Raw genomic sequence first — 67,315 nt, forward strand, 5'->3', positions numbered from 1 at the left:
GGTAGTCACTCTCATCCACCTCACACTCGCTGGCTAAAAAGGAGCTGAGGCTGCTCTCTTGTACCCTCACATGGTGTCACAGTTCTCATGCATAGCCATGTCGCGGCATCCATGTCATATTCCTGGAAACCGAGCTTCCACGTGCTGCACATTCAGTCCTTCACCCAATTTGCAGCCAAATGCTTTCTGTAGACAGGTACATTTCTCGGTTTCTAAGCTCTTTGGGCAAAGGAACGATGTATAACAATATAAAACAGCTCACAGTTTGAAGCAGTACCAGCACAGCACTGAGAGCTCAGCTAAATATGTTTCCACTGCTAGGGCTATGTATTTTTTTGCATGCCATGTTATTGTAGCCAGAGTTTTTACACGATATTACCACCTCGCCTTAATGCCACGATTATTGTGAATTACAGTTTATTTTGACACCCCCTAATGCACACCTAGAATGACAGTTAGAAATAGTTCTCATTAATCTATTTTTTCCAAACAACAATTTTACAAATAAGATATGTGCGTCCACTTCTTAGCTAGCTAGTTTGCTCCGAAATGGCCTTTATAAAGGAAATCTTTGTTTGATCGATCCCGATTGCATCTGCCCCAGTGGACAGTCCACCCTCAAGTCACTTGGCTACCTCTGCTGCACATTCCTTTCTGAGCCCTCAGTGTGTGCGTGTGTGCGTGTGTGTGTGTGCTCAAGCCTGTGTGTAGGCTCAGAATGGGGCCTTTTCTGTGGTTTCACAGCAGTGCTGTCAGGATGTGTTTTGTCAGGGAAGGAATTTGGGAATGTGTTCCTCAAACAAACGAAAGAGAGTGAGAGAGAGGGAGAGATCACGGGTCAGCGAACATTTTCTGATGGGCTCTGGAGAGAAAGTCTCCACTTGGGAGTGCGGTGATTTTTACACTGTTTACCCTGAAATTCCTTCTCTCTTTCTGTGTGTGTGTGTGTGTGTGTGTGTGGTGAGAGAGAGAGAGAGAGAGAGAGAGAGAGAGAGAGAGAGAGAGAGAGAGAGAGAGAGAGAGGAGAGAGAGAGAGAGAGAGAGAGAGAGAGAGAGAGAGAGGAGAGAGAGAGAGAGAGAGAGTAACCGCAGTATCACCCACTGGGCTTTTGGGATTCTAAAAACAGTGAGGGGTTTATTGGTACTCCCCAACCCTCAACCCACCCATCCGAATGGGGGGGTGAATAGAAATTTATGGGTTTAGACAGACAGAGAGAAAGGCGTGGGGACGAAAACACACAGAAATGGACAAAGGAAGCAATGAATGGAGTGAATGCAAGTCTCTTTGAAGGTGTTGATCTTTTCATTGGAGTCATGCCCTTCCTTAGACAATTCTGACCGACAAGTGCCGGCCATTACACTGATCCATACTTGACCCTCGACTCCAAGTCTTGACTCCTGATCTGACTCTGTGCATCAAACAACACTTGTCTCTTTCAAAATCAGAGCTTTTGTCAATAAATATATTGAATATAATTCATAAAATACTCAATACTTCGATTTTTCTTTTCTTTTCTTTTTTTGGATTTTTCCCCGTTTTTCTCCCCAATTGTATCCGGCCAATTACCCCACTCACCCGAGCCATCCCGGTCACCCCTCTGCCAGTCCGTGGAGGGCTGTAGACTACCACATGCTTCCTCTGACACATGTGGAGTTTCCAGCCACTTCTTTTCACCTGACAGTGAGGAGTTTCACCAGGGGGACATAGCACGTGGGAGGATCACACTACCCCCCCCCCCCCAGACAGGCGCCCTGACCGACCAGAGGAGGCGCAAGTGCAGCAACTAGGACACATACCCACATCCAGCTTCCCACCCGTAGACACGGCCAGTTGTGTCTGTAGGGACACCCAACCAAGTCGGAGGTAACACGGGGATTTGAACTGGCGATCCCTGGAATAGACTGCCACACCACCTGGACGCCCAATACTTATATTTTTTCAATTGAACTGAAGGACCCATTAGATTATAAGATAGTGGTTTTGTTGCTAAGGCATGCCCAACATGGAAAACAACCACTTTTATCATGCCGGCAACCGAGATATGCCCGTCTTTAAATATTCTTATCATCAACATACCTAAGTCAATGCAAATGCACCCCTCGTGGAGGTCAAAGGGCAAACTTCCCCTTCACTTTGCAGCCCCTGGAGCCTTATTGGGGGTCCAGTATCTTATCACTTTTCCTTCAATGGTGTGGTATCCTGGTGAAATATGGATATTGTCATATCAAGATACACAATGTTATTGTCCGAATTAATGATAAAGAATATATAATCTAAAATTTTGCACAAAATGGGGTCTGCAATGTTTGAGGAAGTATTATGTGAGAACTAGTTTTGGTTTAATATTATACTTTACATTACAACAGTTCAATGTGATAAACTTTAGTTGATCCTAAAATATGGTATTCTTGCACATGTAGGCAGATATTGTATATATATATATATATATATATATATCAACATTGTGTTAAATTCTCATCGATTATCGTGATAATGATATTTTCCATATTGCCCGTTAGCCCCTGTGCCACTGTATCACGGTGAGGAGGGAAGATGTGGATGTCATCTTTGTAGTTTCTTTCTTTAGATTTTCGTAAACTGCACATGTTTCAGTCTACCAACTTGAACCGGTGGTCTTGGTCCTTGGGTGGTGGTCTACCTCTAGAACGTCCTTCCCTCCCATGAGCAACAGCCACGATCAAATGCATTGGCCTTACTAAGCTCCTGGTCTTATAAATGACTCGATTCTGGTCTTTGCTCTGTTTTTTTTTTAGCAACTAAAATTTCTACTTTCTTATTCCATCTAATGAACCTTACTTTGCACTCAGCTGAAAAGCCTCAGCAAACATTAAATACAGCTGATATTGTTTGATTCCCGTCTGTCTAGGACAATACATCTTGAACTGTGGTAGGTCCTGATGGCTCTGAAAATTTTGTTTTATGATCTGAAAAATTGGCAAAGGTTAATTAAAGCCATCCCAAATTCGTGATTTACTCAACCAGTATAATCATATCATCATATATCATGGAGTACAGTGTTGGAGGTATGGTTGTAATTGTCAGCAAAGTGTGTGTGTGTGTGTGTGTGTGTGTGTCTCATGTGCACCTTTTTCTCATATTAGCCATAGAGGTTTTTCTGTAGCTTAGTAAATTGGATGCTTGCAGGTGCTACTTGGATGCGTTGATGTGATCCGAGGTCATGGCTGGTCCAAAAAGTTCGAGTACCACTGCTTTAGAACAAAACGTGGGGTCCCAGTGTATCCTCCTTTAAACCCACCATTTGATTCTTGCCTCTTTTGTTTTCTTCGGACAACAGCAGCCACGTCATTTTCGTTGTCTCCATTCAAAGAGTGGTAGTCCCATGCAGGGCCTACATGGCCCAGGAGTCTTGGCACTGGATTTGTTGGGAGGTGTTGCTGAAAACTTGTCTACATCAACCTGACTGACTTACAGCCATAAATCCTGTTTCAGGCTGTGACCAAGCCACCACAAGACAGGCTTTTATCTTCCCACACACACACACACCACAGAAAGGGACAGCTTTATGCCTTTGCACAGGATGTGAAAGGCTTTCTAGGTGAGTGCTCTGTCTGGCTCACCCCTGATAAATCACTTTGACGTACAACACCTCACACTCACACACACACACACACACACACACACACACACACACACACACACACACACACACACACACACACACACACACACACACAGGCTGTCTGTCTGTTTGTGCCCACAGATCTGATGACATCGTCGCTCAGCCGCTCTGAACACCTCCCCGTAGTCTCAGAACGAGTGCGGGGGGAATGGCAATTGTGGGGAATAGCCCGAGTGGACTGTGGAGAGGAGCCTTCCAGAGATTCATCTCCTATTATATCCTGTTGTTCCCCATCAGCCTCGGACCTAAGGAGCCTCTGCACATATCGATGGATCGTGCTGGTCAACTCGGCTCGGATCCAAATCGCTCTCCAATTAAAATGATGGATGAACCAGCCCCTTCCCTGCCTCTTTTCACGTTGGGAGACGGGGTTATGTTTTTCCTCTCAGTTTGTCTCACCTTGTCCTCTCCGGAGTGTACACACACACACACACACACACACACCACACACACACACACACACACACAAACGGACAGTACAGTGGGATTAGACAGGCGGGCTGAGAGGGTTTTAACTGAAAACAACATGTCTGTCAGGGTGCCCTCCCTGCTCAGTGTTTTTAAAGGAGAGAGGTGGTCTCTCCCCCATATTTCTTCCTCCCTGGTCGCTCCCCCCCCCCTCTCCCCCCTGTGCATACCTCTGGAATCCCTCTTGATCCGCTTAATGAGGGCATATCGCCGGTGTAGCCAAGCATGGCGAACGGGAGAGGAGAAGAGGGGTACCCAAGGAAGGAGTTGAGGAGAGAGAGAGACAGACAGAGAGAGAGAGAAAGAGAGAGAGAGAGAGAATCTACAGGTCAGCTCGATCATGTAAGCACTTGGATGACATGCACGGGAAGGAGCGAGGGAAAGAGATTTATAACTAATGGGGGAAAGTTAGACATTCGGAAGAATCCTGTTATTTTTGTCCGTTTTCCATTTTTGGGTCTTGTGCATATTTCGGTGCGCCAGGGAAGACGGACCAGAGATGGATCGAACGACAGACAGGGGGAGAGAGAGAGAGAGAGAGAGCGAGAGAGAGAGAGAAGATCTTGTTCTTTCATGTCTGGGCTGTGAGGGTTCCTGGCGTGCTGATTTGTGACTTATGATAAAATCACATTGCCAGGGATTACCACACAGCCTTGACCCAGGCAGCTGCCATGGCAACCACACACGCACACGCACGCGCACACGCAGAGAAATTTTAAAAGACGATTTCCTGCAAGTGTGTGACTTGGTGGGTCCCAGGCCCGCTCTGAGTGAAGGTGATGGGTTGGAGGTACAGGTTGAGGCGAGGCGAGGTGGATCAGGAGGTTGGAGGTGCAGGGTGAGGCGAGGTGAGGTGGATCAGGAGGTTGGAGGTGCAGGGTGAGGCGAGGTGAGGTGGATCAGGAGGTTGGAGGTGCAAGGTGAGGCGAAGTGAGGTGGGTCAGGAGGTTGGAGGTGCAGGGTGAGGCGAGGTGAGGCGGATCAGGAGGTTGGAGGTGCAGGGTGAGGTGAAGTGAGGTGGATCAGGAGGTTGGAGATGCAGGGTGAGGCGAGGTGAGGTGGATCAGGAGGTTGGAGATGCAGGGTGAGGCGAGGTGAGGCGGATCAGGAGGTTGGAGGTACAGGGCGAGGCGAGGTGAGGTGGATCAGGAGGTTGGAGGTACAGGGCGAGGCTAGGTGAGGTGGATCAGGAGGTTGGAGGTGCAGGGTGAGGCGAGGTGAGGTGGGTCAGGAGGTCGGAGGTGCAGGGTGAGGCGAGATGAGGTGGGTCAGGAGGTTTGAGGTACAGGGTGAGGCGAGGTGAGGTGGATCAGGAGGTTGGAGGTGCAGGGTGAGACGAGGCGAGGTGGATCAGGAGGTTGGAGGTGCAGGGCGAGGCGAGGTGAGGCGGATCAGGAGGTTGGAGGTGCAGGGCGAGGCGAGGTGAGGCAGATCAGGAGGTCGGAGGTGCAGGGCGAGGCGAGATGAGGTGGATCAGGAGGTGCGCCGTAGGTGTCTCTAACACAGGGGTCACTCTCAACCGGTGATGTGTCGGTGCTGCAAACTAGATTGCCTGGCGAGGTTTATTCCCAACCTCAGAGGCCTATCGTAGGAAAAAACCCCAAAAGGAATGGGGCACAGCGTCCCTTTTAGTGAAGGCAAGGTTGCCAGCGCGGTATATAAATTACACAAGACTCCGTTACACGCCAAACCTTGTGACTTTACGACATCGCCGTGATTCAGCACAAAATGGGGGTTTTATCATTTACTGTTAAACAAATGAACTTCCATCGGGGTGAAATGCCCGAGACGATCTTTCTGAGGGCTTCGACTGATGATTTTAGTTTGTGTGTGAGTGTGTGAGTGTGGGTGTATAGATGTCCACGTGTGCGTCGACCAGCCAGCCAGACGGGCTTTGTGACCTCTCTCCAGCCAGGTACAGAGCTTAGCTGATTGGTGAACAGTGATTGATCTCCTCTTTGTTCACAGTGGCTAAGTTCTGCACCTGAGGAGAGCGTGACCCCAGACAAGCGCACAAAGAAACGACACCGAGCGGGTGAAGAGCGGGAGGACCTGCGGCCCCGCCGGCCATGAGCTCCTGGAGACTTACACAATACTCTGTGTGTGTGTGTCTGTGTTGAGCCTTCCTTCACAGCTCGGTTGGACCGTGGTATGCTTAGAAGTGTCTGTGTTTACCAGAGACCCCCACACCCCCCCTTCCCTTCTCGCCTCTGTTTCTCCCTCACACATTTTGTCCTCTCTTCCTTTGCTCACCTGCTTCTTTCTCCCTTACCTTTTCCTCCACTACTGCCCCCCCCCCAAACCGTCCGTTGTGTCCCTTATCTTTTTTGGCCCTCCCTCATCCTTCCTCTCTCCTAGAGACACACACACACCCACAGCTTCTCCCCACCTGTCTCCTGCCTGTGTGTCTGCGGCACTTCTCGGCGGAGACTTTCTCACTCCAAGGAATTAAAGTCGGAGGCCTCCTCACAAGCTTGACGTGCTGTGCAATGTTACTAATGAGCCCCACGCTACGCTCTCCCGCTTTGTCTGTTGTTCGCTCTTTTCTCTTTCATCATCTCTCCCACTCTACCGCTCCGTCTGTTTTCTAGCTTGTTTCTCTTTTTTTCTTCTTTTCTTTTCTTTTTTTGTGCCTTTTTCTCCCGTTCCCTTTGCGTGGTAGCGGTTCATGGGCGTCTTGCTTTGCCTGCGTTCGCTCTATCGCCATCGCTCCCTCTCTCTCTCTCTTCGTCTCTCTCTTCGTCTTTTTTCTCCTGTTGCAAGCGTAAAAAGAAAAGGACTTCTGTTAAGGATGCAGGTTCAGTACACTTATGAAGTGCAGTTTAAAGTGAAAGGCAGCCATTCCGCCGGTCCTAGAGCACCGGCTAACATCACCGTCATCATCATCAAAAGCCCGACAGTGCCAGGGTCGCTATAGCACTCTGTATCAGTCTTAAAGGACGTGTGGCCTTGAACCAAGTCACATTTGGGCAGTAAAAAGAGGCGTCCAGAGGCGTCCGGGTGGCGTGGCAGTCTATTCCGTTGCCTACCAACATGGGGATCACTGGTTCAAATCCCCGTGTTACCTCCGGCTTGGTCGGGTACCCCTACAGACACAATTGGCTGTGTCTGCGGGGTGGGAAGCCGGGTGTGGACATGTGTCCTGGTCATCGCACTAGCGCCTCTGGTTGGTTGGGGCGCCTGTTCGGGGGGGGGGGGGGGACTGGGAGGGAATAGCGGGATCCTCCCACACGCTACATCCCCCCTGGAGAAACTCCTCCCTGTCAGGTGAAATGAAGCGGCTGGCGACTCCACGAGTATCGGAGGAGGCATGTGGTAGTCTGCAGCCCTCCCCAGATCGGCAGAGGGGGTGGAGCAGCGACAGGGACGGCTCGGAAGAGTGGGGCAATTGGCCGGATACAAGCATCCATGCAGTCTTGTTGGAGATGTGTCGATTGTTTATCTGATCTCAGATCGAGGTATCCTGCAGACAGACAGAAAGCCACGAGAGAGAGAAATCCTCAAGGAAAATGTTACAACATTATGGAGGAGTAACAAGAAAAGGCTTTGAATGGGGAAATGGTGTGAAGATGTAAGCGATGTCGATTTTCACTTCACAGTCTACCGCGTGTCTACTGGCTTGGTGCTTTATGCAGCCATTGCGACTTGAAGTACGAGAGAGGAAACAGAAACGTGCTATTGCTGAAAACGCTTGAGAGATGTAAACAGAATCGGGACTCCTCGGTTGCATGGTGGCACGTGCACTCAACCATGTCAGGGATGGGATCTCGCCAACATGGGCGAGATCCCAGTTTAGTCAAGATGAGGATTGAAACACTACTCGGGTCCATCGCACGGCTATGTAAAGTAGCCTCTCGCCGTCTAAATTAGCCCTTTTGGATTAATGGGCCCCTTGTTGTAGACCGGCATTGGTTAAAAAAAGAAACTCTCAGTGGATACCACCTTAAAAAGGTGAGAAAATCACTGGAAAGTGGAGCTGTTGGCAAACAGCCGTCGCCGGTGTCACGGCGGTGTCAGCACATGGGCAGCTGCAGATTAGATTATTGATTCCGCTTAAAGTAGAAAGTGCAAAACTGGCTGTAATATAAAGTTTACTTTGACATTGGGTGTAGGGCACAATATTAGCTGTGGCATATTATGCAGGCCATTATATATTGGCTAAACTGCAGTGCTGAGCTTTGCCAGTCCGATCGCTCCCCAGTCAAAAGGATGACAGATGGCCAAAATGTATTTTAAAACTGGTCACTCAAGTCTTTTGCCAAATCTGAATATTAGTAGCGGGGGAGGTAATATAGCCCTCTATATTCAAGGCGACAAAATGGCAAGTAAACGAGGACAGATGTGTGAATTAGAAATGAGGGCCATGTGGAGCCTGCCAGTTTTAGACCTATATTTAGGGCCTGTTAAGAGTAATGACCATCAAAGGCCTGTAAAAAGAAAAGAAAAAAAAGAAAGAGAAGAAATTGCCGTCAGAGCCTCTATCTGAAAAGTGATTTATTACACTGTAATGGGATGAAAATGGTGCTCTGCACATCAAAGGACAATGCAATATTGCACAAAGGCGCTGAATATAAAATGTGCCCCCCCTCCCTTAGTGCACACACACACGCATTGCACACACCCTCTTTGTGCATGTACGTTGCCATTTATTTTTTGTTTCAAGTAATTTAATAAGCATACTCCTCATGGAAAATGTGGACTTTCATTTAGAGGAAGTTAAAACGACGTCTGCATTTGTGCCGACAGCGGTGGATAACTTGAAGCGGTATGTGAATGAGATTCTTCAACTCCTGCCACCCCAGCGGCGGTTTGGCTGGCCCCGGTGGCAGTGAGGTTTCCTCTCCGTCAATCACATCTTCCATCATCTGGTGCAACCCCGGCAGTGACTAACAGTCTAAACAAACCCAGCGCGGGTCTTTATGGGTTCGGACCAGTCGGACCACTGCCTGACGCTTATTCCCCACGGAGTTAGTGTTTCATTTCGACTCATTATCGTCACTGTAAAAGTGCCCACGGCCAACTAGAGCTTCTCGTGAGCTGAACGCGGGCAAAGTGAGATCAGGCCCTGAGCCTGTGGAGATTTGAGAGGCTGTAAAAGGAGGGGGGGGAAAAAACAACATAAAAAACAACAACATAAAAAAGACAAAACTGGAGCTTGGCCTCCCGTGCCTACTGAACTGATAATCAGTCCTACAGAATCACTGGCTCAGTTCAGCAGGAACAGGAGTCCAGGCCGCTCACCACTGTCCCAGCAGCCAAATGCATTATGCACAAGACTTCCCTAAACTGAGGGACCGGACTGTGCAGCGCCATGTGCAGAATCTGCATAGTGCATGCAAATAATGGCCTGGAGTATTTCGCTGCAATTGGAAATACAAAGTTCGTGTTTAAATACCCTTTTTGAAGGACTGCACGGCGTGCGATCATAGCCGCGTTTTTTTTTTTTTACTGGTTTGTTATTGTGTCTGCTCGATTTGAGGTGAACTTGTTGTGTCATATCATGTGTGCAAATGGGTCAGAAAATGTGTTGAATGCACCTCTGAACGAGCTGGGGGGGGGGAAACCCCCCAAAACACCGAGTGACCTTCAGTCAACACAGAGCGTCAGTAGATGGGGATGATCACATACCTTACCTACACATGTTTTGAGTTTCTCTCGCTTATCGAATGTTTGTGTTGTGATATCATCTAAAACGGGATCTTTTGTCCGTGTTGGGTGGCGTTGGGATGCCTGTTTACAGATCAGGTCGATACCTGCAGGGACATGTAGACGTGTGAGAGAAGTTCTCTAATTCACTGATTTGCACACGTCTATTTTCCAGGTTTGTTGACTATGGCCGGAGACGACCGGATCTTGGCAAATAAGAGACCTGGGAGGCTCCAGCGTGCTGCTCCTCCGCCTCTGGAGGAGGCCCAATGCAACGAAAACCACCAGCAACCGCACAGCCTCGTTCGACACGACACCAGGCCGTTGCGTTCGCACTCAGTACCGAATGCAAGGTTGTACTGCGGGACAAAGCGGCATCGGTCGGTCTTCCGGGCCTGTGTGGCTTCAGGAGAAACCATTACAAAAAAATCTAATTGAATCTTCACAACGTTCCTGAACAGTGTCGGTGATGCTGATGAGTGGAAATGAGGAAAGTCGTATTTCCAGCCACGTTTAAGTCGAGCTGGCTTGTCTGTGTATCCACGTGTGCAAAATTTGTGTTTAGTCTGAGGCGATGACGCGATTCTACGCGTTTAGCCTTGAAACACTTCCAGGTGAGTCATGTTTTCCTACGCAACTTATTACTTCAGCCTGCCTCGTAATCACAAGCTGTGGAAAATACACGAGACGAGATAGTCCGCTGTCAGCGCTTTCCTACATGTGAATTATATTCCTGTCAGCTACTATGCCTGCACAGTGTTGCGCACCAGGGATGTGGAGCCTTTTTTTTTTTTGGTTTTCCTCTGAATGAGTTCATAGTGAAAACTCTTTATAATGGCATTTATGTAAAGTGGCACAATAAAGAAATTGAATCCAAGAATAAATGCATGGTGTTTATTTATGCTCATCCTGTAAACGCTTGTCAGGAATAGTCTCCTGAGTACTCCCCCCCCCACCCAGGCAGCGTTAATTCATCTCTCTACAGGCGACAACCAGTGTCCGTGTCATACCGGATAGCATCATTGAGTATGACTAATTTTATTTTTTTTAACAAAGGGCTGTGTATAACTCGTGTACTGATGACCATCAACCATCGAGTTGCTGTCCTGACTTATATGGTCTTACTGACTTTACAGCCTAATAATGACTGTTTTTTTAACCTGACTTGAAGTTGTTGATTATAGAAAGGCCCAACAAAAATGACCCTCACAAGTAAATCTTCTTCATCTTGGGATAAAGTTTCATTATTAAATTTATGTCTGGAGGGATGGGATTTAACTATGATCCCAGTAACTTTTCTGTTCTTTTTTTGGACCCCCCCCCCCAATTTGTACTTGGCCAATTACCCCACTCTTCCGAGCTGTCCCGGTCGCTATTCCACCCCCTCTGCCGATTCCAGGGAGGGCTGCAGACTACCACATGCCTCCTCCGACACATGTGGAGGCGCCAGTCGCTTCTTTTCACCTGACAGTGAGGAGTTTCACCAGGGGGGACGTAGCGCGTGGGAGGATCACGCTATTCCCCCCTTCGCCCCAAACAGGCGCCCCGACCGACCAGAGGAGGCGGTAGTGCAGTGACCAGATCACACCCGCAGAAATGGCCAGTTGTGTCTGTACGGATGCCTGGCCAAGCCGGACGTAACACGGGGATTCGAACCAGCGATCCCCATGTTGGTAAGCAACGGAATAGACCTCCACGCTACCCTGTCCGCCCCCCCCCAACTTTTCTTTTTTTGAAATGTCATTATTTGTCAGACAAAAATAAAAACAGGTCACAACACAATACTGGAGAGTAGCCTTTACTCTGGCCTCGTATTCCCATTAAGGGATGAAAAATCGAAATCCACTGCCTTAATAATCCAGTTAGAAGACACAAAACAGAGGGGAATTCAGCTGTTACAACAGCAGACAATCTGGAAGACCATCATAAACACAACAAAAACAAAAAAGACGTTTTAAAGGTCATATTTACTCACCTGTACAATTATCCAACCAACCAACATCAACGTATAACACAAGTCAACGGATAATATTTACACTGAGAGCAATCTTAACAAATGGCTTGTCTTTATCCAATCAGCAATTAACACTGCTAGTATCAAAAAAATGAAATGCAAAAAACACCAAACACATGTTATTCTTTAGTGCATGGGCAGCTCATACATATTTCTTACTTATGTCCTTAATCCAGCAAAGTGAGCTGTGTTCACAATAAGTATGTGTGGTAGATCTGTAGATATGAAGCAGAAGCAGGCATCGCAGAAGCTGTGCCTCTAATAGGTAGGATTTATTTACATAAATGCCAAAAGACATGGTGCAAAGATTAAGTTCATAACATTTAATTACAAAAAGGAAACATTGGGACGTGTTTACATACTTGAAGGAGGCACATTTCGCCATCCAGTGCGTATCACATATAATGTTGTATGCTAAGATTTAAGTTTTCCCTTCCCTCCGAACCTGAACATCTCCCAGTCACCGCGTGTAGCGTGGAGAATTCATAGTGCGAGACGATTATATGAGTGGGAGGGTTTTATTCACTCGCAGTGCGATCTGTCACTGCCTTTGCGCTCTCTGCAGTTGTGTGTTTCAGTGTATAATCGTAGTCACCCCGCATAATTTGTGTCCTCGCTCTACTGTTGTGACACGCTCGTCAGAGTCCTGTCCTTGTAGTGCTGCGTGTTTATGAGAGCAGGGCTATCGGTTATTCTTTACCCCGGCCGTGAAAACGCCTTACTCTGGCTGGACTCTGGTGTATGGGTTTACGTGCATGAATATGTGTTCTCATGCGAGTGTGTGTTTGTAATCTCACCTGTGCATGTATTATGTTTATGCAACTGTGTGGGTTGTTTGGTGTCTCATCAGGACTCCATCTGCATGTGAGCGTGTGTTTTGGGGTCGCAGTGGGGCGCTACATGCATGCATATTAGTGTGTCCTGAAGAGCCTTGATCCTGAGCTGAACGCTGTTAGCATCGCTGGATAAGCAGCCTCCTCCGTTTAGGCTAAGCTCTGCTGAGCTGAGAACACATGCTGCTTCACCAACCAGACCGGACTGCTCCAACACCTGGACTGACCCGAACACACACACACACACACACCAAAAACACTAATTGCAAATAATTTTAACAGTGCAGCTTTGTGTAAGAATTCATGCTGTCCATGACAATTAAGACCTTCTTACTTCAACGTGAAGTAGAAAAAGATATCGAAATTGTCACTATGTACTTTTAAGGGTCACAATTATGATTTTTAACATTATCTCTATATAAAAGTTGTAGGGGCAACACTCCATTAGCAGCCATAATACTGAGCAGCCTTCTGTGGGTCTCTGAAACACCACTGAAAATGTGAAAAAAGGTGTGAAACTGTACATCCTAGTTTGCAAATAGGCTGCATTGTATAAAGAACGGGCAAGTGGCAACACTTTATACAGCTGTATGTTAAGTCGTTATTCACATTTTGTTACACAGATCTATGTAGCACTGCTGTTTGCATTTACTTGTACATAGCAGCCTATCATCGGCCTACCAGGAAGTGAATTTTCACATTCACGGACTGTCTGCCAGTGACGTCACCTGCAGAAACAATTTCGGTGCCATTTCAGCGCCACACAGAAGACTGTTAAGTATTGAAGCGGAATGGTGAATATTTATGTAATGAAGTGAAACTTTATTTGCTTAAAAAATGCAGCGTTTGGGAAAGGGCAACAAAAATGTGCAGGTAAAATTCTAAGTGTGAATGTATGACTAGATTTGATGAAACAAACATTTTAAAAAGTGCATATTTTTTTGGGGGGGGGTGTTGGGTAACAAGCAACATTTGCTCACTGTGCGTAGAATCTCTGTTGCTCTGCTTAGCGGGTTTTGAGAGAGGACAGCAAAGTTGATCGAGAGGCTCAGGACCAATAGTGGGGCCAGCGTTGGCTGCTGTGGGTGGGATGACAGAAGCTCGACTAATGCCTGCAGGTGGTGGTCGGCAGGAGGAGGAGGAGCTGAGACCAGAGAGAGTGCTCTTAGGTGTTCCCATGTCTTTTTGGCATTCACCTGTAAGTAAAGATAACAAAGTAATGATATGGTCATCAAATGACTTAAGAATATGTGTGCACCACACCAGAAACAAGTTATATCATTCTATTACCCATACACACAGTACCTGAAAGTAGAAATCAATAAATCGATACACAACAAAAGACGGAGCAGGACAACCATGTGCGAGGACAACTATAAACGGAATTGGCTGGATGAGAGTAAAGACAACAAATCTCCCTGGGTTATACAATCGGGGAGACAGACAGGCAGGAGACAAAGGGATGAAACCCAGGGAGGCTGGCCAGACAAACTCATAGCAAAATCGATACTACATTCACCCCATTCCCCTCTCTCATATCTCTCTCCCTCTCTCTGTCAGATGAGAGTCATCCATAATTAATCCCTCTGCGTGCTATTCATCCTTCTCAGTCTATTCTGGAGCCTTAAGTGAGGACAAGGCTGCCCTAGGCAACTAACACAGACCCTCCACATAGTCATGTTATGATGCGGTACCTATGCACAGACATGGAAAATCAACTGCTCGTTCAATTCTTTATTCACGACCTCGTCAGCCAGCCAAGATTTACCTTGGTTAAAGACCAAGACTTCAAACTTACACAATGCAGTTTTTGTTAGAGTAACGTTTTTAGACTACAGAGGTGTTTTTCTTAATACCGCTCTGGATCACGGGTCCGTTCTTTTTTCTTTCCTTTTTTTGATTATGTCACACAGTACCAAAGTACTACCATGTGGGTCTAGGTCCCAGGGAAAGACCAAATTTACTCAGCTTGTTTGTGTCCTCCATTGAAAAAGTTGAAAAGCTGAGAGTATAGGACACAAGTCTGTGCCTGGAAGACCTGAGAAAGGAGTCGGAGGAGATACAAAATCTCAAGAATCTCCGTCTTTCTCAGTCTCAGGCTTGTTCATGATTACGTGGAAAGTCTAGATGCATGTTCAATAATCCAGGTAAGAAAACCAAAGGTTGAATCACTTCATCTGGACACAACTTTTATTGACAGATATGTTTCATCACTCAACTAAGTGACATCTTCAGTCTGAAGAGGCTGATGATGTCACTGAAGAGGTTTGCTTTATATGGAAAGTGATTCGGAATGTCTCTGCACCTCTGATGCTTGAAGGTGATGGACCTTACATTTACTTGGCTCAGGAATTTGAAGGAACACAAGTATAAAGCGTTAAACTTTTATGGAAAATATGATGATCTTAACTGTTCACCGTGTTTCCCATTTACATCTCAAAATCTTTAATGTTTAAAGCCATTAGGCTGGGAACTCCTTCACCTGAAAAATACCCTAAGGTAATAGATATAAAAATGTCTTTTAGGATTGGAGGAGCATCGGTGCCATGGTGTTAATCCATCCATCCATCCGTCCATTATCTCAACCGCTTATCCTGCTCTAAGGGTCACAGGGATGCTGGAGCCTATCTCCCAGCAGTCATTGGGCGGCAGGCGGGGAGACACCCTGGACAGGCCGCCAGGCCATCACAGGGCCCACACACACACACACACACACACACACACACACACACATTCATAACTAAGGACAATTTAGTACGGCCAATTCACCTGACTTACATATCTTTGGACTGTGGGAGGAAACCGGAGCGCATTATTACATATACAGAACTCAACAATTGTAACCATCATATTTTAAATTCAAAATTCTCCAGCAGTTTAATGCAAGGTTTGACCAATAAACAATGCTGAAGAAATCATGTTTGAAGAGCAGCGTGTTTCTTGTTTAGGGTTATTTACCAGTTGAAGTGTCCTATGGTGGCCCCTGTTGGTGGGATGGTGGTAGAAGGTTAGGAGCCACAGCAGAGGGCCACAGTCCTCAGGCTCTGCGAATACCAACAGCTGGACAGCCATTTGCACCCAATGGGCACACTGAACAAAGAGGAACCAGGCCTCAAACACAGCACACTGACCCCTGCAAGAAAAGAGCAGAAAGCACACTCAATTCTATAGGTACAAATACTAAAGGTACAGGCCTGTCCTAATACTCGGCTCCCATGGGTCTTGAATGACCTAAAAGAATTCTTTATGGTCCTTGTTTCAGGTGAGTGACCAGAAATATGATACTGCTGCAAGACTGGCTTAATAAGAGCAGGCCTGGATTTCAGTGGTCTGTGTCATGAGTAACACTTAAAATCTATATAAAAATTTCAAAAGTGTAGGTATACTAGGTATAGGTCACATGTAGTGGGGAAAATGGATTGTAACACTGAACGTATATCCCTTTTGTCTTTATTTTATTTTTGGAGTAATAGAGGGTTGCAATCTAATGAGCATAATGGGCTTTTAATTGAAGACCCATGTTGAATTCCATGCTGCTGTTTTGGAGCAAAAGAGAGCTGAGACGCAGTGAAAAGGAGGAGCAGTCTCCGCATGTGTAGCTCCGTGGCTCGTTCTTTCAAAACTCATACAGACAATCAACATTGTGATCAAATCTTAGCAGTACAGTACATCAGTTGATACACTATCTATAGCCTGTGCTATATAAGCTAGTTGATCTAACTTAGTCAAATCTGCAAAATAGCCTGAACATGTAGCTTCCAGCTGCTCAGATGGGAGTCTTGAAAGGTTTCAAACTCTCTCACCCTACCGCCTTCCCTGAGCCATTGCTATGAATAACAGTGTGGGGGAAAAAATTGCTGAAATCATTTTTCATGATGCTGCATGATTAGGCTGTATTCGGTTTGAGCTAAGAGACTGTTAGAAAAAAAGGATAAGATGGGAAGCCAGTGAAAGTAGGACAGGGTGAAAGGAAGAGAGTGGTTAAGAATAATGAAGGACGACAGCAAGACATGGGGTGGGGGGGGTAATAAGTAAGAGTGTCTTGGGTGTCTTGGTTTGCTGCTGTTGAAGATAGAGAAGTGAAACAGACTGCACCACCGTCGGGGATGTGGGGAAGTTAAAGGGAGAGCAGCAGTAGAGTCAAAGAAAGCCAGACAGCTGCAAAGGCTATAGGCTATGGCTTAAAGTTAGACAAGGGATAAGATCTCTCAAATTTCCCTAATACCATCATTAATACCTCCCACCCCAACAATGCCCTGCCCTCCCCATGGCTCCCAAATTTTATCAGCACCCCTCTTAAGGCCCTGGCAGCTGCATCATTGCTCGGAGCAACACAACACACAACTTTCCCAGCGCTGGCTTGGAACAACGTTTTGGGAATTTCGCATGGTGCTCCAGAACGGAGCGGCGGTGGGAATAATGGGCCCTATTAAAAGCCGCAGCTGGAGGGTTGTAGACTCCATCCCCAGACCATCAACAACACCCCCCCCCACACACACACCGACACAAGCACCTTTCTCATCTCATTCTCTTCTTCTTTTTGTCTGCATGACCTGTCTTCTCTTTCTCTACAACAACTCAGCGCCTGTCTTCCAATTTTCCAGGTCCCAATTTCTGAAATGCCATTTCATATTTTTCTCTGTCCGCTGTCTCCCTGGCTCTCCTTACCCTCACTCCTTCCCTCCCTGTACTCTCTGACATTCATTTTCTCTGAAGCGCTCTCTTTCCCAGGCTAACAGCCTATAATGAGCGCTTGGAGGAGCCACACCGCACACCAGGAAATCTCCACTGTGATGCATGGGGAAAATATCTAACTAACCACCCCCTCAACAGCGGCTAATGGAAATGAGAACACCACAAAGGCATTCAGGAGGCTGATAGTAGCAGGCACACATTAACACAGTCTCTCTCTCTGTCTCTTTTTCCCTCACCTGGTGCCTCCGACTTCATTGCCTTCCTCTTCTTCCTCTGTTAGTAGCTGTAGGGAGCCACTGATCCACATCAAGTGAGCTTTCCAAGCATCTTGTGGCATCTCTAGAAGGACAGATTGAAACAGACGTATTTAGCAAATATGAGCTTTCCCCCCCGGAATCAATCACCATCTGCATAATTCAAACCTGCAAACCTGTTCCATTTTGTTTAGGATGTGCATTATCCTCCACATGCAAGTACGGAAATCCCTGCTTCTCAGAGCAACACACAAATCCACAGTGCACTTTAAATGACTTTAATGGACACTTCCCAGCCAATCCACAGTATTCCCCCAAATCAATCTTATAAACAACGGTAGTTAGGATGAGCAGTAGCCCCGAGTGCAGGTCTGAATTTACTCTTAGGAATGAGAGCACAAATCATGATAAAACCTCAAATCACTGTTTTCCACTGTACCACTTTGATTCGGTCCCCAGTGAAAAATAGCCTTTCATCCTGCACACAGTAATAATTAACTCTGAGTTCTGGCTGGGCTCCACTGAGTCCCTAAATGGCCCCATTCATGTAAATCACTCCTGCCTTCAGGCCAGTCTGGGCACACACTGATAAGTAATGCTCCGCTGGGTCCTCGCACTCACCTACCATACATCTTTCCAAAGACAAGGATTCCAATACACAAATACTGCCAAAGCACATTTAGCTTAGGCCATTTTAGCTAATAGGACAATTAAATAAAGGTCAGATGGTCTGTTTGTATAAGATGATCAGTGGTTCAGGCAGCGCACACCTAGGAAGTTCAAGTAAACAGTAATTAGGATTAAATTTCGGTGCATCAGGTATGATCTTACGCGAGTCAAACATTACCTAAATCTGTGCTTACACTTCCCCTCTGGTCCAAACTAAGTCAAATTATTAACCGTTACATCTTACATCAAACATTAATGGATGTTCACTAACTATAATTGATTAATGAAGTATTCTCCAGCGGAAGAGTTTTGTTTGCATACTTTGTTAAACTATACCAGAAGAGGGACTCTTTCTCACAATGCAAGGCCCAGTTATTTGCTTCAGCATTTGATTATACAGAAACACACACACACAAAAAACAAGTGCATCTCAAAACATTCACCCACATGCACCCCTGCATGCATTTATTCCATATGTGCACACACCCACATACAGTCAGTCATGCATACACTTACGTGATGGCTGGGTCAGCAGGGGAATCAGTAAATTATGAGGTGCGTGGGGGAAGAATACCTTCAAGGACACACAACTCTAAAAAAAAAAAAATTTAGAAATTTTACAACACCTTATAAAGTCAAATAATTCCAATTCTGAACCGTTAATTGAACCAAGTGTTATAGTTAAAAGGGGAAAAAAACAGATTAAAATGTGTTCTATATCACACTGGATTGGGGTTCTGAAAAATGACATTTGGACTGGAGTGTTGTGTAACTGTGATATAGGCTAGTGTGTACTAATGTGTAATGTAGTATGCAAACGATGGTGTCTAATGCGGCATGAACATAGTCATTAAAATTGGGTTTGCAGCAACTTCACTGTGTCACTGCCATCTAGTGGCTAATGTGTGAACTAGTTGCACATCAAATCCTCATAGTATCTGCTAAGAGGAGTTTTTCTCTGTTTACTTACCAGTCTCAATTCAATTCTGATGCCTCTGTATGACTGACATATGCAAATTAGATCATCGGCAAGAAGTTTAGATATTGCTATGTAACGATCTCTAACACTGAACTCTGGGTCGGACTCCCCATGAAATCTGATGAATTAATTTATGGCACACAGACGGGATACATAGCCACAATAAGAGATACATCACCTCATCACTGTATATCTTACAAACACCCTGTCTTTCTAAAACATCCCTACATCTCTCACTCTCTTCTTCGAAAACAAGTGCACAAGCTACCAGAGGGTGAATGCAGATCTTTGTGACAATCTAGTCTTTCTTCTGCATAACACTAACGCTTTTGTCCACAGGGTCGAGCAAAGTCAACAAAATCCCAAAACTCCTCGTAGCAGCTTTAAACACAGCGGTATATTATCACCCCACTAACATAGTGACACCTGAGCCACAACTTTTTTTTTTCCAAAAAGCAATCTGTTTTAAGGTCTGCTGTCAGTAATAGTTTGAGCCAGTACTGATTCTCTAGTCAAACAATGTTGCTGGATGATGGCGGTCCCCTGTTCAGTAACAGGCTAATACACAAATCAGCCAAAATATTAAACTGACAGGTAAGTGAATAACATTGATTATCTTGTTACAATGGCACCTGTCAAGGGGTGGGATATATTAGGCAGCAAGTGAACAGTCGGTTCTTGAAGTTGATGTGTTGGAAGCAGGAAAATGGCCAAGTGTAAGGGTCTGAGCCACTTTGACAAGGCCCAAATTGTGATGGTTAGATGACTGGGTCAGAGCATCCCCAAAACGGCAGGTCTTGTGGGGTGTTCCCAGTATGCAGTGGTCAGTATCTACCAAAAGCGGTCAAAGGAAGGACAACTGGTGAACCAACAGGGTCATGGGCACCCAAGGTTCATTGATGCACGTGGGGAGTGAAGGCTAGCCAATCTGGTCAAATCCCATAGAAGAGCTACTGTAGCTCAAATTGCTGTAAAAGTTAATGCTGGCTATGACAGACAGGTGTCAGAACAGACAGTGCATCATAGCTTGCTGCGTATGGGGCTGTGTAACTGCAGATCGGTCAGAGTGCCCATGATGACCCCTGTCTACTGCCGAAAGCTCCTACAATGGGCATGTGAGTGTCAGAAATGGACCAATAGCTCTGATAACGACTGCAAAGAGGATTAATATCTGAGTTTCATCACCAGCCAGTCAGACTAGCTTGGTCTAGTCAGAAAGGCACGAACTGATGAAGCCTCTTGGATGAGAGGCGAAACGTCTTCACGGATATATACCAAGTCCAGTTGCACTCGATTCAATTCCTTTAGATAACCATGACCTGGATGAATGAGAACATTCACAGAGACCATGAAGCAATGGAAGAAGGTGGCCTGGTCTGATGAATCACGTTTTCTTTTACATCATGTGGACAGCCAGGTACGTATGCATCATTTACCTGGGGAAGAGATGGCACCAAGATGAACAATGGGGAGAGGAAAAGCCGGTGGAGGCAGTGTGATGCTCTGAGCAATATTCTGCTGGGAAACCTTGGCTCCTGGCATTCATGTGAATGCTACTTTGACACATACCACCTACTTAAACACTGTTGCAGACCAGGTACACCCCTTCATGGCAACGGTATTCCCTGATGGCAGTGGCCTCTTTCTGCAGGATAATGCGCCCTGCCACACTGCAAAAATTGTTCAGGAATGGTTTGAGAAACATGACAAAGAGTTCAAGGTGTTACCTTAGCCTCCAAATTTCCCAGATCTCGATCCGATTGAGCATCTGTAGGATGTGCTGGAAAAGCAAGTCCGATCCATGGAGGTCCGACCTCACAACTTACAGGACTCAAAGGATCTGCTGCTAACATCTTGGTGTCAGATACCAGAGGACACTTTCAGAGGTCTTGTGAAGTCTATGCCTTGACGGGTCAGAGCTGTTTTGGTGGCACAAGGGGGACCTACACAATATTGGGCAGGTGGTTTTAATGTTTTGGCTGATCGGTGCATGTATCTGAGGCCTTGTCGGGGCCGGGGGCTGAAGGATTAAAGTGAGGGTGAGAGTGTTAAAACCACACATGCCATCAGGGGGCCATGTCAGGGTAAATATCTCTACAAGACTTAAACACAGAGCATTTTACACACAGAAAATACTGGAAGATTTATTTGTGAGACATTTGCATGACATTAACTCAATAACAACTTCCATTTATTGCCTTATAATGCTGGACTTGTAAAATGTACTCAGTGGGTCCATTTTAAGAGAGGCAGAGCTGTGGTGGTACAATGGAAGAAATGTTATCTTGGAATATGAAATTATCATCACGTTTATCATATCTGTTATGGGTGCTTTTATCAGATTCGGCTTTTTCTTATGTTTTGTAAAATAGCTAACTGTACTGTTCATTTGTACAATTCACCATAAGCATGTCAGAGTATTCTTTCTTTTTCAGAAATGATGAGTCATTGATCATCTGCTGTAATATCAAGAATAAAATTCCCAGGGTTTGTGTGTTTATTTTGGCATTCGGGTGACATTTTTATCTCATCTGACTGACAGTAGGTGCAACAATTGAATTAGTTGCAACTCTAAATCATCAAAATGTCAACAACTGATAATGAGGAGCGCAGATACCAACAGCATAGACAAGGCCCCCATGACAGATGTAACAAAGATTCCCACGTCGAAAAAAAATCTCATATGAGGGAGAAGCACGAGGCAACAAAATACAACCTATGGAGAAGAGGTAACCCTTTAAATAAGGTCACCGCTTCCTGGGTGTAGCAGCTTCCATGAAGCATTTAAAATGCTTCAAAGGAGCAAGTGCTACCCAAAAGAAAGTCCTGCAGCAAACAAACACACAAACACCACAGGAAGATCTATATGTTCCCTCTTGAAATAAACCATGAATTGCGAAGCCCTTGCTTACCTGAGGTTGCAGTGGTGTTAGTTCCTTGAGAAAACAGCTGGTGAACGAGTGGAGGAAAGACAACACAGACAAACTCCCTTCTACCTGCCTTGCCATGGTTCTGCAGGATGCGCATAAGCACACAAACATGCGCACACACAAACAATTTAGTCAGTCATGACTGAACTGGCAAGTTAAACAACCAGAAAATTTACCCAAACATTTCTAACTCTCTCTCTCTCTCACACACACACACACACACACACACAATCAACCTGGAATGCTACCACTAACCTGAAGATGTCGCTGACAACCAAGAATAATGAGCAGTGCTGAGCACAGGCTTTAGGCTAGAAGACACAAAAACACATATTCAGCACTTTGTATGGACTTCACTGTTTTAAACATCTCATAGACCACGTAGTAAGCCAATAGTAGGGAACCCTACTATTGGCTTACTAGGGAAATTCTGGATGATACCATATGCCAGCCAACCAGTAAATACCCCTTATGACCCCCTTTGGGAGGATAGGGACTTCTCTGCTTTCTCTTGCAGAAAAAAGGCAGTTTTTTCCATTAAAATAACCACCAGGTGTCACTGTTGCATCATCTTGAAACCTCCATATCAAAATCACAGAAAGGTGAATCAGTTCATCTGGACACAACGTTTCATCACTGATCCAAGTGACTTCGTCAGTCTCAACTGACTGCAGGTATCCCCACCCTTCTAAACAATACGGTTGCATAACAACCGAAACCGATGATTGGTTTCATATGCAAATAGGTGTGACCATTAGCTACTTTCAATGTCCATGTGTATTCACAGAGGATTGGGGAATAGTTGCAATCACAGCATTGTAAGATGGTGACAGATGTACTCTTAGGCCCCCTCCTCAGTTCAGGGATGGTCGTTCCCTTTTCACATAGATGGTCTCTTTGACTCCTTGTTCAAACCAGCGTTCCTCCCTATCAAGGATGTGCACATCCTCGTCCTTGAAAGAGTGGCCACTGGCCTGTAGATGGGTGTAGACTGCGGAGTCCTGGCCTGGCGTGTTAGCTCTTCTGTGTTGTGCCACCCTCCTGGCCAGCATCTGTTTGGTTTCCCCGATGTACAAGTCATGGCAATCCTCCCGGCACTTAACAGCGTACACTATATTGCTCTGTTTGTGCCGGGGGACCCCAATCCTTGGGGTGGACCAATTTCTAGCACAGCGTGTTTGGGGATTTGAAAGCAATCAAGACACGGTGTTCTGAAAATACACCTCTCATTTGTTCCCGCCACACACGGAGTCACCACTGGTTTACACCTACGCAGCTGTTGTCCTTCTCTTGTCTCGAGATTTAATTTCAACTCAGGTGTCATCCACATATCTGAACCAATGGCTAGGTGGTGTCCCTGGGTAGGACATCAGAGTCCTCTTCCCCACTGCTCCTGAAGACACAGCTTCAGGACCAGACAAACTGAAGACACGTACTTCACATACAAGGGGCAGTCCTATAGGCAGAGGCGTGGGTGTGCTATGGGTTCCCCAGTTTCACCTTAGTGGTCAACTTGTACATGGAGGGAAGTGGAAAAGAGGGTTCTGATTTTCTATTCAGGGACACCACCTAGTCATTGGTTCAGATATGTGGACAACACCTGAGTTAAATTTAAATCTCAGGACGTACCACATTTCATCAACCACATTAACTCGGTGGACAACCACATCAAGTTCACCAGGGAGGATGTGAAAAATGACTGGTTAGCCTTCTTAGACTGTGAAATTGCAATTGGTGATGGGGGACATTTGATTGTTGATGTTTACCGTAAACCAACACATACTGATCAGTACTTAAGGTTTGACTCTCATCATCCACTGAAGCACAAACTAGGAGTCATCAGGATGCTGTACCACCGAGCTGAAAATGTCCCCCCCCCGACACAGCAGCCGGGGAAGGGGAGAAATCCCACATTAAACAGGCCCTGGTTAAGTGTGGTCATCCTAGCTAGGCATTTGTCAAAGCCAGGAGGACGCCCAAACAGTGTACCAGCTGATCAAAGAGAGGAGAAGGACAACAGTCATCTAATCGTAAACCAGTGGTGATTCCATGTGTGGAGGGAGTGTTGGAAGAGTTGAGACGTGTATTTTGCGAACACCACATCTCAGTTGCTTTCAAACACCAAAACACGCTGCGCCAGAAATTGGTCCACCCCAAGGATCGGGTCCCCCAGCACAAACAGCAATATAGTGTGCGCTGTTAAGTGCCAGGAGGATTACCATGACTTGTACATCGGGGAAACCAAACAGACACTGGCCAAGAGGATGACACAACACAGAAGAGCTAACAAGTAAGGCCTATCATGTGTTTCACACATACATTAAATAGCTGCACTGCACATGTGTGACTCCCTCTCTTGTGTTCATACATCTTCTATATCCAGCAACTTTAATTATCATCCCTCTCTCCCTCACACTTACCATTAAGGTAAGGAGAGCAGAGGGAGCAATAAAGGTATGGCTTATTTGTCAGCGTAAGAAATATTGTCCAATATAGGGGTGCACATGCACCCTACCCTTGCATCTCTGATCCTGCAGTGCTACATAGGGACAAAGGGGGCTCTTTTTCAGTCCAATTAAGAAACACTACACATAGATGACTACAGAGGGCTGGCTAAGCACTGATGGCACCACTGGAGTTGGTGGACATCTGTTGCCTTGCTCAGCGAGACATTAGCAAAGGTTGATGTTTGTTTCTTGCCTTTTCAGCATTATTACGGGTTCATAACGACAACTGTCATTAAAAGCACTGAACTATTTTGCTGTTACAATAAAACATTAAGACTAAGTAGTCTAGCAATTAAACGTGTTGGCAATTAGCTAAGTTGAAATCTAATATATTATATCTCCAATCTAAAATCTGCTGTCATTTAGGTGATCTGTATCTCTCAGTTTGACGTCTTGGGATGGCCAGTTTGTTTGAGTTCCTTGTCTGACGACCTGTGAGTTCCCTGAGGGGGGGTGGCCAGTCACTGAAGTTGGACTTCAGCAGTTTTCTGGCAAAGCCAAGACACAGTTGAGTGTCTCTCCCTGATAGAGTGCACAATCAAAGAGTGCAGAGAGCCTCTGGGTACCCTGAGTACCTCTCGGCAAGTATGATTTTACAAGCCCGTTTCTGCGTGCTTTCCAGCCTGTTAGCCTGGTCTGTAGTCAGGGAAATGTGCCAGACAGGGACTGCATATTCCAGCACCGGACCCACATAACCTGTGGAGATGGAAACCAGTTCTGGGTCTCAGACACCAAATTTTCAGGTGAGGCAGAGCAAAAGGCTTCCTTTTTGCTGAGGTTAACATGTGGCCCACCTGACTATCCCATCGCAAGTTACCATGGATGGTGACCCCCGAGACTTTGACTGTGTCACAGACTTCCAGGATGTTCTGGTCCGCAGACACGGGAAGCTTGAGCCTTGGTCCTCTGGTCTCCCCGCTCACCATGCCACCCTGCCGCCCAACTCATTATGAATATTACCTTATTCACGTTTTAATTCTGTCATTGTTTGTTTTTTCCATTTAGTATCTGTACTTACTCTGAACTGACATTTTCATGACTGTATAACATGAACAGTCTTGTTTGTACTTATTTTGCCTTTCTCAATCACTTATTTTTAAAATTAAGCATTTGCCTTTTTGCTTTGCAGTTGCTTTTGTAATTAATTCTGCTGCCAACCCACACAACAATTTTCCAACAGGAATAGATCAAATGTAGTTTATCATTGTGTAAAAAGGGTCAATAATATAGTATTGCTGATGAGAGCAACCACTCCATCCCCCCACCTGTGTTACAATGACATTATGGATGCATTAAGACCCCTCCCTAAAACTGAGACCTTCTTACCATCAGTCCTAAAACGCTATGCAACCCATTATATTCCCATTGTCTGTTCATGTCTTACCCAATCAGGACAGCACATTGCATGTGATTAAATGTGACAGCGCAGCCCTTTTGTCCATATGTCTGTTTGGGCATCTTTGTTGGTACGCACGTGTATGTGGTGGTGTGCATCTGTGGGTGCATAGTATCCCTGTGTGCATGCATGCGTGCGTGTGTGTGTGTGTGTGTGTGTGTGTGTGTGTGTGTGTGTGTGTGTGTGAGAGAGAGAACCATCATGGTTTCCTCTAGTGAAAACAGATGGGTTTTTCAGCATCCTCCTCCATACCTTACCACTAACACTTCAAGGAGGGTCAATTACAGAACATAGCAAACATCCTGTTTTTGGTAGTCAGGTCCAGGAAGTGAGTGTTTATTGTTATTGGACCTGCATCTTGTTGGATCACGAGGGGGGGGAGGAATGTGAGCTTAATTTCATGTTTCCCATTTCTGATTGCAGTTTAAACAAGTGCAGGAGAGGGAGGCTAACAGCAAGGCGAGCCAGTCACCTCCTATGCCTGTCATTTTTGCCCTTACTCTCATTGCACGCTATCGACCAAAAGCACACGGGCGCACACACACACACGCGTATAAACATACACATCAGAGACCAGAGTAAGCCCCAAGGATAAATGAAACCTAAAACGGATGCCTCCAACCTTCTTAACGAACATGTTGAACCAGATGCAAATCTACAAACAAAGCATGAAGCTTTGACAAGAGAGAGTAATGAAAATGGTGAATGAGAGAAGCATAATCACGGATAAATGCACCGAAACGCTCACATGCATACAAGCACACACAAAAAACAAACACGTATATGTACATACAAGCGCACACACACACACACACACACACACACACACACAAAGTCTGTATAAATTGTTTACAAAACTCTCCAACAACTTCTCCAACATACTACATACCTGATTGCCTGCTCTCAGAAACTCAAGATGAGGGGATCAAGTGTAATCACCGGGTAAGTCTAGTCCTTTACATGTAGAGTAAGCAGTTCCTATATGTATATATACACAGTACAACGCACTGCTATCTGTCTAAATCATTGCGCATGGGTTCTAATCTCAAATAGTGTGCATTACTAGCCAACACATACACAACAGCACACAGAGCAAGTGGACCATCACTCTGGGAAAACACGAGTGACACAAATGACAATCTCTCCCTACTTAGTATCCTGTTCACAATTTTAAATATCGCAAAGGGTCAGGTGGGCAGGCATATTCAGGTTCCCCCTAACCCCTCCCTAAAATCTACAGCTCCGCAGGGGAGTGCATTGAATGATTTGTCTAACAACATTCTGACTCGCAACGACGTACATGGGGCACTGCGGGCATTGGACATATTTAATATGTACACAACTTTGCTTAGCATATATCATCCCTAAGTTACTCATGCCTCAAAGAACGATGAAATGGGTTCAGTGCTCGCTTTGTGACTATGTCTAGTTGCTGCTTATGGGACGATGCTGCAAACAACAAAACAAAACGTTCATTCTGGAAGCTTTGTCTACATCATCTTGAACTTGAACCATGGTGTTGTTAAGTGAGTGCTATCTTTGACAGATTCTTAGAGTGCTTGCAGCAGTTTGTCTAGTATGTTGAAGGTTTATATGGGATAAAAAGTAATCCCTGGTAGCCTAGTGAAAAGACCATAGACTTCTCATTGCAACGCAATGATGCGATCCACTTCCTAAAAACCAGCCATTACAAATTGATGAATCAAGAGTTCAGATTCTGATGAATCAACTATCATTTCTGATCAGCTGCCGCCATTTTCAGAACCAGTTAACCCTCTTAAGTTATATGAGGTGAAGAGTGTGACAGAGACAGAGTTCAGCCCTCATTCAGCATGGTCTGGATTGTGCAGCACTGGCCAAATGATGTGAGATGCAGTTTAGAGCTGGCCAAATGATGTGAGATGCATGTAGAGCAAAGCCAAATGCTGTGCGCTAGCCAGGCAAAAACAGTCAATAAAAAGTCACTGAAAAAAGAAATGGGAATTTTCCAGAAAGCGTGCATTTGAAAACAGTACGACTCTGTAACTCATGATAAATTGAATGGGCATTACTTTATAACTGTTTGGTTTCACAGTTTGAGTAACACTGAAATTGAGTTAGAGTTAAACAGTTCCATTTAACTGCAGCAATACTTCACAAAGTCCCCGCCGTCTTAAAAGCAGTAATTTGTTGCAGTTAAAAATCAAGCAAATCTTCCCATAATGGTATAAAATTATACATATCAACTCACTGCAAGTCTTCTGCAAAGCTAAATTGAAGCCATTACCAGCTATGGCCCAATTCTACCAGGGGCTATTAAGAGGCATTTTTAATGTCCCTCCAAGGCATTCCAACTCTTTGTTCAGATAACTAATTTCAAGTACTTCCTTTAGGGATTTTGTTCAGCCACCAGTGTGGCATCTATCCATCTGATTATTCACAGTCATCATGCCAATTTTGTGGCTATGTGATATGTGTGTAATATGAATGGAGCTTACTGTGCCGTGTTCCCGTGTTGATGTTCAACGCTGGAACTGTGCTTTTACATGCTGTACCAAAAGTAAATTCCACCAGCCTGGATATGCAGTCATTAAGGAATCTGAATCTTAAGCATTTGCTTTAATCTGCCAATCCACCTGGATCCGTGCACTCCGATGTGTGCCACTGCAAGCCATGCATATGCAGGTATTTGTTTCTGGTGAACTCTACCCCAGCTAACACTGCAACCCATCTGTTTGAAGGTGTACAAATTACAAAAATCAGCGTGTATTGTGATGGGTTTTAAAATGAAAAACCTGCATACACATATTTCTTGAGAGCAGATGGATGGACACATCTGGACTAGATTAAAGATGGGCACCTCATTGACTTTTGGAGCAAAGCTATGTTTAATTGAGCCTGATAAGAATGGTTTATCCTGGAAGATATAACTACTTGAATCCTTTTCAAATTCCGATTTGACTGAGGTTTGATGAAATAATTACCCACCAGTATTGACCGTGCTAGTTGTTGCTCTATGCATTGCGGTGTAGACTCTTTTTTGGTAAGAGCAGACTCAAGCAGACTTATTACTGCCTCCTCCAGGCTGGGCAGGCTATGACACCACAGAGAAACCACAGCCTGGTCCTCCAGGGTTAAGCACTGACTGGGAAAACCAAAAGCAAGGGCTCTGATGTTTATATCCATCGCAGAATACACAGTTGAGCAAGTTTCTGAAAATTCATGTTATGGACTAACAGATGCCCCTCCCCCCACACACACACCATCGTCACCTACCTGGCGTAGGCAGAGCTTACAGCATCCAGGAAGGGTTGGCTGAGAGTCGCTCTCACACAGTTTGCTGGCCTCTGCAATAACATATTAATGAGAGGAGCCACCTCGGAGCATGTGACCAGGGGAACGCAGGCCTCTGACACCGCAAGGACACTGCCACATGAACACCTGTACAGAAACATTCACTTAGACACTGACGAGGACAAAATCTGATTACTCTTTTTTTTTCTGCCCAATTGTATCTGGCCAATTACCCCACTCTTCTGAGTCATCCCGGTCGCTGCTCTACCCCTTCTGCCGATCGGGGGAGGGCTGCAGACTACCACATGCCTCCTCCGATACACGTAGTTGCCAGCCGCTTCTTTTCACCAGACAGTGAGGAGTTACACCAGGGGAACGTAGCATGTGGGAGGATCACGCTATTCCCCACAGTCCCCCCTCCCCCCCCAAACAGGTGCCCCGACCGACCAGAGGAGGCACTAGTGCAGCGACCAGGACACATACCCACATCCGGCTTCCCACCCGCAGACACAGCCAATTGTGTCTGGAGGGACGCCCGACCAAGCCAGAGGTAACACGGGGATTCAAACCAGTTATCCCCGTGTTGGTAGGCAACAGAATAGCCCACCACACTACTCGGACGCCCTAAAAATCTGATCACTCTTATGCCTGACATGCCTAACTTAGCATCCATAGCTTGTTAACACTGTCAAAATGATCTAGAGTGAAGATTTCTTCATGATCTTAATCAAAATACAATGCAAGATAAAAGAGAATCAGCTTTTTGAAATGTCGAGAGCTTAGATTTTATGGACAGTAATGCTGGTGACATGACCTCATCTATACTATAGCTGTGGAAGACCAATATTCTCTAAAGAGATCCTTAGTCGGTTTACCTCTGATTGGAGCCGCCCAGAAAGCTACAGCTCTTCTTAATTTCCTCTGTCAGCGATGCCACCATCTGAAGAAGGAACAGGACAAGTGACGCACATGCATATACATTGTAAAGACATGAACGTACACCGATAAGACTGAGAGAAGCTGTTATGAAAGCAAAGAGGGCTTAAATGCAATGAAGAGTTAGTACCTTCCTCAAGACTTTGAGATGGTACTCTTTTGGTGATATACCCATGTGTTTCAGTAATGCCTGTGCAGCAGTGTCATCGTCTTCTGTTGCGAGCTGACACAACACATTCTGCAGGGAAGGGGGGGGGTGATCATAATGTGCAGCAGATCATTAGTTCTTTCTGTGTATATCTAAAACATAGGACCAGACTTTGATAATGTGTGTTCCAACTCAAGATCCATAACATCAAAGTTAATTAGTTACTGGAACATAGGATAGCTCTGCCATTGGCATCATCATTTGAACCACATGAGAGAGTGGAGAGGAGGCATTCTAATAATTACAGGAGTGAGAATGTATGGACAGCATATGAGCAACTACAAAAATCAACATTTTGCTTATGGGGGAGTGCCTGGTGTTTTAACAAGCACATTTAAGAAGGGGCCTCATCACATACCGATAGACTAGGCTATTAAAGCTTAACTGATTCTGGTGTCTGGGAGTAACTAGTCATAATATGAGAACAAAGAGTGAACACTAAACGCACAAGTCATTGCTCACAAAAATGTCTCCAACCCTTTTCAAGGCACTTTGAGTTGGAAAACGGGTTACTGCAGTGTGATATAATTAGACTTTAATGAAAGTGATTTTTTTTTTTTACATTGATATTCCCTAGAATTAAGGCAGACAAAAAGTCAAAGTCAAAATATTATGTAACACTTAGGTTAAACAGCAAAATAGAAAATTAAATCTTCAGTCTTACACTGAATTTAAAAACAGGCTTTACAGTACTGAAATTAAATAAGATGCCACGCAGCCCTTGTTGCTTCTATGACACAGAAACGGATTAGTAAGCAGAGTCATCTTCGGGATTCAATATAAGCCTTGGAGCAAGAAGTACGCAAGAAAGCAAAAAGGAGCTAATCCATTTTCATCAGTAACTGAATGAAAGCCTAAGAACAAAATCTCCTCTATATAATCACTGTAAGTTGACCCACAGGTACAAAGTGTGATCAGCCAGCCAGCCAGCCAGCCAGCCAAGGCCTGACATCTTCAGCGAAGATCAGTTTCAAAAACTTCAATAAACCAAAAACAAAGCAGAAACATATCTAACAGTAAGAGTATAAATATCTGTCTAACTCCAGATAAAAGAGAAGATTGGGAATGAAAAACAGGAGAGTGAGACAGAAAATGACAGGAATAATCTGACGAGAGAGAGAGAGAGAGAGAGAGAGAGAGAGAGAGAGAGAGAGAGAGAGAGAGAGAGAGAGAGATGGGGCGATGCAAATTTCCTAGCAGAGATTCTGCAGTGCTGACGGTGGGGCTGTGTGGTTTCTTTGGCCAAGGCCTACAGCACGCTACAATGCTTACCCTCCGCATAGTCTCTCACAACAACCCCAATCACTACCATCTGAGCTCCCTCAAACCCTGCACATTGAGTACATAAAAAGCCACTCATACATATCCCACAATGGGCAGGGCAGCACAGTGGGTATTAGGAGGACAGAGACAGAGAAGGACGACTGGTTAGAGGCAGCAGCGGAAAGAGAATGGAACGCAACGCAATGGTTGCATTTGGAAGGGATAAAAAGGGTGTGGTCAAAAGAGGAATGGTTGAAAGCCAAATGGATATACGGACGGCAAATACTTCAGGTCAAAAGTCATGTTTCTCTTTGTAAAAACAGCAACTAAGCTGGTTTTGGGGGCTTGCACAAGTGGCTGGCATAAAAAAGATCCGTCCATAAATCTAAAATTAAAACAGAGGATGTAAAAAAAAATGCAGTAGGCAAGGCACTGCGTTGGTTTTGATGGGTGCCTCTGCCTGCTGTTAACAATTACTAAGCCACGATCAAATTCTCCTAAAACCAATGAACCAACTCAACAAGAGCCTTGGACAATCAAAGCCATGGAGGGATGGAAAGGGAGAAGAGAAAAGTAAAGTAAAGTAAAGTAAAGGCAACACAATAATGAAATGAACCGTGGACAACTGCAAAAAGAAATATAGCTGCAAGCAGTGATGAGGGGGCCAAGAAGTCCAGCAGGGCAGAATCGCCATGGCAACTTGATCTGCTCATGTTTGAAGTGTGGCTGTAAGCACTGATTGCAACAAGGTTAAAACCTAGTATATGGCTGAACCATGACTACATTTAGGAAGTGGCTGTTTTCGCGTGACTGCATTTAAAAACAGGGCTGATTTGACATCGGTTCTGTGAACAGCGGTTGCACTGGACAGCAGTTTTCAAATCCTGATTATTTATACAGTTAAGCAGTGCTAATTTATTTTTTATATGAAATAATTACTTGGCTACAATCACTGCTGTCATGATTGGGCGTGACACCTCCTATAAATACGCTTAAGTTACCACCAACTGTCTGAAGATGCTAATCATTTTCACACTGCGTGTGGCTATTAGCACTGGTGTTTGTGAATTGGACTTTCTTTTTCAGTGAGGCGTTTCTGTATAATCCACGAGCAGCAATAGTTAGCGTAAGAACGGCTGTGCTAATTCAAGGCCAATAGGGAAACTCCCACCTCTGTGTTTACCAGCCATGTCAATGGTCACCGAACCAATGGTGAAACTCCGCTCACTAAGGCACTCGCTCACTCACGGACAACCACATTTGTAGGAATTGCCCAACTGTTGCAGTCCAGCCAAATAGTTGTTTTTGTTAATTACAACACCTCCCGGTGACCACACAATGACATAAAATTTGCTGCACACACTCAGGAAGGTGTCCCGAGTCCATAGGAATCCCCAATTAGTTTTCCCCAACAGCCAAATCTTGTAATGCATGCCAAGCCAAGGGCCAAAACGTCGGCGTTTTTTTCCCCCTATTGCGCCAGCAAAAGTTGTTTTATGTGCAGATTTTATTGCTGCTATTACGTCATTATTATTATTATTCTTATATTGGTAGTAGTAGTAGTAGCAGTGGTGATGGTAGTAGTAGTAATTTAGGCCTGGGATTCTCAAAGCCTGTGTTGAGGGTCACACGAGAAAAAAGTGCACTCTTGAAACAAAATAAGTCCAAAACCAACCATTTAATTATGGACAAATGGACAAAAATAAATGGATGTTCATTCACCAATCAGTCAGAGAAGTGAGAGCGACAGGATGAGGCAATCGTTCTGATGTCAGGCCTGTATTCTGTTGTGTCAATCCTGAGGCAATGGCCAAGAAGTGCATTGGAGAATCTGTTTCTTTTCTGGTTCTTGATAGAGTTCACTGAAGAAAACGATGACTCACATATGTACGTGGAGAGGAATATTGTGAGTAGGAGGATTACAATAGCTCTCATGTTTTTGAATCGAGCCTGGGGAACCACGTTGATCCAAAAGTCACTCACCCCAACGTCCTTGTGTTGTGCTTTCAGCAAATCAGTTGTTCCCATCTCCAAGACCTCCATCTCAAGCATTGCCTCATCTATGGAAGGTACCACCAGCATTTTGGCCTCTGCAGTCCACTGGCCGTCAGCCAAAATGGAGAACGGCTGTCTCAGGAAGAGGAGGACGTCACCTGAGTTTAGGGGAGCTTTCAAATCATTCCTTGAAGTTTTTTGCCAGGCTCGTCACAAAATCCTTCATTGCTGGATCCTCCCACATTGCGTTCTTCTTGCAATGCTCCCACAGATGAGGAAAGTGCAACTTTCTCCTATGAATGTCTCTCTCCAAAAGGTTCAGCTTTAACCAGAAAGCTTCGGTCGCCTCATACATGTCTGTAACAGTGTGGTTCTTGCCTTGTAATTGCAGATTAAGGTGATTTAGATGAGACGTGATGTCACACAAAAAATAACATGCCATCACCTTGTTGTCACTTAAAAACCTCTGATATTCTTGGGCTTTTTGGCTTCGCAATCTGGAAAAAAATGACACAAGCTCATCATGCAGTTCACACACCCTCTCCAACACATGGCCTTTGCTCAGCCGGCAAAAATTATTATGCAGCAAAAGATCTTTATGTTTTGCTGAGATTTCCTCCAGCAATGCTCTGGAAAGGCAATGTTGTAAGACAAGAACTCTTGCAAATGAAATTTACCAGTCTTGTCACAGTATCCATAGCCGCTTTCATTTCCCCACACAGTCTAGTGCACAACACTGATTTGTGAATAATGCAGTGCAATGCTAAGAGTGCTGGGTTAACAGCGGCAAGCCTCCTTACCAAGCCCTTGTGTTGTCCCACCATTGATGGAGCCCCATCGGTGACAATGGAAACAATTTTGCTCACATCCAAGCCATTCTTCTCAAAGAACTCTGTTAATTCATTAAAGATGATTTCCCCAGTGGTGCACACAGGCAGAGGAAGCAAACAAAGTAGCTCTTACCGAAAGGTCTTCCTATCAAAAAAATCTTGCGAACACAGATAGCTGTTCCATATTGGTTCAGTCACAGGACGAGTCTATGCCTTCTGCTTTCTTCAAATCGATGAGTAGATTGGAAAAACACTGGGTGTCTGGATCTCCAGTTAGAATCCCCATGTTTCCTCTGGCTTAGTCGGACGTCTCTACAGACAAAATTGGCCATGTCTGCAGGAGGGAAGCCGGATGTGGGTACGTATGTGTCCTGGTCCAGTGCCGTGTTTTAAGAGAGTCTGGCCAACTGGCTACACGGGCGCCATATTGCCTACCAATTGGCAGGCAGCCCCATTCGCGCGCTATTCGAAATCGCGCTCACTTCATGATCTCTCAAGCTGCACTTTCAAAGAAATAAGGGAAAACAACCCTAACCCTAAATTCTTTAAGCTAATAAATTCATGTTCCTGTAAGTCGAGGGTCACAGATAAAGTGCAGTAATAGAAATCAGGAGGACGACTGAAGCACTCCATATAATAGGGTAAGCTATGAGCCTTGTTATGTATGTCATGTGACCAGCTTAATGAGATAACTGACCGAAAGTCGCCTCACTTTTGACTACTGTTAAATAAGAATTTAACATGACTTATTGTGTTGGTCACCTTATTAATTGGTCTCATGGCAAAATGAGGTTCACAGCTTACCCTGTTTTGTGGGTATAATGTACCATGAATGGATCATGCTGTCAAGTCAATTTCAATTACTAGACTTTGACCCCAACTTAGAGGAAACAAGAATTTATTAGATTAAAATTTTAGACAACATATTGAAGCTACTGAGAAAGGGGTTTGGCCTTTTAAGACCACACCACTGTGTAAATCATTTTGAGAGGCACTTTATGTATTTTACATAATTCAGTACCAGTATTTAGGGTTCCAGAAATTATGGATTTTCCATCATTTCAATCCCAGTTCCAGAGAACCAGAAATGTTTTTATCATTGCATACCAGTGGTCAGAGTAGGTGGTTTAACACCAGATCAGGGGCAGAGGCATGATAATAACGTGTTTCGCTTTTTCAGTCCATGATGAAGGTGATGAGATCAGGAAGAAACCCACCAGAGGTCATAACACAGTCACAGGAACTGAGCAGGAGCCTCTGCTGCATACAGAATTTACTCCAGAGACTTTACTTTTTATCCACTACACTACCAGTGTGGTGGGTAAATTGGTGATCAGTACCAGTATTACATATTTTGCAACGTTCAGTAGGCTACAAGTGAATGATAATGAGCAATAATATCAAGGACACTTAAGAAATATTAGGCCTACCTGTTTCGAGGTTTAGCCAGTGCAGCATCAGTTCTGTATCGGGGCTCTTGTCTAGTTTATCTCAACACTACCCACACACTGCCTCAGCTCAGGCTCAGACCTGTTGCTCAATCCATCCCATATGAGAATCTGGCAATGTTTACATTTGCCTGATTTCTGTCAATGGTTGTACATAGCTTGGATGTGCTATATAACAGATTTCCACACATCAATACCTTACAGACTCTTGGATTGCTCTGGGGAAGTTAGTTTATCGAAAAATCATAAACACTGAACTGAACTCACTGAGCACAAGTAGGAATAAGCTGAGGGGGAACCAGCCCAGCCTACGAAACTTCACGCCAGTAAGGAGTTGCAGTAGACAATTAGTGATATTACAACAGCCTGTACCAGGAGTTGTGCTGCATGTTCAGACAGGTGGGTCTAATTTTCCTGATGTGGTACGGGGCAAATCGGCACAACTGAGCAATCGAGGCCACGTGAACCGTAAAAGGTTAGTTGGTCATCAATCATGACACCCAGGTTTTGGGCAGACTTTGTGGGCATGAGTTGGGTTGATCCAAGCTGGATGTTGTAAGGATGGACTGGCAGGGATGACAAGGAGCTCAGTCTTAAATAGGTTAAGCTGAAGGTGGCGTTCTGTCATCCACGCAGAGATATCAGCAAGGCATGATGATATCCATGCCGAGACTGTGAGGTCATATGATGGGAATGATAGGAAGAGCTGGGTATCGTCAGCATAGCAATGTTATGAGAAACCATGGGAGCGGATGATTGCACCAAGAGAGGTAGTGTATATTGAGAAGAGAGGAGGACCGAGCACTGACCCTTGAGGCACCCCTGTGGATAAGCCGTGCTGTTTGGACACTGCTCCCCTCCAAGATATTCTAAAAGATCTCCCTGAGAGGTAGGGAAATGAACCAGTGGAAGGCAGATCCTGAGATACCAAGCTCAGTGAGTGTGGAAAGGAGGATTTGGTGATTAACCATGTCAAAGGCAGCTAACAGATCTAGCAGCAATAAAGCTGAGGACTGACCAGCAGCTCTAGCCAAACACAGTGATTCCATTACTGACAGGAGTGCAGTCTCGGTAGAGTGACCCCACTTAAAGACAGACTGATTCGGATAGTACAGATTGTTCTCAGAAAGGAAATCAGAGACTTGGATAAAGACCGTGCGCTCAAGTATTTTTGATAGAAAAGGTAGGCGTGAAACCAGTCTGTAGTTTTCAACCTGTGCGGGGCTTAGTGTAAGTTTTTAGAGCAGTGGGGTGACCCGAGCTTGCTTAAATGCTGTGGGGAACACACCCATTGTAAGTGAGGAGTTGATGATGTGTGTGACTGTAGGGTTAAGTGCAGGGGAAATGTAGAAGGTTAGATGGTAACGGGTCCACTGGACAGGTAGTGGAACAGAGTCCAGCAGAAGCTTGGAGACTTGGGGGGGGGGGTGAGTGAGGCACTGTTAGCTGGCAGCGGCAGACAGAGTTGGTCAGGCTCAGAAAACTGGTTACTGATGGCAGAAACCTTATCAGTAAAGTACAAGGTGAACACGTCTGGAGTAAGCAGAGTGGAGGTCAGAGGAGGAGGCGGATTAAGGAGTGAGTTAAAAGGAAAAAACATTTTCGAGCATCAGCAGCAGATAGTAAGTGGCCTTAGCTGTTTTTAAGCTGGAGGAGAATCATGCTAGGAGACACTGATAGTCACTGAGGTCAGTGGACTCTAGTTTTACGCCATTTTATCTCTGATGCTCTGATGACCTCAGTAAGCCATGGACTAGGGAGGGTGTTAGATGAGTGATGAAAAATTTCTGTAAATAAACATTGTGTCTAGATGAACTGATTCAACTATCTTTGACCTCAAGAAAGGATTCCGAGTCCATACACCAAGTTTGGTGTTAATACATAAAATAGTTGTTGAGACATGGCCTCATATCTTGTTTGGCGACTTCACCGCTGATTCCGATTGGCTGTAACCATCAAACGGTTTTGAAACTGAAAACACCATATGATAACCTTTGTGAGGCTTTGTCTGAAGATCACCTGTAGCAAATTTGGTGAAAATTGGACAAAATGTGTGGCCTGTAAAAAACATTTAAACTTTTTCATAAAATACAATACGGCAGAAAATCCATATTGTGGAAATTGACTTCATGGCTTGTATTGAACTTGGCTTGAGACAAGAAACACAATGGTATCTCACTTTTGAAAATCGGGCATATGGTTCAAAAGTTACGTACCTCTAACTTTGACCCACTGGTGCCACAAGACCGCTCGAGGCACAGACATGTAACTTATTAAAAAGAATCATGGGAGGGGCGTCCGGGTAGTGTAGCAGCCTATTCGGTTGCCTACCAATACGGGGATCACCGGTTTGAATCCCCGTGTTACCTCCGGCTTGGTTGGGCATCCCTACAGACACAATTGGCCGTGTCTGCAGGTGGGAAGCTGGATATGGATGTGTGTCCTGGTCGCTGCACTAGCGCCTCCTCTGGTCGGTCGGGGCACCTGTTCAGGGGGGAGGGGGAACTGGGGGGAATAGCTTGATCCTGTCACACGCTACGTCCTGCTTGCGAAACTCCTCACTGTCAGGTGAAAAGAAGCGGCTGGCGACTCCACATACTATGGAGGAGGCATGTGGTAGTCTGCAGCCCTCCCCGGATCGTCAGAATACAACTGGAGAGGAAAAGGGGGGGGGGATCATGGCACTTTCCCCAGTAATTATAACAAATATTGCAACTTTTTACTATGCAGTTTTAGGGGCTGCCATAGACACCCTAGCCAGAAGTAGAAGAAAAATACTTAGACTTAGGGTGCCTACGCAGCTTCACTGCTTGGCCTCCAATTAATGCACAGCCACATGTATCAGTGAAGGGGGCCTAACGCCAAATCTGACTGTACTATATGTCCAAATGTAATAAAAAAATAATATATATATATTCAGGGCTTTTCTGGCTGCATACCTCTCCAGTTTCGTCCAAAGGAAACAACACTGACTATCTAAAAGACTGTCTAACATACAGCGAGCGAGCGAACTCTAGCAGATGGAGTGCAAAAAAATTGTCCTGATATACTACCAGGGATGCCGCAGTGCGAGGAGGGGATGAGATTTTTTTCTTTTTTGGTGCCGCTTGTGATTTCTCCCTCTGAAAATGAATGTCTAAGTTATTTATTCATAACTAATGTAACTTTCTTACGGAAACGTCAAGAATTTCCGTGTCGATTTTGACCAATGGAAACAGGTTGGTGGTGAAGTAAGTGTGCGACACTTCGCAAGACGTTCACTGACGCACGGAGCAGGTTAGGACATCTTGTTCGCATCGCTTCCAGTTAGGGCTAAGTGATAGGGTAGCATGGCCCATAGCCCTAGGTTGAAATATGCGGAGCTGAGAGCAGTAGAAATTGCCAATTGCCATACATTGTATATGACACTCTTTTGGGGTGACTGTGCTGGTAGGTGCATTAGACAGTTCAATTTATTGCGCCCCCCCCCCCAACTTCCACCTCCTTCCAGATATGTTAGAGGAGGAAAATTATGCAAACGTTATTGCCACTGGAAACATCGAAGAGGGAGAGGGAGAGGGAGAGGGAGAGAGAGGGAGAGAGAGAGCGAGAGAGAGAGAGAGAGAGAGAGAGAGAGAGAGAGAGAGAGAGAGAGAGAGGAGAGGGCGAGAGGGAGAGCCGGGGACAGAGAGGTGACAGCGGCTCCATGGCCAGCAGCGTTCATCCCCGCACAGATCAACCAAAGACACACATCAAAGGCGAGTCTGTTGAAACCCAATGTCCCAAGGCCCTTTCTAATATTACACTCCAGCGTTACTTATCTGTCATCTCCTCAAACATCAGGCCATATTACCATGGCTATGTGTGGTCCACCACCACCCCACCCCTTCGCTCCCACTGCTGGTACAGGATGCAGAGAAACAGATCAATTGATCTAAAGACTTAATCTCCCATACCCCTAAGCAATGTGGCTGTACCCAGAGCTCATCAAACACTGAGAGAAGACTCAGATGTGGAGGGGAGGAGGGAAAGGGGTTGAAGGACTGAGGCGAGGAGAGAGGAGAGGCAGTGCACTCTCCACAACTATCAAACTAAGTTAAAAAAAAACAACAACTAAACGGTTACATACGTAACTTCGCAAATCACGCTGGCGCACACAAATGTGCACAGCCACACACACACATGCATGCAAGCACAAACAAATGAGGTATTTAGATACCACTTAACACCAAACCATCAGCCCATTACGGAGGCAACTAGACGACAATGCTGGGGAGTCAAATCCGATGGTGCTAACAGAAAACAGGCTGCGTTCTGCATTCCAGGACAGGCGGCACAACACAACACAAACACAGAGATGGAGAGAGAGTGAGCGAGAGAGAGCGAGAGAGAGAGAGAGAGAGAGAGAGAGAGCGAGAGCAAGAGAGAGAGAGGGAAGAACAGTGACAGTACATCCCTGGCCTGAAACCATACATCTGCCCTGCTCTCCCAGACTGGCTGAGCTGTGGTTGATCGGGGGGTTTTGGTGCTTCTCTCGACTCCTGTCATTTGTGGGAAGTGGAGCCTTGCATGGAGAAGGAGAAAGAGGATGAGCTGAGGAGTTAGTTATGTGTTTTTCATTTGCTGTTTGGATGCTTTAATCCAGTGCCTGACAGTATGATGAGTGCATACATTTTTAGTATGGGTGGTCTCTCTGGGGCTTGAACCCCTAACCCTGGCAGAGTCAGAGTCATTTTTTAACCAGCGAACCACATAGAAGTAATTATATGATGTTGAAAGTACAGCGTGAAGCTTCAATGCTTTGGATTTTCAATAATAATAAAAAAAAATTGAATTGTTCTATTTTTTTGTCTACTACAAATTCGCTGGAGTCTCTTTTCTGCTGCTCGTCATCAACCTTTAGTCGCACATCTGTCCTTGAGTGCAGGTGTATTATAAAAGACTGCTTTGAGCTGAACGAGGCGATCCGATATGTGAGAAAGTAACAACACACTTTCCAGCCTTTCTCACACGCACGCACAGACACATGCCGGTGCACAAGCAAACGCACATAACCTACATACACATGTACACGCACAAACACACCTTCACACATGCTTCTACTCACACACAATACAATGCAACACATGTACTTTACTTCCCCTCTTATAGGTCAAAGACCATCTGGCAAATTCATGGTTTACTTTAAAAGGTACTGTTTTAATTAGCAAGACATTTTATTAGATGAGAAATTAATCAAAAGAATACAAACACACAGTTAATCTGGCAAAAATGTGAAGGTTCCAACGTGTTTATCCTGAGCCATCTGTGTGAACCCTATGAAAGTTGACGATCTTCAGTCTTTTCTTCTCTCCTTTCCCTTTCTTTCCCTCTTTTTTTTCTTCAGCGTGCCTTATAAACATGGTAAATTCACAATGCACAGGATCCACTAACTCTTAACATAAAGACTGAGCCTTTCATCTGTGCTCAGAATGACAAGTGGCACTGAAACAGTCAATTGTAATTTGCATTTGAAGACATGTTTTACAGTTTTGGGCACAAAGACTTATACTCCCTTAAGAGGCCCAATTCAACCCATTAATCATCCATTTCACATTGAAGGCATAGAAGCAGAGGGCTGGCGGGAGAAGTCCTATTAAAAATAAATTAGACAGAAAATCTTTTCAACAGCCTTAAGGAAGTCAAAAAGGATTCTGTAAGGAGAATTTGGCCAGGTAATAAAAGTCGATCCATATGTCAAGCCCATTCAAATCTAATTAGTGCATAAACAGCAAACAGACTGGAAAGGTGGAGGATTATGAGGAAAGTGCAAATTATGATCAAGGAAAGAGTAACAAATGGATTCTCAGAAGTAATAATGGGAAAAGCAGCAACCTATTTGTAAGGTTATGTGTGAGGAATCAAATGGCATACGGCGTTATTTTGGAAAGTATTCTGAGATGTTGAGCAGGAAACTGTACTACAGAGCAGGATGGCTTATAGTATGGGTAGCAACACTGGTAGGAACTAATTTTCAACCAAATACAAACCTGGATCCAACTAGAACATGCTTTATCCTGATGAAAAAAAAAAAGTATTATCCATGAACAACATATTGTTCTTAACCATATGAAAAGTTGCTTGTCTTATCGAATCTACCAGAGAAATGTATACACTATCTGCATTGACAGCAATTATGCCAATTATGACTGACAGGAACGCTTCCTACTCTATACAGGAGATCGCGATGACAATCCAGGCCATCAAGGTTATTCAAAGCTAGCATTTTCTGCTCCATTTTCTGCCCCATCTAGTCAATATTTTAAACATGTTTGCTCTGATTTATAACTGCTTACATAGGCGTTTCTAGCCCATTTTTGGGGATGCTGCAGCACCCCTAAATTGAACCCCAGCACCCTAAAATTGAAGATATTTTTTATTTTTTACTGTATGTCCATGTTTAATAAGCTGAAGAAATGTCAAAACCACATCCAGTATATGGTTTAAACGTAATATTTTAACAACAAAAATACAGCACCCCCCCCATGCCTCGAAAATGGTTTGATCCACCCCCCCAAATTTATCTTGTCTGGCGGGCCAGCACTCTGGGTGCTCAGCACCCCAAAAGCTCTGATCCTAGAATCGCCCCTGCTTGACAATTTGTATTTATTCTTTGAAAAATGATGAAAGAGATGGAATGTCTCCAGTCCATACCCGTATCCACTGGTTGGCCTTCCTCTCCACAGCATTACTTGGTTCCACAGAATATAGACCCCACAGGCTCTGGAGCAGCAGCTTACGGCACAAAGCTTAACACAAAACAAAATAATTTCCTTCAATTACAAACCATCCCATCATATGGTCAAGGAACTAATCACGTAACCATCCAAAACAGAGCGGTTGGTATGTTCACAGATCTTTCTATGGACTGGAACAGGAAATAAAAATGGAGGTCTCCCTGTTTAATGTTAGTCTGCCCCCAGAGTGACATCAAACAAACCACATCAGCTTTGTCACTGCTCCCGCCAGTTGAGAAAGCACGGATGGGTGCATGCCCTCAAGCTTGGTGGATGTGGTCCATCCACAGTTCTTTAATGCTAATGGGGCGACAGGTGTCCATGGGATGAACTCACCGTCAGCGGTGACAAAAGGGTTCCAGCAGAGCCGACCCAGAAACTGGCCCAGGAAGGGCAGCCTCCTCATCGTCTCTGCGGTGGAACTCTGAAGGAAAGATCAAAGAGACTGAGTTATAGGAGTAAGTGAATTTAATAACGGTAATTGATTCTGAATACTCCTAATACTTCTAGGTAGACTGGCACTGTGATCGCTAATGTGAAGCAAATGTGGAGTATTCGCTTGACGAGAAGTATGCTTCCACTCCTCATGGAAGACGGCTCAAACACATCAATCCTCATGGGGCAATTAAACAGTCAGACTCAAGCTTGACATAAAAAAAACAACAAAAAAAAACAAATAGTATTAAAACCATTCTTTTGACTTTGACTGTGTAGCAGATGTTTATGTAACCCTATAAATGGTATCCTAATTTGTCCCACACTGTATCCTATTATTTTCCCGGAAAACCTGGCAAACAGGTCTATGAGATGGCTGAGGTTACCGAGTTCAATAACAGACACATCCCCAGGTGTACAGTACACTGCTTGTTTCAAGGTTTTATTTTTGTGTCACACAATATAACGTCACAACTCCCACCATGGTGGCAACAGTGAGAGATACACAGAACAGAGCACAGCACAGAACAGGGCTCTGGTTGAGGGTACTATAACTGCAGGGGTTTTAGTATGTGTGTTGCTGCACAGGTGAGTGTGTGCATGCATTTTTAATCTCCTGACAACAGCATACTATGTGATACATTTCTTTCAATGGCCAATTAAAAACTCCACAAAAGCCTCAAAGTGGGAAAGGACATTGCATACACATTTCATATGAGTAAGCCTCAGTCCAGACTTTCCATACTTTTCATAGCTTAAAACATTACATTTCCCCCTTATTGCCTCCCTCTCTAAATAACGCTCTGAACTTCCCCAACTCAAGACTATAGACTATAACACAAGACTGAGGTAAATTATTTTGATATCTTGAAGGACGTAAGTGACTGGGATGACCAAACCTAGAAAATAGTTTAGGTCAGGTCAGTATAGTCTACTCTGTTACGGTAGGTGTAGCTCTCTTTGCTCTAAAGCCCCCTGAGACAAATTTGTAATTTGTGATATTGGGTTATACAAATAAAATTGACGACTTGTATTGTATAATGTTTGCCCTTTGTGTTTAAATGTCAGACAGACAGACAGACAGACAGACAGACAGACAGACAGACAGATAGACAGATAGATAGATAGATAGATAGATAGATAGATAGATAGATAGATAGATAGATAGATAGATAGATAGATAGATAGATAGATAGATAGATAGATAGATAGACAGAGTCTTTATTGTCCTGCAGGAAAATTGTTTTCACAGCCAGCACTAGCACAGAAACATACAGATAACCACACGGCAACATACAGATATACATACAGATATATAATCACATAACACCCATAAACACATAATCATAAACACATAACAATCACTCATACCCACATATAAATCTGGCTCTATGCTAGGTCATTGAGGCAGTTTGTTTAGCGCTACTATGGCAGAAGGGACAAAACTTCAGCCAAAGTGAGCTCTTCTCCATTTCAGAGTCCTGTATCTGCAGCCTGACAGCAGTAATAATGTCATATATGAACTGAGGGGGTGATCGGTGTCATTCACCATTGTGAGCGCAAGGCATGTGATGGCTCTGTCGTTCATGTCTGAGAGGTTGGGTGTAGGGGAGTGGATGATCTTGGAGACAGCATGTGTGATCCTGGTAAGTGTGTTTTTTGTTGGAGATGGCCAGCATGGTATAGAAACAGGGGGAACAGTACAGCAGGATGGGTTGGATTATGCTTTTGCAAAGTAACAACAGGAGGTGGGGGGTAACAGAAAGTGCTCTGAGTTTGTGGATGACGTGGAGTCCCTGCTGACATCGTTTATGGATATGTGATATATTGATGAAAGCCGAGTTTACTGTCTAAAGTGATTCCAAGATATTTGAAGTTGTTAACCTGTTCTACTGTCTTGCCGTGGGCGGAGATGGAGTTCAGTCTAGTGAGGGGTGTGTTCGGTGTTCTTTTGTCTTGTCCATGTTCAGTTGGAGGTAGTTGCCCATGCACCATTGTGTAAAATGAGAAATGGAGTATTGCTAGGCTGTGACAGAGTTATTGTCCATTTGTGAGCTTCTTTTTTGTAACCACAAGAGGATGTAGGGGAGGGATGGTTGTGAGTGGGGTGGGGATTTTTTTTTTTTTGTCTACATGTTATCTGTTAAAATGCCAATGACAATAATATAAAAATGTTGGTTCAACAAAAAAGGATCCTACCCAAGTTGAGTCAACCTATGCATTAATCAAAAGAACGATGGGTTGTCACAAAATTTTGTCATAATTTGTGTTGGTCGAAGGTGAAATCAACAAGCAAACATCCATGACAAGGTGGAGACTGAAAGAAATTAGATCTGAATCCTGAAAAAAGACTTTAAAAGACAGTTTTCAACCTTTATTTTTTTTTAAAAAAAATTATTTCTGATTTTTCCCTTTTTTCTCCCAATTTAGTGGCCAATTGATCCCTATTTTAATTCAAACACCCACCCTCGTATTGCATGCGTTCGCCAACTGCATCTCTCCGGCCGGCAGTCTCGAAGGAAAGCGCCTCCCCACTTTCGTGACAAGGCGAATCCAAGCCGAACCACTGTTTTTCCGACACACACAGAGACGCATTCACATGACGAACACAAGCCGACTCCGCCCCCCTCCCGAAGACAGCGTTGCCAATGATTGCTGCTTCCTCGAGTCCGGCCATAGTCGGATCTGACGAGACCGGGGCGCGAACCCCAGTCCCCAGTGGGCAACTGCATCGACACCAAGCCGATGCTTAGACCGCTACGCCACCGCGGACTTCAACCTTTATTTTAACAAGGCAAGTCTAAGAACAAAGTCCTACTTACCATGAAGGCCCGACTTTCGGAATAGAGTTTTGAGACGGAACACGAGACAAAGACCAGGTACAGGCACTTAAACCCAAACTACATAGGTGTAATACAGTGTTTGTCTACACTAGTGTGACACACACTAAAGAGATCAAAATGATGAGGTGTTACTTGACTAGGATTTAGTTCTGTTTGGGTGCACTATAAACTTAGAAGTGTGAGTGTAACTCTGAGTGGAAGTGTGAGCGCGATTGCACATGTATGTCTGTTTGTGCATGTGTCAGGTTTATGTGCATGTGTATATATTATTCAGCCCCGTAATAGCAACAGACCATATCATACATTTCATAGCTGAGACAATTAAAATCCCAAGCACTAGACTTTAAGGCAAGAGTGAGCACAGCAGCGCAGAATTACAAACCCAATCAAAATCTGACATGAGGCAGTATGCCGGTCTTTTTACAGCTCCACACAGAAAGAGGAGGCTGTGGTGTCAAGAGGAACAAGAAAAGACAAGTAATCATAAGATCCATTTAAATACCATAATATCTTTTAGGCAAACCAACTATATAGATTGTGCCTACCAAAAAGTGTCAGTTCTGGGGCATCCAGGTGGCGTGGTGATCTATTCCGTTGCCTACCAACATGAGGATCACCGGTTCAAATCCCCGTGTTACCTCTAGCTTGGTCGGGTGTCCCTTCAGACACAATTGGCTGTGTCTGGGGGTGGGAAGCCGGATTTGGGTATGTGTCCTGGTCACTGCACTAGCAGCTCCTCTGGTTGGTCGGGGCGCCTGTTCAGGGGGGGGGACTGGGGGGGAATAGTGAGATCCTCCCATGCGCTACGCCCCCCTGGCGAAACTCCTCACTGTCAGGTAAAAAGAAGCAGCTGGTGACTCCACATGTATTGGAGGAGGCATGTGGTATTCTGCAGCCCTCCCCAGATCGGCAGAGGGGATGGAGCAGCGACCGGGATGGCTCAGAAGATTTGGGTAATTGGCCGGATACAATTGGGGAGAAAAAGGGAGAAAAATCCAAAAAAAGGAAAAGTGTCCATTCTTAAGTGTCCTTATACTGTGGTGCCTTTACTATAAGAAGTAAAGCAGTGGGGGGGGGGGTGAATGACTGAAAGGAGGAGTGAAAGGGAAAGTAAAAAAAAAGAGGAAAGAATCAGGTCAGGAAGGAAAGAAGGTGCAAGTAATGGATGGGCAGAAGAAAGACAAGCATGTAGAAAGAAGGGGAGGAGGAAAGGAAAAAATGAAGCAAGGAAAGCTAAAACAGTGGAAGAAGAAAAAGAGAAGTAAGGCTACGCCTATCCACACCAATGTAAGTACTGACACTGGCACCATCTACTTTTCACCAGAAACAAATCCAGAGTGAAAGTGGTATAACCAGACACTAGGCTGTCAGCAAATGGAGATGGGGCAAAGACCATAATATGCACCATGCCAACAGGGCTCTTTTTGCCCAACGTGCAGCATTCCTACAGCACACAATCGCTTAGAGTATAAGTTGTAGTTAAGTTTAGACCTACATATTCCCAAAGACAAACGAATTTGAACAATCCAGATGGATGAGATCATCAATAATGGGAAGCAGAAAGGTAATAGGCCTACTGCAGTTTCTGTAAATGGGCCCTCTATGCATCACTTCTACATGCTACTCCTCCTGCCAACACCACTGACGCTGTCCTTCCCATCAATTTTAAAACACATGATAGAAGTGTGTGTGCATGTATGTGTGTGTGTGTGTGTGTGTGTGTGTGTGTGTGTGTGTGTGTGTCTGTGATTCAACTAAGAAAGAATGTTCATTTTCAATAAGAATTTTACAGCCCTTCGTGGCTATTGAAAATTGCAGTATAGGCCCTAACGAGAATGAGCTATCGCTACAGAAAATAATTATCGCTGCCTACCAGTGCCAAATCACAATGAAAAGCCCGTCTGGGATAGAAACATAGTCGCTAATAAAAAGCTGCGCCATGAGCACATGTATCTCGTCTTGATTTGGGACAGACGGCTGAGACAGAAGCAACTGATTATGTGGGGACCACATGGGGGTAATGGGAGAAGTTTATAGAAGACCATGTCTGTCCAAAAATGAAGCGAACATCGAAGCATGTTTGTCCTTGAGAGCACCGAGCTATTATCAGAGAAGTCATTTCACTGTAATTGTAAAGAACTAGAGGAGTACACTGAGTAGAGCGCAGCTCTCCGCCAAGCATGTATTGCCCTTTCTCCGGTGCTTGAACTTGGCGACAAACCCTTTTTTCACCTACCGCGAGACAGGAAATACACGCACACATGAACAGAAAAACCAGTGTTTTCTCCTGCTATTTTAAGACTTTGCCCAGTGCCTAAGTCAACCGAATGGGAAATACGGGGGGGAAAAAGCTGTTAATATGCAGCGCTCAAGCTAAAAAAAAAATCTACCTAATAAAAACGTTTTGCCTGTCAGTCTTTGGATGTGCAGCCTCTTAGGCATACCCTCGCACGAAAGCGACCAACTCTCACATGAAATGACAGAGATCCGGCTATCATAATTTCAAAGCCCTTATTAAAAGATGTCAAATGTGTTTAACCGTCATGGTTTTCATGATATTAAAATCAATGAAGGTGAATGGCTGCTCTGCTGAGTGACTTTCATTCATACAACAACGGTAAGAAAACATAGCTCAAAGTGTTTGTTGTTTTAATACTCATTTCGGCCACAAGATATTTTTTTTTCACCTGTGAAAACAGGTGAAAACAAAGTTTTGGCATGTAAAACTTTTTTTTTTTGTCAGGATCATTTAGGATCAGGATCAGGTAGGATGGAGCGGGAGATTGACAGGCGGATTGGTGCAGCATCAGCAGTAATGCGGATGTTGTACCAGACTGTCGTGGTGAAGAGGGAGCTGAGCTGGAAGGCAAAGCTCTCAATTTACCAGTCAGTCTTCGTTCCAACCCTCACCTATAGTCATGAGCTTTGGGCAGTGACCGAAAGGGTGAGATGGCGAATACAAGCAGCTGAAATGAGTTTCATCTGTAGGGTGTCTGGGCTCAGTCTTAGAGAAAGGGTGAGGAGCTTAGACATCTGGAGAGAGCTTGGAGTAGAGCCGCTGCTCCTTCGCGTTGAAAAGAGCCAGTTGAGGTGGTTCAGGCATCTGATTAGGATGCCTCCTGGGCACCTTCCTTTGGAGGTTTTCCGGGCACGGCCAACTGGGAGGAGACCCCAGGTAGACCCAGAACTCGCTGGAGGGACTACATGTCCAATCTGGCCTGAGAATGCCTTGGGATCCCCCAGGAGGAGCTGGAGGGCATTGCTAGGGAGACAGACATCTGGAGTGCCCTACTTAGCTTGCTGCCACCGTGACCCGACCCCGGAGAAGGGGCTGATAATGAGATGAGATAAGAGATGAGGATAATTTTTCTGTTGTTGTACATTTAGATTAGATTAGATCAGAGTAGATTAGATAAATTTAGATTAGATTAGATTAGATTAGATTAGATTGTTTTATCTGCCATATGACCAAGGCCGGTAGAATTTGTTTTCGGTACACATTAAACTCTGTAGCACAATAAATACAACGGCAGACACTCCACATATTATCACGAACAATACAATTACACAATAACAGAAACAAACATATTATGCACAGTTAACAGAATGATAGTATGTATCAGTGGCGGCTGGTGCTAAAAAAAATTTTTTTGGGGGGGGGGCGCAATTTACCTTGGTGCAGCACACCTGACAGCTGCGTTAATGTCCACACTGAGTTATTAAGAAGGACAATGTAGCCAATGGATTTTATCAGGGTTCGCAGATGGTGGATGATTGACAGTCGAGACGAGGCATCGTGGTGGGTATGAACATGACTGACAGCCACGAGAATTGTCCAATCATATTAGATCAAAAAACATTAAAACAATACCAATTCGTTGCCAATAAAAGTGGGAGTGTTTGGGGTGCACAGAACTGCACCCCATGGAAAATCTGAAGAAACCAATTAGACAGCAGCCTCAGGTCACCTGCTCACCAAAAGTTTGAGGGCTTACATAAGGTATTGTTTGGCTGGCGCCCCTCACCCAAGAAGTATATGTATTCAGACAGAAATCAACCAAATACCATTTGGAACCAATATCCAATGGCTGCTGACAGGCGCTCACAGACTGAAAAACACTTTTATTTCATAATTATTTGCATTATACAACTAAATTATATTGAACATGTTTAAGTAGATTTTCATCTCTTGATATTTGAAGGGGGCAGCACCCCAGCGTCTTGTACTGGCCAGCCATCACTGGTATGTATGTATGCCAATGGTGTGTTTTCACCTCTTGATATTTGAAGGGGGCGGCACCCCAGCGTCCTGTACTGGCCAGCCGCCACTGGTATGTATGTATGCCAATGGTGTGTGAGGAGGGGACTACAGGGAGGAATTCAGAGTCCTGATATCAAGGGGGGAAAAAACTGTTTGTGACACGTTTAGTCTTAGTGGACTAAATACCATTTGGAACCAATATCTTCCTGTAGCGCCTCCCTAAGGGAAGGAGCTGGAAGAGGTGATGAGCAGGATGTGAGGGGTCAGAGATTATCTTCTTTGCTCAATTTAGAGTCCGGTGAGTATGTAGAGATTCAACTGAGGGGAGTAGGTTTCCTATGATTTTAGATGCCTTGTTGACAATCCGCTGCAGTTTTTTCCATGTTTGACTGTCCGTGCCGCCATACTATATTGTAATAGAAGATGTTATAATGGACTCGATAATGGCTGAATAAAACAGAACGAGAAGTAGATGTTTTTTAAGCTGTCTAATAAAGTAAAGTAAAATCATTGTTGAGCTTTTGCAACGACGTGTTCAGTGTTAGTTTTCCACTTCAGTTTATTGCTGATGTATGTTCCAAGGAATTTAAAAGAGTCGGTGGTGGTGATGGGTCTCCGTTCATTTGTAAGGGCGTTTTGAGATTCGGCATGCATCGGAAGTAAATAATGACTTCTTGGGTTTTGGCTGTATTAAGCATAAGGTTGTTGTTTGCGCACAAAGTGACAGCTTTGTCTACTTCAGTGCGGTACTTGGTTTCATCATTGTTGGAGATGAGGCCTACAATGGTTGTGTCACATGTGTTTTTATTATTTTCATATAACTATCCATGGATGTAAAGTGAGTAGTGTAAAGTCAGAAGAGCCAGGGGGAGAGAACACAGCCCTGAGGAGCACTTGTATTGAGGATAAGAGGGTGTGAGGTTAGGGTATTAACCCTCACTCTCTGTGGTCCGTTCCACAGGAAGCTACGAATCCAGTGGCATATGGCTGGGTCAATGTTCACATCCAAAAGTATGGTAAAGAGTTTGAGTGGGTTGATGGAGTTGAAGGCAGAACTAAAGTCTATAAACAGGATGCGTGTATAGGTGTTTGGTGATTCCAGGTGTTGCGGGGCATGGCATTGTGCAGGGCTATGCCAACTGCATCCTCAACAGACCAGTTGGCTTGATAAGCAAATTGATATGGGTCCATCATTAGGGAGGTGCAAGATTTCAAGTATGACAGAATGATACGCTCAAATACTTTCATGGCCACAGTTGTTAGGGAAACTGGTCTGAAGTCATTGAGGCAGGTGATCTTTGAGGACTTTGGCACAGGAATGATGGTAGAGAGTTTGAAGCACTGTGGGACTGTACATTGACTTAGAGAGGTGTTAAATATGGTGGAAAATATTGGGGCTAATTGTGCTGCACAGTGGCTCAACAAAGCAGGACTGATGCCGCCTGGCCCTGCTGCTTTCCTAATGTTCAGCTTTTTGAATGTAGCTCTCACCTCATCCCCCTGGATGCATAAGGGTGGCATTGGAGTTGGAGTAGGGGAGGTGGCTGGTGGAATGGGTTTTTAAAAACTTGCATAAAACCTATTTAATTTATATGGGAAGTTATGGTCATTATCTGGAAGGGAGCAGGGACGTTTATTGTAATCTGTCATTTCCTTGAGATTTTTCCACATTGATCTGGAGTTACTGGAAGAGAATTGCTTGAGTTTTGTTGTGTAGCTGGACTTTGCTTTTCTTATTGCAGCACGCAACTTATACTTGGCTGCTCTGTACTGATCCCTGTTTCCGTTTTTGTATGCCAAGGTCTTTTCTTTGTGTAGGAGGTGTAATTCTTTGGCTAACCAGGGTTTTTTGTTTTGGTTTTTTTTTGCCATACAATATCACTGTTTTGGTAGGGATGCACATCTCCTTGCAGAACTTAATGTATGATGTCACTGTGTCATTGAGTTCATCGAGGGAGTCGCAAGCTGCACTAAATATTGTATTGAACTCAGGGGGCAGCCGGGACACGAATCTGGGTCTCCCGCACCACGGGTGACTACCTTAACCAGTCGACTAAAGGGTCCATCGTTACACTACCCCCCTCCTTCGGGAAGCATGTCCCCTTGCTTCAGCATATCAGCTCCCTCATGCCTCTGGGTGCACGCGCTTCCGATGGCCTCACAGTCTTACCATCCCACTTCTGACACCAAAGTAGCAAATTCAGGGGACAGCTGGGACACGAACCCGGGTCGGACCCTTTAGTCGACTGGTTAACATGGTCACCCATGGTGCAGGAGACCCGGGTTCGCGTCCCAGCTGCGGCTGCCCCTCGAATTCGCTACAATATAATCCAATCAGTGCATTCAAAGCACCCTTGAAAAGTTTCAATGGCATCCATGGACCAGGACCTGACAGATTTGAATGTTTTCTTGATGGATTTAAGCTTTTGTCTGTGTTTTGGGATGAGGATTAACACAGTGTGGTCGGACTTTCCCAGTGGAGCCCTCGGGAATGCACGGTAAGCATTCGAAATTGAAATGTAGCAGTGATCCAATGTTTTGTTTTCTCTGCTATGGCAAGTGACTTGTTGCTTATACTTCGGGAGTTCGGGGGACATGTTCGTAGGGTTGAAATTGACTAAAGATAAATGCATTGACAAGTTTTTTCAAATCCTGCTGAGACATAAATCCTTTAATTCTTGATATATTCTTCGGGTGATAGTAGGCTGACTTTGAAATGATCTTAATGAGGCTATTGCAATTCAGGTCTGAGTCCATGACTACACCAAGATTTCTGGCTTGGTTTGTGGTTTTTAACATTACCGATTGTCGCAGAGCACTGACTTTTAATCATTCTTCCTTGGCTCCAAAGACAATTACTTCAGTTTTATATTTGTTTAATTTAAGAAAATTCTGAGACATCCAATCATTGATTTGTTCAATGCTCTTACTCAGCGCTTGTATGGGATTATAGTCCCCTGGTGATACAGTGTAAATCTGTGTGTCATCTGCATAATTAGGGAAACATATTTTGTTGTATTCCATAATCTGAACTAATGGGAGCATGTAGATATTAAACAGAAGCAGCCCCAGAATGGAGCCTTGAGGAACGCCACAAGTCTCTTTTTTTTTGTCTGCTCAGATTTGTAATTACCTATAGACACAAAGTAGTCCCTGTCCTTTAAGTAGGATTCAAACCAGTTTAGTGCTGTGCCAGAAAGTCCCAACCAGTTTTCTAGTCGGTTTAGCAATATGTTGTGGTCGACTGGGTTAAATGCAGCACTGAGATCCAATAGTACCGGGACTGAGATTCTGCCAGTCTATATTTAAGCGGATGTCATTAATATAAAGACTTTAACAAGAGCAGTCTCAGTGCTGTGGTGTGGTGGAAATCCTGACTGGAAGATTAAAAACTAGTTGTTTAGTGACAATAAGTTGTTCAGTTGATGGAAAATGGCTTTTGTCAATTACTGATATCAGAAATAAAATTTTAATAGGTTGAAAACCCATTTGTTGATACAATTAAATCAAATTTTTGATTTTGAGCATTTGTATTTATGATATCAACAAATGGATTTTCAACTCGTTACAATTTTATTTCTGGTAACAATTGACATTTGGACTATTTCAAATTGAATTCATGACATCAGAAATTGGTATTATAACTAGTTAACATTATACTGTTGATATCAATAATTGATTTTATGATATCAGATACTGGCATTTTAACTATACTTAGCACAAAAAGTAAGGAAATTTGTGTTTGGTAGATTATTTCTTTGCTGTAACAATGCTTCTTGGCAATAAATCATATACCATTGGAAAGCCTGTTTATTTCCCTTTTAAATGGTGTCACATTTGTAAGGAACATGCATTTGTGGGAGGAGCAGCAGAGCTGAGTATGTGGGTTGCACCCATAAAAATTTGCCAAATCTTCTCTGCCAATGCCAAACAGCTTACTTTGCTGTTGCTATTGACTCTTTTTTTGAGCTTCTGGTACCCCAGTTGCTGACAATTAGGTGCCTGATATAAGATTTATTGCCAAGAAGCATTGTTACAACAAAGAAATAATCTACCAAACACAAATTTCCTTACTTTTTGTGCTAAGTTTAGATCAAATTCCAACTCCTATTTAAATGAATGAGAAAAACATTTAAAACTCACTAGTTAAAATAGAATTTCCAATACAGAATTGGCATTTTAACTTGTTAAATTTTAATTCTCGGGGGCGTCTGGGTAGTGTACCGATCTATTCTGTTGCCTCCCAACACGGGGATCGCTGGTTTGAATCCCCGTGTTACCTCCAGCTTGGTCGGGTGTCCCTACAGACACAATTGGCCATGTCTGTGGGTGGGAAGTCGGATGTGGGCATGCGTCTTGGTCGCTGCACTGGCGCCTGTTCGGGGGGGGGGGACTGGGGGGAATAGCGTGATCCTCCCGCATGCTACATCACCCTGGTGAAGCTCCTCACTGTCAGGTGAAAAGAAGCGGCTGGCGACTCCACATGTATCGGAGGAGGCTTGTGGTAGTCTGCAGCCCTCCCCTGCTCGGCAGCGGGGATGGAGCAGCGACCGGGACGACTCAGAAAAGGGGTGTAATTGGCCGGGCACAATTGGGGAGAAAAAGGAGGGAAATCCAAAAAAAACAAAAATAATAATAATAATAATAATTTTCGATATCATTAATATGCATTTTTAACTAGTTAAACTCAAATTTCTGATATCAGAAATACACATTGTAACTAGTTGAATTTCTGATATCAAGAATTTGCATTCTAACTAGTTAGAATTTGTGAAATCCTCTAGAAACGAATTAAAGCTACAACCACTTGCTATACACATGTTGGCTCCTTACCACACTACTTACAGGATTTCCCAAACAATTTCTCTTGTGACCTGACCTGAGCCACAATGACACAACAACCTATCCTTCCTAAAGCACATAGGCTTTAATTATGGCCACAGCGCATCTGTAATATGTGTAACAATATAAGATCCTATGCACCAATTTTTGAATTGTATAGCTGAGCACACATGCACAAACATGCACAGAAGGGCTCTGCTTGGATGGAAACCCTATGCACATAAACAACTCCCAGGGTGCTAACCCAGTTTAAACCAGGAAATTAATATGAACTTGGATATTTCTCATCTTCGGGCTAAAGCCACAATAAAGTCATTTAAGTCATCAAAGGGCACAAAACTGTTTCCAAGAAGCAGGCTATCCTCAGCTGCTCTTTTATGAGCCCACTGCTGGTAAAAAGGATTTTGCTTCAATTAAGTACACCCCTCTCTCTCTTCCTATTTCTTCCATCACGCTACAAATATTGACACTTCTGGATAACACACACATGGAATGATGCAAACAGAGAATAAAAGCGGAAAAAAGAGTCACAGTAAGTACTTATTCTATAGAATACACGACAAACTGCAAAATTCACAAAACAAAGAAAATCAGAGGCACCTCAACAAATAACTATTTGAAAAATCATTAAATTGTTAAAGTACATCTTATAAACTGTTAGGGACGGTCTACATGAGCAGTACCTCTGCTGAAGAGCTGGCAAAACGTAAGACTTTCAATGTGATATTCCATGCAGTGGGAAATGAGAGATAATTGCTTAAAAATACATGAGAGAGAGAGAGAGAGAGAGAGAGAGAGAGAGAGGAGTGAGATGTAGTAGAAAGAGGCATGGTCTGTTTAACACTGAATCCTAAGAGTCTCATACTTCTCATGTCCTCTGCAACATTCCCAAATTTGCTGGATTTGATGCCGGGATACATCAGGTTAGCACTGGAGGTCCCCCTGCGGTTATTACCTGGCTATCTCAACACTTCAGTGCTGCCAACTAGACACACACGGCCTCAGCACAGCACAGAGAGGCCTCTGTTAATAGGACCCTGCCAACACTGCACTGACTGCTAATGTCCCAGCTTGGAGAAACTGAGCTTTTTCCTGTGTGTGTGTGTGTGCTGTGTACTGTGTATACAAGCCTACTGGTGTTTTCAGTAGTTTAATGCTTCATTAATCAAAAAGAAGATCAACATAATTGATTAACTGGCCCAATTAACTTGAATGGGTAGGGTGTTCACATCCTATAGAATGGGCCTTTTAAAAGATATGTGCATATGTACCATGTCATATGACCTTGGAAGCATAGATAAGAGATGGATATGGCCAAGTGTAAAACAAGGTCAAATCGTCTCTTTCATTATGAGGATGCTAACAGTCAGTAACTACAGAAAGTACATAGATGTTAGCCAAATTCATTTTTCCCTGTGTCCACTTACCAAGTTGTTGATGTGTGTGAGGAGACGCTGGAGGAGAGCCTTTAATCTACCCAGGTATAGACAAATGTCTCTCTGGTTGTCCCGGCTCTCAGAGCAGCCCCAAGCAACCACTTTCTCCATCCAGAACTGCACCTCCTGGGCATCCACCAGGGGCTCTGCCTGAGGTTGGGGTTGGAGCTGAGACATGAGACTGTTGGGATTTGGACAGGGTCTGGTTAATTTATTTGACAAGCTAAGAGAAACTCTTTGTGAGAAATAGACAACCAAATAGACCATCATCAAAACTTGGGAGAGCAGAAAAACACAAATACTGCATGATGCTAAGTCACAGCCACATCTGAGTAGAAAGATACAGGGCTGTATTGATTGTTACTTTCTGGTTATATTTATTTTGCTTGCATAGCAATAATTCGTCAAATGTGGACTAACTGGAATTACTGCAATGCAATATTAATCTATTCTGTTGAAAAGGACAAGGAACTTCTACAGTTAGCTCTGTGCCACACTATTAACTCAATGCCTGCATGTGTGGCCCAGTGGAGCCACACAATTTGTCATCATCACCCTATTTTCTCAATTTCCCTGACACGCCAGAGATAAAGGAGTGCAAATTAATACAAAGTGGGTTAAGCCAGTTCTGTTAATCCCCTGCTACAACAATGTCATGATTTGACTTTTAGGCTTAGGGAAAACCAAGGTTTCTCAACACACTCTAATCAATCCCTACTGAGAAATAAACAGTGCATTCTTCACCTTTTATGATGATGGGGAGAAAATAGCGGGGGGCAACTTATAAGAGTGTGTGTAAGGATGTGTTTTGCCTGTACAGAGCCTGAGAATTAATGTGATTTTAGTGTGAATGTGTGTGTATTTGTTGTTTTAAGCCATAATGACAGGTCTGTATGGGACACCACGGGGTTGTGTTTTACGATCACCTCGTTACAGACGACTTGTTTAATGTCTTGCCATCATCTCTGCTGGAAAGCCCCCATGGCTCGCCGATGTGAATATATAAATACTTGTTTTGGGATTGAGGGACAGGGTGTAGGGGGCAACCAAATTAGGAACAAACACCACTTGTTGACTTGTGTTGGGAGCTCAGTTTTCAGTACACTAGAACTGGAACAGATACCCAGGTAGACACTCAACACACTTCCTCATGATCTCCCACACAGACAGACAGCTGGACGGATGGACACACACACAGACACACACACAGGATTACACATGCACATGTTACTACAAATGCATAGTTATATACACATACATGCAAACATAAAAAAATGGCACACAAATTCCCACATACACACACATATGCATGTTCAGGCATGCATACATTTAAAACACACACACACACACATCCCACACATCACACAAAGAGTCACACACTCAAACTCAATCTCAGGTGTTGGCCAAGCACATTTTAGAGCAGGAACAAGATGTGACTGGTCAAATATTATGTTTGAAGTTTTGTAAAAACTAAGCTTGTGGACTTTGGGTAAAGGGCAGTTTGCAGTTTCAATTATGAAATTGTTGACGTTATTTCAGATAATCGAATCAGTCAAACATAAATTTTTACAAATCTGCTGTGGTTTTCCCCGATGGAGTATATCAAAGTAGAACTATACTGAACATGACCGATGCACAAGACTGTAACCAGTTATTATCAACGTTGATAAAACATTTAGCTCAGCCAAATCTAAATTGACTGACGCATTTAATGATGCATTTAGACAGTTACCCCTACAACGTATGAGGCTTACGCAGTTATCAGAGAGAATTAATTCTTTTGCAGCAGTATTTAACTTTCACTTAAAAAGAACCTATTAAACATTGCTCTCGCATAAAACCTGCCTCACAAGCCCCTCTTTGTGTAAAGACTCTGAATCAGCAGTTTGCAAGGACCCTTCTCATTAATGATATTGGAAGTGTTCAATGCTAAGCCCACTGAGAATAGTAGTCACTTGTGAAAACACACACGCACTAAACATTAAGAATAAAAAGAAAGCAAGCCACTTTTACTCTGTCATTTTACAGGTTACAATGACATGTGTCTTCTGCATGTAACCCGTCCTACTGTACAGGAGCAGCGAGCAGCTGCAGCGCCTGGTGACCAACACCAGTTCTTCTTCCCCTTGCCTTTTAGCCCCAAACACACCACAGACAACCTCTTAAAAGAAACACACAGCTACTAAACTACCTCATTTGGCAGAGGTGGAAAAACCCAGTCCAGAAAGTAAAAACCCTAACCTTGTCTTTACTCTATCCCTGTGTTAAACCAGCAGATTTGGGGAAACTAGTCAGTGCAATCTGATGGTTTAGTACATCGGTGGAGCAAAGACACGGATAGGGTTTTTACTTCCTGGACCGGGTTTTCCACCTCCGTCATTTGGATCACAGTCATTAGATGAAATTAAAAAAAAACCGTTCATGTGACACTTTATATCGGTGTGCTCCGTAACTGTGAGGTATACATTTCATCTGACCTGATACGCAAACGTTACGGTGTAATGACTAGCCAGCGCCACCAGATGCCAGTGTTCCCTTCAATCTAGTAGCCTTTCACAGAGGTAGTCGTTTTTAACATTTCCCCAAAACCGCTGCACTGTTGCTAACGTTTGATTGCTCAATTATTGTAAACGTCAATGTCGTGTCGCTCGTTAGCCATAGTAAAAAGTACGCCAAATGCAACATTAGCCGACCACTTCTTAACACGACGCTGCTGCTGCGGCTATTACATCAGCTGATTAAAGATCGACGAGCCCACGGGGTTGTCTCACGTATAAACCACCGCTGAATACAATGCCGCGGTACCACACCAGGAGACACGCAGCCGACCGACGCACTTTAATCCGTTTACCGTTGCAGCGTTGTCGGAGAGCCACGCTTCCCCCTCCCGGGGACAAAAACAAACTAAACTTCCCTTTTCCGTGGCACTTCCGGGTATTGACGTACGCCATTGGCTTAGAATTCGCCCGCGCGCTACGAGCAATGCCTCCTGGGAGTCTGAGTCAAACGGCTGTCTGGCCGATCGAGGCGAGACCGTTTTCGCCTAAAGATCTGGGAAATGAAAGGGAAACAGATGAGTTCAGGGGGAAGTGGTGACGTTATCAACGAGTTTCCGCACTCGTTTTCTCGGAAGACGTTGCGACCTTTTTTTCCAACTCGAAGCCCTCGTTCTGAAAGCTGCGTTCGCTTGTAGAGTTTAGGCGAGCGGCCCTCTTATACTGTGAGCAGGGGCGGATCTACGGGGTGGCAAGGGGGTGGCAGCTGCCACCTCTGGGACACAGTCTTGCCACCCCTGTTGCCACCCCATTTATAAATCAGATAATATGTTTTTAAAGTATATTTTATGTACATGCATGGCGAAGGTCAATGAGACCCGCACCAAACTCATATCAAACAGAAGTCGCCGATTTAGAATCCCCCTCCCCCTCACAGGCGCGGATCTACAGGGTGGCAAGGGGTGGCAGCTGCCACCTCTGGGACACAGTCTTGCCACCCCTTTGCCACCCCAGGAAAAAATCTCTAGATCCACCACTGACTGTGAGTGATCCGTTTGGATGGCGAACACGATTCTAGCTGGTGTGATGAATGATTTGTGCTCTAGCTGATCATCAGTGTGCCTGCAAACCCCAGAATGAGAAACAGAGCAGTCAGAATTAAGAGTTCAGATCTGGGGAAAAGGACCTATTTACTGACTCTTAATTGGCACACATCTGTAACCGCATCTCATTCTTTGCAGCTGGAGATGTCCTCATAGGATCTCAGGTGTTCTGCCTCATTTTCCCGGGCAAAGAATTTATGAGAGCAATTTGGTTGTGACTCAAAGCTTGCAGACCTCGCAGACAAACGCTGCATCAACTTTAGATTCTCTCTAATTTGGTGAGTATGCCGAGAATAAAATGTTTTCCCCTGACTTCTTCAATAGACATGGACCCAGTTATGGACAGCTGTCTTTAGGAGACATCAGTATGACCTCACCATGGAGGTGACCGATTACGTGGCGGGGTTTATTGGAGGATGTCAGTAGTATGCCATCTATGTAAAGACATGACACAGCAACATACTTTCTCTGGTCTAAAAAGTTTATCTTTGAGAGCACTGATCTATGACCCAAGTTTATGGTGAGTTTTAAAGAAATCACAAGAATACAGGGTGTTAGTCATTCATTGTGCATGGTCCATACCTAATGTATGGTGTGTTGTTCAATCATAATCATGGCTTAACTTCATATGCATTAAAATATTTAAGGGTAGAGTTTTGTGTGTGTGTGTGTGTGTGTGTGTGTGTGTGGGAGGGGGGTTGCAAACACATGTATGTATATGTGCATATGTATGCTCTCATGTGTGCATGCATATGTTGACATCTGTGTGAGACTATGTGAACATGCCATACGTATCAAGGTTGAAGGTCCCAGAGAGTGTAGCAGAGTGCATACCATGGACAGGAATTCTCGGGTCTTGGAGTGTGTCCCTCTGGAACCCAAAGCAAACTTTGAGAGGTTCCCGGTCTGCACGACTTTAACCGACAAATCACCCAGAGGCTCCAGCCAGACCCAGGGCAAACCAGCACACAGCATCAGGAAAGGGTTATTCAAACATGCCTAATGGAGTGTGTGTGTGTGTGTGCGCGCGCGCATGCGTGCGTGTGCACACGTGCGTTTGCATTTATTTGCATGTTTTAGTGAGTGAGTGTAAATCTGAGCATCTATGTAGTTGTTTACATATTTTGTCAAAGGCAGGAGGAATTATGGAAAATTGAAGTTTTGTGTTACACACTATATACTAATGCGTGCTTGAAAACAATTATGCATGGCGTTTTAACGTGGCGAGATTATATATGGGATTTTTTCCTTTTTTAGTTAATTACTTTGTAGGGCTTCTCTCCCACCTCAAAATCCACAGGCCTTTTTGGGAGAATGGCGCACAAGCACAATTGGCCACATCTATGCTTGCTTTGTCCTGGGATCCTACCCTGTCCTCCTTGTTAAGAAATAAACAAGCTGGTCACACAGAATGACTGCTCAACAACTGACTATAATCAGACATTACACATAAGAGCAAATGTCAGATCCTGAACTGTGCAATGTTTTTGATTAAAAGCAACTCTTTCAACAACCCGAGCTATTCTCTGTCTTCCTACAATGATAACTTGTTTTCGTCCTATTTCAAATGTTGAAATAATGGCTACAGTTTCAAAGAAATTTACATGAACATGCGCCTAACAGCTTGCAGGCATTTAATAGTTAAAACTTACAAAGTTGCTATCAGCCAATGAATTTAGCAACCCATCTCATAGTAAATTTAGTAAGCCCTAAGTGCTTTCCATATGGCTCATATAGCATCATATACATATGGCTCAAACTAGGCTAGATTATCAGATCCTCACAATGGAAAAAAAAGAGGCACAATACATAACAAGTTTGATGTACTTGGGAGACCAGCCACTAAAATCATTATTACACAACTGAACTTTTTGCTGTAAAGAGCACAACTGCCCCCTTTTCCTCTTTTTTATAGAGTATGTTGTCTGGTTGTTTATGTAGAATGAAGGCTATTTGTTGTCTCTTTCTACTGCCAATAATTTCCCCTTCAAAAGTTGTCCAATTTAGCTTTAACAAAAATTTCAAGTTTCTAAGATAGTGTTCTCTCCATTGCTATGGTAAAAAACAAACAAACAAACAAGCAAAAACATTGTTTTGAAGATTGGTAGTGATAGAAGTTCAGTACCACTTGTTTTATTGTTTTATAGTTGACGGTCTACGAGGAAGATTCCTACTCATGTGATCGATAATCCAGAGTTGCGATTCTCATTGGATAGTTCCTTCATCTCACCATCGACCCCACAAATTGGTTATTTAGTGTGAATGCTGGGCATTCACACTATTGCTTTGCAGTTCATTATTTATTTATTTTTCTACTTTTAGCAACTGAAACCATTCAACTGTCAAACTGTTCAACTCATTAAGGACATTAGTGCTCCCCTTTCAGATTTGTCATAGCTTTTGAACTTTTTGAAATATTCAACTTTTTTCAGCCATTTTTTGAATGGGAGTCAAAGGGGGACTTTTGCAGCCTTTCCACCTCTTTTACTCCCTCATACTTTTAGCCACTGAAACCATTCAGGTATCAAACTGTTCGTCTCTTTAAGCCCATTAAGGCTCACATTTCGATTTTTTTAAATCTTTTATACTTTTAGACATATTATGCTTTTTCTACTTTTTCAAAACAACGGAAGTCTATGGGGAAAGGTTGAAACCCTCATGACCTTTGAACTGTATCTCCTCCTTCATTTTTTGAGCTAGAAACCCCATTTAAAGCTTAAACAGTTCAGGACATTCAGCTCTTTCAGATTCCTATTCAGATTTTAAAAATATTTTATAGTTTTTGAACAATTCAGCTCTAAAGTTTAGCAATTCTGCCATACACTTTGCCTGTTAGAATGTCCAGTCCTATTGTGACGTCACATATCAATTTGAAGCTCAACTGCCAGGCTAATTACTGTCAACTCTCAACACCTGGTAGATTTGATCAGCTTCTGCCACTTCTTTACTGCTCTTCCTCCCTCTTCAACCTTCCTACCTTCCTTCCTACCTACTTCCCTCCTTCCTACAACCTTCCCACCTTGCTTCCTACCGTCTTCTCTACCTTCCTACAACCTTACTACCTTCCTTCCTACAACCTTCTTACCTTCCTTCCTACCTTCCTTCCCACAACCTTCCTGCCTTCCTACCTTCCTATAATCTTCCTACCTTCATACCTTCCTTCCTTCCTACCTACCTTCCTTCCTTTCTTCCTACAACCTTACTACCTTCCTTCCTACAACCTTCTTACCTTCCTTCCTACCTTCCTTCCCACAACCTTCCTGCCTTCCTACCTTCCTATAATCTTCCTGCCTTCCTACCTACCTTCCTTCCTACAACCTTCCTACCTTCCTTCCTACAACCTTCTTACCTTCCTTCCTACCTTCCTTCCCACAACCTTCCTGCCTTCCTACCTTCCTACCTACCTTCCTTCCCTCCTACAACCTTCCTACCTTGCTTCTTACGACCTTCTTACCTTCCTACAACCTTCCTACCTTCCTTCGTACAACCTTACCTTCCTTCCTACCTTCCTTCCTACAACCTTCCTACCTCCCTACTAGCCTACCTTCCTACAACCTTCTTACCCTCCTTCCTACCCTTCCTCTTCATCACCACTCTTCGTCTTCATCACTACCCTTCCTCTTCATCGCTACTCTTCGTCTTCATCACTACCCTTCCTCTTCATCACTACCCTTCCCTTCACATTTCAGTTTCCAGGTATTTCAGGTAGGCTAGTGACTTCCTGACTTTTCCTATTTATCCATTTTCGGCAATGCTTTCGCCATTTCTTTCAGCAGCTCAGCATTCACACGCTTTTTCTGTGGAAAAGCATGTTTCTAGTTTCCTGTTGGTTTCCAAAGCGATGGTAATACTCCCCGTTTCCATAAGAGCATGCTAAAGCGTTCAGGTTATCTCTTTATTCCTACATTATTTTTCTTCAATCAACAGGAACTACTGTTTTTAAAGTCCCATAACCTATGTGAATTTAAGCAAGGCCTATTTCTCTAATGAACGGTTGGCATGGTTGGGTTAGCGCTGACACGATCTCTGTCACCTTGCAAGAGCAAGCTAAAGTTGCCACTCTCTCAGCAGCGGTCAGCGCCTCAACTGGATGGGATCGAAGGGATATGAAACGCAGTTTTGTTTGGAATGATAGTACCAGTTTCTAGTTCCAACTTTACAAACCATACATGTTGTGAAAATTATACCTACACCACTGTTGTATATGATGATAGAAGAAAGGCAAGAACTTGCAGATTTTAAGTTCTGAAAAGAACATGCAATTTAATAGGTGAAGTCAGGCTACATGCTGGCAGCGCCGCTGTGTAGGAAACCCCTCTTTAAGTCAAACATAACTGAATGCTTTGTGCTGGTGTATGTAAGCGGTCAGATGTAGTGGTGGTTGATATGCGAGCCTACCACTTTTGAATATATGCGGATAAAGCCATGGAATGCGTGTGTGTATGTTTGCATATATATATATATATATATATATATATATATATATATATATGTGTGTGTGTGTGTGTGTGTGTGTGTGTGTGTGTGTCCTAGAAAGGTAAAAGCACCCTGTAACATGGGGTATGTGTTTAAAGTGATCTAATGGCTCCACATTAAACATCAGAGCTACTGTGGTAGGAGAGCCAGAGCCTGTGTGTGTTTATGTGGTTAAGTGTGTATATGTGTACATGTTTCTGTGAGGGTAGATGAGTATAGCTAAGCGTGTGTGTCTGTGTGTGTGTGTGTGTGTGTGTGTGTGTGTGTGTGTGTGTGTGTGTGTGTGTGTGTGTGTGTGTGTGTGTTATTCCTCCTGTGTAGTTGGTGCCATAGACTGGCCAAAATAGGGGGGGATGGCCTAACAAAGAGGTACAACTTTGATTTTGCAAAAGTAATGTTTACGAAATGTATTTCAAAAGTGTTTGTGTGAGTTAAGTTATATTTTTAGGATCAATTTGAACTTTTCACCACGAGAGTGAGGACATATTTTTGCAACGTGGGGATGTTTTGGCCTGTCCTCACTTCTTCAAGGGGCTGTTTTAGGATTTGGGATGAGAATTAGGATTAGTTTATGCAGGTTACGCCTCATAGTCATTTTGATGAAGCGTATTTATTAAAGAGTCTGTCGTTCAATTCATAACTGCGTACATAATATCCAAACAAAACTGGTTTTCCCTTCACATGCATTTGGATGTGACACTTAAATTAATCACCTGTTTGGTTTCCAAAGCAGGTGCAATGTGATGACCTTTCTGGTTTATCAAGAGAGTTATGTTTTATTTGTCTCTGCAAGTTATCTGGTACCCTCCAAACTGATACGTGTGTGTGTGTGTGCGTGTGTGTGTGTGTGTGTGTAGCTTTATGAAAAATGCACATTTTAAACCCAGAGGTAAGAGCCTTTGCAACACTGCCCCCCCCATACACACACACACATTATAAATGTCTTACACACAGCTCTTCCTCATTAAACACATCCATATCCATAAGGGCCAAACATTTTCTGACTTTAAACTGGAGTACTACAATTTAAAATGTTCATGTTTTTCATTGATAATATTGGCAGACACATATAACCACCATACACTTTCTTTTTTTTATGAACTGTTTTTTGTTAACCAAGTGGAACAATGAATAACACACAAAAAAAGAAAAAACTAAAAGAAAGCAGTCTGGTAATAACCTCACATGACCGGATATAATGTATATCCTTGAGAAATATATACATCAAGTAACATAAAGCAATATCACCGGCGGTGACTCGTACGAGCACAAACGGGATAATGTAAGACCAACTAACGACAAACAAGCAGTACAAAAAAGAAAAAGCAAAGAGGAAAGAGAGAAAAGGGGGGGGGGATGGGGTAAACCCAGTGCAGCCAACACTAAGACTGGAAGTTCCTAATGACATAATGACAAGCTATCATACAGGAAAACCCACACTGTGTGGAGGATCTGTTGTTCTCCAAGACACCAGGGATCGGTCAGATATACTATTCACACATGGTTGTGTGTGTGTTTCTCTCGTTGCGACAGAAACAAGCCCTGTACACCTTTAGCGATACCTTCTCTCCCACGCAGTGTCTACTATATGTCACCCATTTGTACGAAGCCATGTTGCACATCGATTCATAAAATACTTATGTCGATGTCTCCTTCCAAAACTGTTCATTCAGAAGGAAAAATCATTGAAAATAAGAAAGCGTTGACCTGGGTTCTCTTCTCCATCAGCTCCACCCTAACTCCTAGCTAGGGCCAAGATGTTGGTCAACGAGAGCTTGTGTGTGCGTGTGTGTGTGTCTGTCTGTCTTGTAAAAACATCAGCATATGGGGTTTGGAACAAGGTTTCTGGCAAAATTCGTTAAGAAAAAGGAGAGAGAGCGAGAGAGAGAGAGAAAAGGAAAGAAAAAACATGAGAGAGAGTGTGGTTTGCCCAAAGTAGAAACCCACACAGTGATGTTATTGTGTGTGACTGTGTGTGTTTGTCCATGTGAGTGCGCATTTGTGAGTCCTCTGCTTGCATGGGCACACATATGGATGCAAGCAGAAATGCAGAGTAAACCATGTGTGTTTTCACTATGCTGCTGCTCTGTGATTATTACAGAGCCAAGAGAGGAGTTGTCACGCATTTGAGTATGCTTATATGTACACACGTACATGTGTGTGCGTGTGTGTGTGTGTGTGTGTGTGTGTGTGTGTGTGTGTGTGTGTGTGTGTGTGTGGTTGATGCTGGTCTTGATATATTGATATATTGAAGCTATCTTGATAAATGGTCAAACAACATATTGTGAATAAATAGACACACAAAGCCATACATGCAGACGGGTGACAAATGACAGGAAAACACCGGCATAAACTGTCCTGGTAAGGTGTTGGGCCTCCACATGTTCCTTGTCATAGTGTCTTGATGCATGCTCAGTAATCCAGGTAAGGAAATCCCCAAAAAGGTGCATCAGTTCATCTGGACACAGCGTTTATTGAGAGAAATGTTTCATCGCTCATCTAAGTGACTTGGTCAGTCTCAGCTGACTGCAGCTAGTTGCATCACAACAGAAACCAGCAATCGATCTCATAAGCAAATTGCCGGGACTATTAATTAGAGTTAAAATGGCCATGTGTACTAGTCACGGAGGATTTGGGAATAGTTGCAATCACGGCATTGCAAG

General features: G+C 44.1%; 2 protein-coding genes across 2 annotated transcripts in view; one reads left to right on the forward strand and one right to left on the reverse strand.

Moving 5' to 3' along the window:
- The window catches only part of aopep (aminopeptidase O (putative)), a 60,513-nt gene extending 49,865 nt beyond the window's left edge, over positions 1–10,648 (forward strand). The window contains exons 14-15 of the mRNA XM_056278386.1: position 1; positions 9,952–10,648. The exon at position 1 is cut by the window's left edge and continues 149 nt beyond it. The gene's annotated coding sequence lies outside the window, so the exon portion shown is untranslated. The remainder of the gene's footprint in view (positions 2–9,951) is intronic.
- Positions 10,649–11,584: 936 nt separating this feature from the next.
- fancc (FA complementation group C) lies at positions 11,585–59,457 on the reverse strand. The gene is made up of 15 exons (XM_056289495.1): positions 59,430–59,457; positions 56,570–56,759; positions 43,098–43,185; positions 42,679–42,773; positions 30,393–30,500; positions 30,202–30,266; positions 29,309–29,473; positions 29,021–29,177; positions 22,406–22,461; positions 22,133–22,232; positions 18,758–18,833; positions 17,555–17,657; positions 15,582–15,756; positions 13,604–13,819; positions 11,585–12,840 (listed from the first exon to the last, which is right to left on the reverse strand). Exons 2-15 carry the CDS (start codon positions 56,753–56,755, stop codon positions 12,637–12,639), a joined length of 1,794 nt encoding a protein of 597 aa, XP_056145470.1. The 5' UTR covers positions 56,756–56,759; positions 59,430–59,457; the 3' UTR covers positions 11,585–12,636.
- Positions 59,458–67,315: the final 7,858 nt, after the last annotated feature.

The sequence above is a fragment of the Lampris incognitus genome, chromosome 1 (genome assembly GCF_029633865.1).
Source record: "Lampris incognitus isolate fLamInc1 chromosome 1, fLamInc1.hap2, whole genome shotgun sequence".
NCBI classification, from domain to species: Eukaryota; Metazoa; Chordata; class Actinopteri; order Lampriformes; family Lampridae; genus Lampris; species Lampris incognitus.

Excerpts from the sequence above, each read along its gene's own strand:
- fancc (XM_056289495.1), bottom strand. The coding sequence starts at position 56,755 with ATGTCTCAGCTCCAACCCCAACCTCAGGCAGAGCCCCTGGTGGATGCC. Across the intron at positions 22,462-29,020 it reads AACTAGCACGGTCAATACTG|CCTAAAGCCTGTGCTCAGCA; the intron begins GTGGGTAATTAT and ends TGTGTCTTCTAG. Across the intron at positions 22,233-22,405 it reads GTTGTCAGCGACATCTTCAG|AACCATGGCAAGGCAGGTAG; the intron begins GTTAGTGGTAGC and ends CGCATCCTGCAG.